Source organism: Micromesistius poutassou (assembly GCF_964030765.1).
Source record: "Micromesistius poutassou genome assembly, chromosome: 13".
NCBI classification, from domain to species: Eukaryota; Metazoa; Chordata; class Actinopteri; order Gadiformes; family Gadidae; genus Micromesistius; species Micromesistius poutassou.
In genome coordinates, this window is record NC_140283.1 from 3,241,061 (window position 1) to 3,308,560 (window position 67,500).

At 45.8% G+C, this 67,500-nt stretch overlaps 5 protein-coding genes, 1 long non-coding RNA gene and 11 other non-coding genes across 18 annotated transcripts; 15 read left to right on the forward strand and 2 right to left on the reverse strand.

The window, feature by feature from the left end:
- The first annotated feature begins 22,827 nt into the window (after positions 1–22,827).
- snapc5 (small nuclear RNA activating complex, polypeptide 5) lies at positions 22,828–24,444 on the forward strand. The gene is made up of 4 exons (XM_084477781.1): positions 22,828–22,941; positions 23,264–23,385; positions 23,506–23,586; positions 23,838–24,444. The coding sequence occupies exons 2-4, from the start codon at positions 23,296–23,298 to the stop codon at positions 24,018–24,020; spliced, it is 354 nt and encodes a 117-aa protein (XP_084333907.1). The 5' UTR covers positions 22,828–22,941; positions 23,264–23,295; the 3' UTR covers positions 24,021–24,444.
- Positions 24,445–26,081: 1,637 nt separating this feature from the next.
- lctlb (lactase-like b) lies at positions 26,082–30,698 on the forward strand (the record flags this gene model as incomplete). Its single annotated transcript, XM_084476724.1, has 14 exons — positions 26,082–26,211; positions 26,855–27,015; positions 27,133–27,220; positions 27,336–27,445; positions 27,568–27,696; positions 27,828–27,923; positions 28,052–28,106; positions 28,205–28,370; positions 28,484–28,757; positions 28,959–29,085; positions 29,199–29,398; positions 29,609–29,672; positions 30,378–30,422; positions 30,583–30,698. The coding sequence occupies 14 exons, from the start codon at positions 26,082–26,084 to the stop codon at positions 30,696–30,698; spliced, it is 1,761 nt and encodes a 586-aa protein (XP_084332850.1).
- A 933-nt stretch (positions 30,699–31,631) lies between these two features.
- On the forward strand, positions 31,632–35,975 carry LOC311357056. Of its 2 annotated transcripts, none has more exons than XR_014637760.1 (14): positions 31,632–31,691; positions 32,081–32,168; positions 32,416–32,486; positions 32,669–32,743; positions 33,062–33,132; positions 33,321–33,395; positions 33,723–33,792; positions 33,975–34,061; positions 34,384–34,453; positions 34,630–34,707; positions 35,023–35,092; positions 35,275–35,361; positions 35,546–35,602; positions 35,855–35,975. It is a non-coding gene; the product is annotated as an uncharacterized lncRNA (long non-coding RNA). The 2 variants fall into 2 exon arrangements; XR_014637761.1 differs by having other exon boundaries at positions 34,635–34,707.
- LOC311357937 (small nucleolar RNA SNORD18) lies at positions 32,223–32,292 on the forward strand. The gene has a single exon (XR_014637935.1). It is a non-coding gene; the product is annotated as a small nucleolar RNA SNORD18 (small nucleolar RNA).
- Positions 32,530–32,599, forward strand: LOC311357936 (small nucleolar RNA SNORD18). The gene has a single exon (XR_014637934.1). It is a non-coding gene; the product is annotated as a small nucleolar RNA SNORD18 (small nucleolar RNA).
- On the forward strand, positions 32,848–32,945 carry LOC311357940 (small nucleolar RNA SNORD16). Its single transcript, XR_014637938.1, has one exon. It is a non-coding gene; the product is annotated as a small nucleolar RNA SNORD16 (small nucleolar RNA).
- On the forward strand, positions 33,176–33,245 carry LOC311357933 (small nucleolar RNA SNORD18). The gene has a single exon (XR_014637931.1). It is a non-coding gene; the product is annotated as a small nucleolar RNA SNORD18 (small nucleolar RNA).
- On the forward strand, positions 33,512–33,609 carry LOC311357946 (small nucleolar RNA SNORD16). Its single transcript, XR_014637944.1, has one exon. It is a non-coding gene; the product is annotated as a small nucleolar RNA SNORD16 (small nucleolar RNA).
- Positions 33,836–33,905, forward strand: LOC311357938 (small nucleolar RNA SNORD18). Its single transcript, XR_014637936.1, has one exon. It is a non-coding gene; the product is annotated as a small nucleolar RNA SNORD18 (small nucleolar RNA).
- On the forward strand, positions 34,171–34,268 carry LOC311357941 (small nucleolar RNA SNORD16). Its single transcript, XR_014637939.1, has one exon. It is a non-coding gene; the product is annotated as a small nucleolar RNA SNORD16 (small nucleolar RNA).
- Positions 34,497–34,566, forward strand: LOC311357939 (small nucleolar RNA SNORD18). Its single transcript, XR_014637937.1, has one exon. It is a non-coding gene; the product is annotated as a small nucleolar RNA SNORD18 (small nucleolar RNA).
- LOC311357942 (small nucleolar RNA SNORD16) lies at positions 34,817–34,914 on the forward strand. The gene has a single exon (XR_014637940.1). It is a non-coding gene; the product is annotated as a small nucleolar RNA SNORD16 (small nucleolar RNA).
- LOC311357935 (small nucleolar RNA SNORD18) lies at positions 35,407–35,476 on the forward strand. Its single transcript, XR_014637933.1, has one exon. It is a non-coding gene; the product is annotated as a small nucleolar RNA SNORD18 (small nucleolar RNA).
- A 136-nt stretch (positions 35,976–36,111) lies between the features above and the next one.
- zwilch (zwilch kinetochore protein) lies at positions 36,112–43,066 on the reverse strand. Its single transcript, XM_084476929.1, has 18 exons — positions 42,931–43,066; positions 42,741–42,783; positions 42,557–42,649; positions 42,317–42,426; positions 42,027–42,211; positions 41,691–41,770; positions 41,443–41,607; positions 40,727–40,798; positions 40,458–40,551; positions 39,364–39,413; positions 39,163–39,274; positions 38,991–39,070; positions 38,531–38,687; positions 38,266–38,294; positions 38,039–38,175; positions 37,851–37,946; positions 37,182–37,297; positions 36,112–36,423 (listed from the first exon to the last, which is right to left on the reverse strand). The coding sequence occupies exons 1-18, from the start codon at positions 42,975–42,977 to the stop codon at positions 36,335–36,337; spliced, it is 1,755 nt and encodes a 584-aa protein (XP_084333055.1). The 5' UTR covers positions 42,978–43,066; the 3' UTR covers positions 36,112–36,334.
- Positions 43,067–43,525: 459 nt separating this feature from the next.
- Positions 43,526–46,418, forward strand: rpl4 (ribosomal protein L4). Its single transcript, XM_084477936.1, has 10 exons — positions 43,526–43,612; positions 44,212–44,383; positions 44,468–44,574; positions 44,800–44,938; positions 45,073–45,197; positions 45,304–45,433; positions 45,541–45,697; positions 45,880–45,963; positions 46,059–46,179; positions 46,261–46,418. Exons 1-10 carry the CDS (start codon positions 43,610–43,612, stop codon positions 46,351–46,353), a joined length of 1,131 nt encoding a protein of 376 aa, XP_084334062.1. The 5' UTR covers positions 43,526–43,609; the 3' UTR covers positions 46,354–46,418.
- LOC311357944 (small nucleolar RNA SNORD16) lies at positions 44,634–44,730 on the forward strand. The gene has a single exon (XR_014637942.1). It is a non-coding gene; the product is annotated as a small nucleolar RNA SNORD16 (small nucleolar RNA).
- Positions 46,419–46,745: 327 nt separating the features above from the next.
- On the reverse strand, positions 46,746–54,468 carry map2k1 (mitogen-activated protein kinase kinase 1; the record flags this gene model as incomplete). The annotated part of the gene is made up of 11 exons (XM_084477135.1): positions 46,746–46,859; positions 46,933–46,978; positions 47,190–47,248; positions 47,351–47,415; positions 47,627–47,834; positions 48,879–49,003; positions 49,171–49,222; positions 49,364–49,441; positions 49,611–49,757; positions 50,285–50,495; positions 54,386–54,468. The coding sequence occupies 11 exons, from the start codon at positions 54,466–54,468 to the stop codon at positions 46,746–46,748; spliced, it is 1,188 nt and encodes a 395-aa protein (XP_084333261.1).
- Between the last annotated feature and the right edge of the window lie 13,032 nt (positions 54,469–67,500).

Here is a 67,500-nt window from a genome sequence, read left to right on the forward strand (position 1 = left end):
CACACACACACAGATACACAATCACACACATACACACACATACACACACAAACACACACACACACACCCACACACACCCCTGCTCGTCCCCAAAGTGTTGCCTCATGTGTTGACTGTAACAAGCACAGCCGTGAACTTCACCTCCATAAGCTAATTATCCACGTCCAAATTGGGGAGAAATCATTTATTCCCAACAGCTCACGAGGAATCCTGGAAAACGTGAAGGAAACAAGAGGAGGTGTGTATTGGAAACAGATCCGGCCCAGCACCGCACATTTATCATTCACCCCCCCCCCCCCCCCCCCCCCCCAGCCCAGCTCCGAGGGCGGGCTGGGAAGGGTCCACGCCCGGGAAGGGTCCGCAGCCGGCTCCCGGCAAAGGGCCGCCACGCCAGACACTCGGGGGCCGCCGGGGCCCCCGCTGACTCGATCACGCTCCGCGCCGGCGCGTTTGATCTCCTCCTGAGACGGACGCTGAGAGGGAGGCTGACTCCTGCGGGCCGGCGGGCTCGGGCTGCGGCTAACCCAATCTGCAGCGCCCCGCGCGCCCTCTCTGTCTCCGGCCGCCGGCCCGCCGCCGTCTGCCCCCCCGCCCGGCCTTCTCAGGGTGCGTCCATTCTCTGGGATTTATTGGGAATTATAAATTTGACCCCCCGGGGCCCCACTCCGTGCTGTCTGCTGGGAGCCGTTTCCTCTCTCTCTCTCTCTCTCTCTCTCTGTCTCTCTCTCTCTCTCTCTGTCTCTCTCTCTCTCTCTCACTCAGATCCTCTGGGCCCAGGGGACCTCACCACGGTGACGGCTGACTAACAGTAATGATGTACGTGGTGCGTACCACCGTAGACCCAGGCCTCTCTGGTAGATGGCGAGCTTGCAGCTTACACAGTGTTTTGTTGTATTGATTATACCACAGCAACGCTCTGGTGTGGAGGGGCAAAGAGGGGGTGAGAACAATACGGGAAGGAACTCTCCCGTCCCGGGGGGTGTGGGGTGGTGGGGGGGGTTCCTGGGGGAGAAAAAGGGAGGCGATGCGGCGAGCATGCAGGCAGTGGCTGGTGATGGGTCTTGGCAGGCACGCATAGGGGCAAGCGTAGTCCCGGGCCCAGCCATCATCATCTGGCTCTGCATTCCTGCACTATCAGTGCAGTAAACTGGATCTCCTTCTGCCCCTTATCAGCTGTCAGGAATTCTCTATCTGGGGGCCCTGCGTCTTTTCTCCCTCTGTATATCTACCAGTGACTCATTTGTGTCTCCCTCATTCTCACTCCACCTCTCTCTCTCTCTCTCTCTCTCTCACGCTCTCTCTCTCTCTCACGCTCTCTCTCTCTCTCTCTCTCTCACTCTCTCTCTCTCTCTCCCTCTCTCTGTCTCTCTCTCTCTCCCTTCCTGTCTCTGGGGTGAGGAGGTCGGGGAGGTGACACAGAGCAGGGGCGGTTAACGGTCATTAAGATAAGGCAGCAGGGAGACGTCAGTGGGGCTCTGGGCCGGGCCAGAACCCAAACAGTCCCGGTGCCCGAGTGCGTCAGCGCGCCGGGGGGGAGACGCTCCGGGCTTCCCGTTGGGGGGCCCTAGGCAACCGCCGTGGGGGCCCTCACGCCAACGGGATCACAGCCACAAGAATACAACGTCACAGAGCTCTGAAGGGTGCCGACCTGCTGTCGGGTTGATGACCAAAGTGTTGACCCGTTTGAAAAGAAGTCAACAAACGTAACACACAATGGAAGAGGTGCAGCGGGTCTACTTGTAACAGGAAGGGCGATAGTTCGATACCCGGCTCATCCGAGCAGAGTGTCGAGGTGAGTCTTAGCGAGACACGTTCGCCTCGAAGGGTTGACCTCGGTGTGTGAACGTGTGTGAACCGTTGTGAGTCGCTGTGGGTAAAAGCGTCTGTTAAATGTAAATGATAATAATTTATTATGGTGCAAGCGTATGAACTCACTTTGAGTCCGACAGCAACTAATTAGGTTTAGCAACAGAGTCCACATTACGCCATCAGTGTGTTTTTTTTCCCTCAGTAGGGTAGTGTGTTGACCTGCTGATTCTGAAGATTTAGAAAAGGCAGTCAAACCAGATTAAATTGCGAAGTAAAATGCAAAGTACAAACGTGCAAGCAAATTATTTTTGTCCTCGCTCGGAGTCGTTTGACTGCGTACTCCAATAAACATGGAATTGGAACACTTTGTCCTAGGAGAACGCGAGCTTGGATCAGCACTGATCAGTACTGCCTTTTCGTTTGTTGTTGAGGAAAATCAAGAGCACATGGTCTGACTCTGAACCCTGGTAGTTATTTATTAGGAGACTGATATGTCACATTATGTAATTGGCTGAGTTGTTATGACACATTAGAAGCCGTAAAACCCCCACATATTAAACATTGATTTAGTCATTTCCTGCACTGCGAGACAAAGTCGAGGCCGGCGTTGTGTTATGCTTTGGTGTTCCAGACCTGAAATCCTGACTCTTAAATGGCCTGTTTAAAAAAAATACGTGATCTCATGAATACAAACACAGGCTCTCTCTGAAGCGCCAATAAAATGCCCATAAGCCGCACCTGTCACCGGTACTAAAAATACACGCGGCGCAGTTAGTTTGGGCGATCCTATACGTCGCGAGGCCGCGCAGAGGAGGGTCTCACCGCGGACTCGACCGCGAGTGTTGAAAAGTCAACCTTTTCAACGCTTTGGACGGCCGAATCAACTTTCAATTCTGCCATCCAAAAAAACGAGTCCCTGGAGCGGCTCCAAGCCTGATCATCCATCAATACTTTGAGGCTCATCTCGTTTTACAGCGGCTCAGACCGGACCGGCCGGGAGAGGCGGGGGGGGGGGGAGGGGGGGGCTGGGGGGGGGGGCCTCGTACGGCGCTGACGCCACGCCCCCCCGGGCGCCGAGTGCCAGAGAAACGTTGGGTCACTCCTGAGCCCTATCATCTTCTGCACAGCGTGTGTTTTCTTCAAAGCTCTGCTTTAACGCCCCGTGTTTCAAAAGACCATGAGAGATGTTCTTTTCCAGAGTCCGCCGGGGGAACAGCGCACGGGCGACTCCTGCAAGACTACAAGAGGTCTGGTTCCATTTTACCCTGAGGTAGCATGATTTAAGAGGAGGCCCGTAAAGCCAAGTGTCTATTCTGAAGAATCCTCGCCTCCAGACGTTTATAGCTGGACGTTTGCGAGGGCCTCCTCTGACGGGATGGAGCGTGCGATCGGAGAATGCTTTGTGTAACCCTCCACCACCCCTGTGTGTTCTGCACCTACCCCCTGGCCCCCATCTGGGAGCCACGCAGCGCCACCGGCGTGGGTCCGTGTCGGCCCGCTACGCTCGCCGTCCGGCCGCGTCACGGCACCAGCGGAGGGGACTCCGTTTTTCCCTTCTCCTCCTTCCCCCCCCCCCCCCCCTTACTCACCCCCTCCCTCCTCCCCCGCCTCCCCCTGCAGGCCCTATGTGATGACAGACGTCTGAGAAGAACCTTTTGTTGCTAATTGAGCCTACCTCATTTTCAAAATACCAGGAGCCCCAGTGGATAATAAAAATGTGTCCGTATTGGGGTGCACGTTTCTGACCGATGCCAAACAGCTCGCCGCAAAACAGACCAGGACTTGTTGGATTAGACCAACGCTACGAGGGAGCGGGGAGGGTGGGGGGGGGGGGGGAAATAAGAGACTTTTTCTCCTTCGCTCTTTGACTTGTCTTGGCTCTGTGGTTATTTTTCCCCCTGCAGCAATAAGGCGAGCGGGAGAGTGGCCCTGCATGGATTCTACATGGCTGGGCCCTTAGTAATATCCACCAGGGAGCCTCTAATTACTCAGACAGCAGGGCTGCCACCAGGGCCCCCCCCCACCCCCCCCCCGCCCCCCACCCTCGCTCGGCGGGCCTGTAAACGTGTCAGTGGCACAGCGACCAGTGAGCAGGCTCACGTTCACCCAGACACGCCAGTAGAGAGGAGTTTAACACGCAGGGGAAGGCGAAGCCAAGAGCCTCCTTGGTGGGGTAATGCACCATCTCTTTCCAGGGCGTGTCGTTTCAGCATCGCTCAGCCCCTCCGCTTCAACAAAAGGGTCCCGCGCATTGCAGATAAACGAGTAGACAATGTCCTTTCCCCCGATGCAACTGCGTGCACACTGAGTGCTTCTAATGGCCGGCACCACACACTCGTCCAGCCTTCCTTAAAGTCACCGCGGTTCAGCGTGAAGCGGTCCAGATAATGCTCCTCCTGTTACGCCAAGTGAAATAAAGCAGGAATGTTTAAGATGAACTTCAGATAACGGCGCCGTGTGTGTACAATAGCTTCCATACGATTGGTGGAGCAGGCAACACAGTCGCACGCAACCAGACACAGGCACACAGGAATGCTTTCTCCTCCTAACTCACGCAGGATCTCGCTAGAGCACGCCGGCTATCTTAGCATCGGTGTAGAGGCTGGCAAACATGACCCTTTGAAATGTGACCCGCGCCCCGGAGAAGGCCTGCCTCGCTCGCTCTAATTGGATGATTATATCCAGAACAACATTATTGTAACTAAGAGAGAGAGAGGGGGGAGAAACTCTGTTAAAACTCAGTCAATTCCTCTTGACTTGCTATTTGTACCCGTGGCAAGGAGTTGCCAACTTCAAGCTGTCAAATGAGTGCCAGATTGATTATTTTCACCAGTGACGGAGGTGTTAAGATTCTCCAGATCCACTTGGGTAGAGCTCCGTACGCAGCCAGCGCTGTGACGTCAGCGTCCACCAATCAAAACACTTTGGATCCACAAAACTTGATGAGAAAAATTGTTCCAATGTACTTTCCTCAAATGATTTTCCTCCACAAGTCAACATCCAGCCCACAGAGGAAGCACAATAACTACATTTTAATAGACACGAAAAAACATGTGTTGCATTTTGTAATTGACTTGTTGAAAATATAACAGCAGCTTTGGTGAATTGCTTTATGGTGTGATTTATAATCCAAGCATTTCTTCATGTGTAGAGACCATCTCAAACACTTTGATGCATGCTCCCTGCGTCTTTCACTGCAGATACCGGGCAGTTGGGCAAATATTGAAAGCGTTCACAAGTGAAATGTTTATGTGTGCTTGTGTGTGTTTGTGTGAGATGTTATTCCTGCAATAGCCTTCAAGACTTGCATGTTCACTCTGTGCCAAAGTGCATTCGGTCTCTCCTCAATGCAGAGGCTTGTTAGTGGTTGTGAGTTCTAGTCCCTTCGGCTGCCTGACTCACATTTGGCTGCTCGAGCAGCAGGACTTGGCCTGGCCCGTCCGAGCAACAGATATTTTTGTGGTCATCCATATATCAAAAGACATTCCTAAAAACAGACAAAGCTTCTAAAATATTTGCTTAAACTTTCTATGCCCCATAATCAGGCCGGTAATGATAGTGTGTTCGCTTTGTTAAAACAGTCGGAGGCTTGTCGTACACACAGACAGTAAGTCAGTCACACACACAATGATAGCTAACGACACACACGCACACACGCACGCACGCACGCACGCACGCACGCACGCACGCACGCACGCACGCACGCACGCACGCACGCACGCACACACACACACACACACACACACACGCACACGCAAGCACATGCAGGCACAGTAGCACAGACGCACACTTTTGTTGCCACACATCATTCCTGTGAGCATTACTATTTTATGCAAGGTCATTATGCCCTTTGTATTATTTACTGTGAAGCATTTTTGGCAACACAAAACAACCTGAGGGCGTACGAACCAAAGATGCACATCCTATTAGATTGTTCAGGGGGCAATCAAAGGTTAAACGTAAAAAAAATGATCTTCAAAGCTATTTCTGCTCTGGAGCGGAACATTTTAAAATTACCTACAATTTGCCAGGCGGTCAGCCAGTTCAAAAAAATGTCATGGAAAATATGCACATCCAGCATAGAGTCAGGGTAGAGTCACACAGTTACAGTCGGATCCAAGGGCCATGTCATCCGGTGATTGAAAAGTAATTATTCATTTACGACACCAACAAATTACATTCATGGTGCGCCTGTCATGACTGACGGCTTGTGTTTACCTGAGGATGTACGCACGCGCGCGTGTGTGTGTGCGTGTGCGTGTGCGTGTGTGTGTGCGTGTGCGTGTGCGTGTGCGTGTGCGTGTGCGCGTGCGTGCGTGCGTGCGTGCGTGCGTGCGTGCGTGCGTGTGTGTGTGCGTGTGTGCGTGTGTGTGATGCCTTTTTGTACATGCGTCCTCCACATTCTGCGTCAGAATGAATTAAAACAACAACAAAGCGAGCCCGCTCTGTCCAGCCCCCTGTGTGTGTGTGCCCCGTCCTCTCTGACCGCTCCGCACGCCAGCGACAGCGCCGCCGTCTCGACTGGCGTGCGCTGGCCTTTACCGTAAACGATGGTTTCCCCCCCCCCCCCCCCCGGCGCAGTGTTTACACCGGTCGCTAAACAGGAAGCATCCTGCCACTCAGCGTGTGGCGATGAGGAAACGGCAGAGCCCTGCAGAGGGAGGGAGCGTTCACAGCGTGGCTCAATTAGAGGCTGAAGAGACATGGAGGTGGGGGTGGGGGTGGGGGTGGTGGGGGGGGGGGGGCACTGACAGGCAGGTACTTTACAGGTGAACAAACACTTGTCCCGTCGTCTGACCCCATCTGCCGCAGCGGACGTGCTGAGGCTCTAATGGCCTTCAGCGGGTCAGCAGCAGAAGGGCTGTTCCTAAAAACAGACACTTTCTCTCTCCGCTGGGACGCCACCACCCTGAACTGAAGGGGTTTGTGTGTTTTATCTTTGAATGATTCATTACAGCCATTATTCATTAACCAGTGTAGTAATAGTATAAATGATTCATTAGAGCCATTATTCATTAACCACTGTAGTAATAGTATAAATGATTCATTAGAGCCATTATTCATTAACCAGTGTAGTAATAGTATGTTTAGGGACATACAGAGACACGTCTCGCTTGTTCTTTTCTGTTTCCATCAGAACAGATGTGGATGTATGAATGATATACATACATAAGACGCTAGACGCTACTAGACGCTACTAGACGCTACTAGACGCTACTAGACACTATTGGATGCTACTAGACGCTACTAGACACTACTAGACACTACTAGACACTACTAGACCCTACTAGCTGCTACTAGATTCTACTAGACCCTACTAAACGCTACTAGACCCTACTAGACGCTACTAGACACTACTAGACGCTACTAGATGCTATTGGATGCTACTAGACCCTACTAGACGCTACTAGATGTTATCGGACGCTACTAGACGCTACTAGATGCTGTAACATACGATCCGTGCTTCACATTAGAATACAGTACATTGCACACACATATATTACAACACATTAGAACTGGGAGTCACACTCCTGATTAGGTGTGCAGCATTACCATAACACAACCAAGCAAACACGCAATGTGGTCCCTCCAGGGATGAATGAGAAAACACAGTTTGCAGCCCCTCACTGAGACTGGCAATTCCCGCGAACAAAAGCCTGACAAGAGTGAGCCCAAGAAACACACGATGGGGAACAAATAATAAATCATGCGGGGGAGAGAGCGTGTACGCACCAAAACTGCCTGTCAACTAGGAAGGCCCTTGTTTGTTTTCCTCCTTGAACCCGGGCTGCCTGGATTCATTAGCACTCAGCCCTTGGCTGTTCTGCCTTGGCACGGCCGCGAGCTGGGAGAGGGCCGTGTTTCTCAATCCCTCGTACGCCAAAGGGCACCAGGACGCATCCTCCTCTCCCTATCAGGACGAGGAGCTCTGCCCACTAGGGCAAGAGGCCTGTCCTGCTCTGCCCTTAACCTGCACTCCAACGTACCGGCGGCTCCACAATGGCGCCGTGTGAGTGAATCCTTAATAACTCTTGACGCCTTGAGAATGCTTTGACAAAGGCAGCCAAACAGAGAGCCTGCTCCGGAGCCCGGAGCCAGCCAGAGTGTTTGATGCTGCTCGCATCAAACGCTGCTTCCTCCACATTCTTTTTTTTGTTAACTTTCTCACCCACAATGCAACTGGAGCAGGGCCAGGGCTGATGTTAATTTGGCCTCATTATTAAGTTAAATGCAACGGGGGCAGCAGGGCTGGAGCTAATGAGTAGTGCAGGGTTGGCTGTGCTTTTCCTAGACTCCTGTCCTAGCCATTAGAGAAATTAGAGAGTGGAAAATGAGTCAAGGGCTGCAGAGGCCTTAATTGAAGTATTGAATGAAGCTGTCTCTAATCTGAATGAAGCCCGTTTGGACCCGGGAGGACCCTTTGCCTCCTGAAACCAAAGCCATGTCAGAACCCTTGCAGTACACTGAATTAGTACACTTACACGCCCGTGTAAGTGTGGTGTAGGAAGGGGAACTTTATTGAGTCAGCCCCGAGGCGTTCACCTATCTATTCGCAGCCCCTGACGTAGGGGTTTTCAAACAACCAAACGCGTTTATTTGCGTGCATGTGTTTGTGCTACATGTGCTCAAATGATGTACTGGGCATGCATGTGGACCCGGGCCCCAGGAGATGTGCTCTTAATAGAACAGCCACGTGTTCCATGAGGCCGGCTCGCTGCAACAATGAGAATGTCAGAGGAGTACCATCGAAACGAACGCGCACGATTATATTCATCCCCAAAACTAGCACTAAAAGGCAAGATCTCACCACCACGTCTGCTGCTCTGAACTAAATGGACCCCTTTGCAGTCAACGCCGTGCTAAATATCAAGTACGTCCGGCAAGACCGTGAGACACAAGCAGCGGGTTTAGGAGTCCCTGTATTTAGGTGACTTGAAGGGTTTATTGGAATCAACATGGCTAAAGTTGTCCAAACATGACCGCAGCGGTGCTCATTTCTCCTCTGCACTTCACCCTGAAGGAGCTGATCCCGACCACACAGGGACAGGGCTCTCCACGGGAGAGACCAGGGCATACCAGGAGAGATACCAGGGGAGATACTAGGGAAATTCCACCGGAGATACCAGGAAAGATACCAGGGGAGATAGGCAGTTGGCCAGTCCAGCCAGTCATCAGCTTATGAGATCAGGACCAGACTGGAGTCCATATTAAAACAAACAAAGTTCTGGGCTGTGATCAGCTTTGCAGTATGTGAGTATGTGTATGTTTGTGTGTGTGTGTGTGTGTGTGTGTGTGCGTGCGTGCGTGTGTGTGTGTGTGTGCGTGCGTGTCTGGCCTACACTCCTTCACCCTGACAGTCACCCTGGTGCTTGGATTTGTCATCAGGGTCAGAGGTTGTGGTAATTGAGCCGTTTTTGAGTACCCCCTTATAGACCCCCCACCCCTAACCTACAGCCCCCCCCCCCCCCTATTCCCACACCCACGTCTTCCTCCCCCAGCGCGGCTCGGTGTGTGTGGCTGGGGACAGTGTGGAGCACCTTCCTGTCACTGTATTGTCCTCCAGTGTGACCCGCCACTGATGGAGAGCACTTAGCTCTGTTTATGGCCCGCAGAGGTTCAAAGAGGGGCCAGCAGCAGCACAATAGAGCGCCCGAGCAGGTCGCTGGGAACCAGTGGAAGGCAAAAACAAGACGCAAAAAACAAGAAGGGCCCACAGCAAGGAGGGCCGAAAAACAAGGGGGGGCCGAAAAAAACAAGGAGGGCCGAAAAAACAAGAAGGGCCGAAAAAACAAAATGTAACTATAAAGACTTTTACAGTAAGGCGCCTTGTGAGGAGAACAACAACGTTATGAATCGACAAAACATTTCCTCACATTTGGCAGAACAATATTTTTCATAACAGCGACGGCTGGGAGGCCTTCAGCAGAGAGAGTGTTTGGAGGGCCTTCAGTGGCTGGATCACCAGGTCAACAGACCACTAGACTGCAGCCGCTCAGTAGCGCGTCGCTGGCCGTAAACATCCCAGAATAGGTGAGTCCAAGCCGCTCTCTCTATCGCTCTGTGTCTCAGCAGGGCCCTCGTCTGGGGGCCCCGGTAGGGCCCCCGCACAGTGTTGTCATTGGGCATGACACCCCTGACCCCCCCGGGGCTGTAACACCTATTCTTGTACAGTCAGAAAAAAAGCCATTTTTAAACCTACTGGTTATGGAGGCGGGGCTGGGGACACAAACATAACTTCACGAGGTTTAGAAACTGAGTGGGGGGGGGGGGGTAGTGAATGTTAGTTTTACTCTATGACTATATATCACATGGTCCCTCCTTTCAGCGAATAAAGGGACTGGGGTTGAGATAGAAACACCGTGGCTCCTAGCACTAGTCTTTCTCGCCTCCACCGCGGTGACCTAAATCTCAGCCTCCTGTGCTTAAATGCAGCTAACCTTGTCTGGAGTGCGGGCCCCATTCAGAACAATCGGATGGCTCTGTGCTACGCCAGCGGCCCGCTATAAATAGCGGCTTCATTGAGAAGTGGCGCGCTGAATGGGGGGGGATTGTAAACAGCGGGCGGCCTTTGGCCTGACACAGAGCTAACCTGGGAGACTGATGGAAAGTGACACGCAGGGAGAGCCTGAGCCGGCCCGGGCAGCAGCAGCAGCAGCAGCAGCAGCACGGTGGCACGCCGCCCGTCTCCACGCCGCCTCTCTGGACGACGGTCAGGTGAGCACCTTGAACCCGTGATCAGAGGCCGGGCGTTGGAAACACGACAAGATTTGCAGCAGTTCTATTTTCAGATGATTGAATGATCGCCCAAAGCGGGAGCAATCGGGAGCTTTACTGGCGTATGAATGAAGATCAGAAACATAGAGTATAGAACGGTGTAAATCTTTAATAAACTCCCTACGTTTGAGGCGAGGCTGCAAACACGCTCTTCACGTCAATTGGCAAACGCGCGGCTGTCAGCAATGATGAGTCATTTTGATTTAGGATCATCCTCCTGCAGGGCAGCCCTCCTGTCACCAGACGCCACTTCAGCAGCGGGGACCCCTCGCCCTGAGAGTGTGGGACCCACAAGCTGGATCTACCAAAGCACTACTTGGGGACCTCCAGACGCTGGCCGGCGTCCTGTTCCTCGTCAGTATTTACAGCGTGCCTGCGTGTGATGGGTGGGTTGCAGTCGTTTTGTTTTTTCCCCACAGATGCGAGACAATCGAGGCGTAAACGGGACCACTGGGGATAACCTGTAGACCTACCCGTCTAGTCTGGTCCCACTGGAGGCCGGGGGGGGGGGGGGGGGGGGGGGGGGGGGAGGCGGGGCGGGGGGGGGCGGGGGGGAGTCTGGCCTGGGTCTCCGGTCCTGGAAGAGGAGCACAGTTCAGGTACATTGAGGAGACTCCTGTCCACTCCTGGCCCCTTCGTGTTCCCAGAGATGCTGACATATGGAAAGACATATAAGTACACACGCACAGATACACACACACGCACATACACACACACACGCACAGACACACACGCACGCACACGCACAGACACACACACAGACACACAGACACACACACACATACACACACACATACACACAGAAAGGGAGAGAGAGAGGCTGAGAGTGGGGGTTTGAGAGAGACACACAGAGAGTTAAGAGAAAGAGGTGGGGGGGAGAGAGAGAGAGAGAGAGAGAGAGAGAGAGAGAGAGAGAGAGAGGGAGAGAGAGAGAGAACTAAACAGCCACCCCATTTGTGTTTTTTTTTGACCCCCCATCTTGATTCCCGAACACAGATCCCTGCCAGGGGCAACAGGGTTTGATGAGGAGAGATCAGTGGAAGGGCTTAACTCCAAATGTCAACTACTTTACTTTGGCTTTATGGGTAGAGGCGCTTCCAGGACTCATGCTACTGGGACCCTCCCCTACCCCCCCCCCCTCCCCCCCTCCCACCCAACCCCCCCCCCCACCCACCCCCCCACCCCAAGCCTGAAAAAGCTGATGCAAAGCAACAGGTCGGACTCTACACCGATCTGTAGAACAACAAGCCGCTTCAATCCTGGTGGGCAGTGATGCCTGACCCTCCAGCCACGGCCGGCCCCAGCAGGGGGACAACGTCGTGTGCTTGTGCAGGGGAAGGTGCCGGGGTCTGTAGACCATGCCCTCACAGGCCCTCTGAAATTACATCCACAGGACTCCTGGTCCTTTTGGAGAGAGAGAGGGAGAGAGAGAGAGAGAGAGAGAGAGAGAGAGAGAGAGAGAGAGCGAGAGCGGGTGAGTGAGAGTAACGGAGACTGAGTTAGAGAGAGAGAGCGAGAGTTGGAGAGAGGGGGAGTTAGAGAGAGAGAGAGAGAGAGAGAGAGAGCGAGAGAGAGAGAGAGCGGCTTAAGAAAGAAAGAGTGAGACTTAGGGCCTTGGAGACCTGAAGAGGCATACTGAGGTAACCCTGTCAGTCCAGAGGCAGCATGAGAAACCCCAGGCTCTCCCTCTCTCTCTCTCTCTCTCTTTCCCTCCCCCACTTCTCGTGCGTAGAGAGAGAAAGAGAGCGAGAGAGAGAGCGGGGAAGAGTAGAGAGATAAAGAGCGATAAAGAGAGATAAAGAGAGAGAGAGAGAGAGAGGGAGAGGGAGAGAGCGGGGTAGAGTAGAGCTACAGCGGTGGCAGCCTGCTCCAAGCCTATGACCTAATGCATGTATAAAGTTGGTGAGGTTGGGAGCCACAGAGCGTCCCTCTCATGAGCCCTGCGCCCGCTTGGATATTTATTGAACCTCCTGCGCCGTAACCGCTGGCGAGGGGAGGGGAACATTGGGTGTTAGGCCACTCGCAATTTTCCGTGCGTGACAGGCAGTAAAAGCAGACCCCCCCCCCCCACCCCCACGCCACTCCAGCCAGCGGGATTCCAGCGCCGTTCCTCTGGAGGGACTTTAATGAAAGCTGCGACCGTAGGCCTGTACTCAATGATGTTGGAGACACATCATTTTAATTTGAGGGGGAAATTAAAGTCATCTAAACAGCAAACAGTCTATTTATGTTATAAATAGAGCTGCCCGGGGTCATACTGCACTCAATTCCATTCTCAATAATAATAATTAGGCTAAATGGTTCAGGCCAGATATGTAGGCTACGATGTGAAGGTAACTGCAAACACAAAGTCTGAAAGGTAAACCTTGGTTTGGGTGTATCGTACTATTTATAAACTGGTTGGTAAGCCTATGTTGTTAAACAAATGCAGAATTCAAAGAAGTCATTGAATATTCTTAGCAAACGGTAGCCAAATTATCATTTCATTCATTTCAAGTATGTTTTATATAGAGAGCACCTTAGAGATCTCTATGCAGTTGCAGTTGCTCCCAATAATAACACTACCTTTAGTTGTTCAGCAACCGTTTGGTAAGAAATGCCCTCTGCTGCTGAAGCACGGTACTGCCGTGGTAAATGAGTCCACTGGAAGTGACTTCAAATGTGTTCATAATATAAAAAAGAGGCATGTTTAGAAACCATATCTGTGCGTGCTGTTGTTTTTACAGTGATGACCATCAATTGTGAAAAGTTGTGTCCACTGTTGCCATTGATAGGAGATACAAACAGGTCATAGAGATCATATAGCCTGACTCAGCTTGATAGGCCTAACAGATACCACTGTAGGTAGCCTACGATATCTGGGGAAGGAACAACAGACCGAGCCAATGGAAAACTTTATGAGAAACTCAACCTCTCTCTTGACGGTTAGAGCTGACGGTAAACTGTATACAAAAACAGATGAAAAGGGAAAATAGACAATGGACAACCTCTCTCCGTTTACATTTTGTCGTTTTCACAAAGTTTTCACAAAGTTTTTTTGATTTCCGTGAACAAACAGAACTGCGGATGATTGCCCGGGCAGCGAGAGTGGCAGCGCTGTATCAAGAGTCAATCCTACGCTGGGGAATAAGATATTGCTTCCAACAATAACAGCTCCCCACTGAAAGGAAATTCCTCCACCTCTCCTCTGGGCTGGAGCACACAGCGCTCTTAATCCCGCACTCGTAATGAGGTCATTTCACAATGTCATTTGCTGTTCCCCCCCCCCCAACCCCTTCTTTCTTTCTTTTTTCATTTAACACATTGATTTATGCTGTTGCCCGGTTACAAAAACACACACACATACACACACACACACACACACACACACACACACACGGAAAACTTATTTTGACACAATCGTCATGAAAACAGCACACTGAACTGTTTGCTGGTGTGTTTTTTTCCCCCCTCTAAGCCCTCTGATGTGCGCTGGTCTTTCTTGCGCCGAGATCACAGCCCCTCAGCGGGGTGGGAGCGGATGCAGTGGAGGTGGTGAGCCAGCAGTGGAACAGACAGAGATATTGTTGAGGGCAGACTCCTGCCAAAACCAACTCCCATCACTGCTCCGAAAACATCTGATGGCCGGGAGGGAGCGTCCGCGACGCCGTAAGTGGAGGTGACAGTGTGTCCCGCGGACAGGGCTGCGAGGGCCCAGGAAATTGGAGATAAACTGATTAAAGGAATGCAATCTCTGCCGGCAGCAGCAGGGGGCCAGGGGGGCAGGAAATAAACCTGTGTTTAAGCTGGTTGCCCCAGGAGTCCCGGGACCCTTTCAGCAGCCCCGCACTGTCCGCTCGCCACTACCACCGCTGTTAATGAGAGATCTGCTAGGGGGAAGAAGGCAGCCTTGTCAGACCTGCGGGAGTGTTAGTGATGGCTGGCTGGAGGGGGACATGCGGGGCTCCTAATTGGGTCTGTATGCTGTATCGGTGGCTGGCCGGAGTGCCGGTGATGATTGCTGTGAGCAGGTGGCCGTGGTGGCAGTTCTATACAGGCCGTCCCGGGCCAGCCTGTCTGTTCTTGTCAGGACCCGGAACACTGAGCAGACAGCTCCCGAGCGCCGCGCTCATTACGCCCGGGTTGCCCTGCGGCGTTGCCTAGTGACGGCCCTCACAGCCCCTCCGCCGGCGCGTCCTAGACCTCGCCTGTTCCCACATTGTACCTTTCGCATGCAGGCAAAGTGTCCGTTTTCCTTGCATCCTTCCTTCCCAAGCACAGCATCGCGCTCGGCGCCAGGGACCATCCGTTGTCCATGTGCATCACAGTGTAGTACCACCCAGGGAAAGACACTGTACAGGCATAGCACTGAGTCATGGCTGTTCATACTGTCTAATTATCCGTCTTAAAATGACCCTGACGACTTTGAAGTGTTGGGGTATTCATCTCTCTCTCTCTCTCTCTTTCTCTCTCTCTCTCTCTTTCTCTCTCTCTCTCTCCTCTCTCCCTCCTCTCTGCTGTCAGATTGGTTTTCCTCAGCCCTTTCCTGGCTCAGTGTCAGACATGCCAAGACTAGAACGCTACATACATAACGGCAATCGAGATCTTGCTGAGGAACATGCAAACCTTGGGAAGGGAAATGGGACCCATACGCACGGTAATCTAGCCAGTACACTGAAAAAAGTAGTGTTAAGCACGTTCTTGTAAGCACTCATGTAAAAGTCTATTTCCCCTCCAGGGATCCCTGTTGGCACCCGGACTCGGTCAATGTGAGCGAGGAGATCTATAGGCCCGACCGCGAGAAAAACAAGCCTGCAACTGTCACGAGGACAGACGTATGGAAAGTCAATGGAACTTCATTTATTATTTAACTATTTGTATTTTCATTCAGAGCATGTCTCGTAAAGGGAGTTCCAACAGCACTGCAGATCTAATGATAGTGATACAACGATTAGGATGTTTAGCCCCTGGGTATAACACATCTTGGATGAGACATTGTTTTCATGTCAACATATCACATCACATGTCTTAATTAATTAAATCCTGTGCCCCGGCAGAGATCCCACCATTCCAACTGCTTCGGGCAGCAGTCCGCCCTGGAGTTTCACAATCCAATTGAAGTTAGAAAAATACTGGAAATGAAGTGTAAAAAGAATAAATCACGGCCTGGTGTGACAGGGCCGCTGGAACGGGGCGCGTGGAGCCGTGCCTGGGCTGGAAACAGGAAGGCAGAATGACATCAGTTATGGCACAGCGCGACGCCTGTTTAATGAACTGGAGGAATCAGCCGGCTTCCAGGACACCCTTTCAAACAGGCAGCACACCTTCAGAGAGTTCACTTGTGAATTAAAAAAGAAGGACATAAGCCTATTCTGTGTGACTCCAGGAGAAATGGGAGTAAAGCTGGACGGGACTCAAGGCCCACAGCGCCCGCTAATACTTAGTGACTAATCTGGCAGTAGTCAATGTTATTTTCTCTCTTTTTTCGCAGGGTTATGACTCGCAACTTGAACCGCACTAACTTTGTTTTGCACCCGGGCCTATAGGATCTGCTTCAGTCAGGCTGATTTCATCCACTCAATGGTCCACACCAGCCCCTCATCGGCTTGGCAGCGGCTTCGACTCAGGCAGTCCCAAGTTGAGGAAAGGTCAGTGTTAAATCACAGCCCCGCCCTGGAGGCCTTTACCAATGCAATAATCCACAACATCACCACCTCTCTCTCGTCTCTCCCTCTCTCTCTCTCTCTCTCGCTCTCTCTCAGGCTGAACCCATTAGAGAGGGGAAGACCCACAGCAAGCCAATGACACACAGAAAAACCTGGGGAATAAAGCCATCATCGTCCTCTCAGACGGTGGCGATGGACAATGGCACGGGCACAACAATCCCAAATGGTGGACCTGAAATGTCTCAGTCTTGTGCTCATGTTTCTCAAGCTCAGCGTGTCGTTGTGTGCCTGGCCCCGGTCAGCCCTGCATCACCAGACTCCCCCCCGGGGGGTCTCACTCGAGCAGCGGGTGTCAGAGCACACGGTGGAAGCGCCTGTAAATAGACGGTTTCGTCATGGTATTCACACCTTCATCCTCCCCGGCACGCGGGGCCCGGTTTGGCCCGGCTTGGCCCTTCAGCCTCTGTTTGAGTAGGATACCATCTTCTCCTCAGCCGACTCAAGTACACACAGTCTGGCATACACAGGCACACGCACACGCATTGCACGTGCACACACATGCACGCACACACACACACACACACACACACACACACACACACACATACACACTCTCTCTCTTTTCCACACCTTCTTCGTCCTACTTCATCAGTAAATGAAAATCGCCGGGAAGTTCCCTTTCCTACTTGCGGTGTCGGAGCGCAGTGTTCAGTGTCCAGAGATATCCAGATAGCTGCTGAGAGACACTGTCTGTCTGCTATACAATAGGTGTGCTTCCTGGAATGCGGAAATGGGATACGTGTTCGCACTGCTAGACTACACTGACACGGTGATCTTATCCCTCCCCCATCACCTCCGAGTGTTTCTTTAGGACTCACTCCTAATGCATCCCCAATGAGTTCAGCCAGCACTCACAACTGATTCGCTCACTGCTCTGTTGATATCAGCATGAGCCCAGACACATTTCTAGGTGTGAACAACCACTATTAGTCCCTAGATTATTATCCCCAAAGTCATGCCATGAAATACCATAGAACGATATAAAAACGTGACGATTTACGTCATCAGTTTATCCATTTCTTCATCCCAGCCAAACTGTGGGTCCTCTGTTTTTTCTTCCGTGGCTTGGTTTGAGCGCTCTGTGTTCAGCCTGGCAGGTCAAGTTCAACGTTCAAATGTATTAGATACTTTTTGTGTATTACTGTTTATGACAGGATGATCAGTCTCTAAGAAACATCTGGTTTACAATTTCATAAGAAATGGAAATATAGTGCAACTGGCATTGTTTTGCATATTTTGTCTCCTTAAAAGTTCAGTTCAAGTTCAAGTTTGTTCAAAATATCGTTATAGTGATGAATCATGAACCCTATTTCGGTCCTGTATCGAATGGTGAGTGAAGTGAATTGTCAAACCCCTGGAACGACATGGATTAAAGCATCCTCATAGGGTGTATAGTATATACTTGATATATATATATTGACTATGTCTTTTTGAATGACTTCCCTTTGAGTAAGGACAGATGAATATTCATTTAAACTTTAGCCTGAGCTGCATATATCAAACCGTTTTTTTGCACCTGTATATTTGCACACTTGCACGCTTTTTCATTATATTTCTTTAATTATCTATCATACTATGCACTGTCAGAGCTAGTGTGTTGTACTGTTATGAGTAACAGCTATGAGTATCTATGAGTAACAGCTACTTATGCACATGGACCATCCATACCACTTTTCTTTTCTTCTTTTCTATCCTGGCTATGTACTGTGGGCTCATGTTTTTATAGGTGGGATATGTATGTATATACGCGTTGTGTTGTGTGTACGTGTGCTGGCTGCTGAAACACCTAAATGTCCCTGCTGCGATGAATAAAGTATATCTTATCTTTATTTTATCTCATACCCAAGCCCAAGGCCTATGTGGGATGTGGTGAGGTGGGGGAAATGGTGGGTGAATGAGAGCAGGAGTAACATGAGGAAAATGTTGGAGCTAGATATCTGTCCTGAGGTCTTCCCATGAGGAATGTAAGGAATACCCAAACCTCCACTCAGTCAATATTTAAAGGTGCAGTTTGTAAGATTTAGTGGCATCTAGTGGCAAGGTTGCAGATTTCAACCAACTGATATCCCCTCTCCTCCCCTCACCCTCCCTATGTAGATATAAAGGGCTCATTCTAAGGTAACATAGTAACAAATCTGATTTCCATTGGGTTATACACTAATTAAAACATACTTGTGAATATTATATTACATTTTGGCCAAGTCCAACAAATGTCAGACTCAAGTATTCGCAACATGTCCTAAATTATAATGTAGTAAATCAATTATTAATTCATTTATTCATTATTGTTATTTTAAGTTAGTAACTGTGTGGGAAAATAAACTGTGAATGGACTCTTCATTTAAGAAAACTACTGTTCAAAAAGGTGAGGGAACGATGGTAGTAAATGAGACCATGTTGGCTTCCCTAGCTTGGCCTTATAAGGATGTTTAATGTGTGTGTGCGGGGATTTCAACTACAGACACCTACTACAAGTACTGCTGCTGGGGGTGGGGTGGGGGGGGGGGGCATAAAGGAAGTCATCAAGAAGGAAAGAATAATCCTACTACGGTAGTCAACAGTCTGCAGAGGTGGGCATGAGTACCAGAAGCGAGGCGAGCGGAGCAGGGAAGCAGGAATGCTGTTTGGGTGGTCAATTAGTTGACAGATTTCGACTGTGACAGAGACACTCTCCTTGGCTTTCCGACCGGCCCTCCCCGTCCCCATACCGCCCAACCACATCGTATCAAGGTCCAAACCGCATGCCATGATCTAAAGCATTCCTCCGGCTGGAACATAAAGAAGATCACTCCATTTAGCCCAAGCTAAATCAACAGGTTTTTTTGTGCTGTGGTTACATTAGACTGCCTCGCTTCCAGAATGTACCCGAGCCCTGTGCCCATTACAGGCTCCCATGCAGCCGCTGAACGCCGGCGCGCCAGACCTCCAACAATGTCCCACTTTACAGGACTGCTACCTCCCCAATCACAACCTCTACCCTTTAACCTAGCACACACACACAGCTTCACACACAGTGCAGGCTGACCTCGGGAGGGAAGTTGACGTTCATTTCACTCACAAGCGGGGATCAAATCAAGAGGAGGATCAGGAAAACATTCATTTCTGGTTTCCTTGTGGGTTCCTCTTGCTAATAAGGTGAAACAAAAACGACTTGTGTGTTAAGGTACTACACGGAACAAGCTAATACACCAATCAATACATGGCCTGTACGACAATTGTATTATATTTTCATCCACTGTTGTGTGTACAACACATTCAGTACCTGCCTCTTTCCCTCTCTTTGGTTACGAGGTACTGAGGCTCTATGGCTTTTAAAAACATCCATCCAACTATTCATGTCGAAAATATGTATGCACATAGCTTCCTGGCTCTGTTTGCGTGTGGATGGGAGATGGTACTGATTGCTATGAACACATTCCAATGCACTTTGCTCTCACTAATTGTGCGTGCCACTTCGCATGTACTGTATGCATACGGTACAGCGTGGGAGGTCGGGCAGGATATGTAAAGGTTGAGTTCGCTTCTTGGAAACAAAAGGCTCTGGCAATCTCCGCAGAGGTTTCTCTCTGCTGTGACTGTTCATGCTGACGGGCCCATATACCGACCCCTACCGAAGCCCCCGTCCGGCAGCACCTCCCCGTCCGCCCCTGCAGAATGTACACACGTACGCCCTGGAGGAAACCCACAAACCCCTTAACACACAACACGTGTGCATCAGGGTTCATGGTTTGGTTCTAAAACGGTTTACTTTCATTCATTTTCACAAAATGTTTTTCAATCGGCCTTCGTGTAAATCTCGACAAAAGAAGGAGTTATAGGTTTTTTTTGCTCCTAAAACAAAGGAATAAGCCGTTTGAGACGGCGGGGCGTATTGATAGAGACGTGGAGCTGGGGGTCTGCCTCTCCTCAACGGTTACTCCTGGAGGAGCCCTGACTCCTGGTGGCTCCTCCACCATCATTAACACCACTAACCCCCCCCCCCCCCTGTCCACACACAGTCTTATCTTAGTCTTAAGTCTTCCACATTTTACATAAATTCATCACCCACCACCCTCCACAGCCCGTCCCTACTCCGCCTCACCCCCCTTTCCCTCCCCTTTCCATTTGTCTTCCTTTGCTCTATGTCTCTCTTTCCCTGTTCTGCTTGAAAATTGAGTCATAACTTCCTGACGGCGCTATTCAAAGGTCAACCCCCCCCCTCCCTCCCTCCCCTCTCTCTCTCTCTCTCTCTCTCTCTCTCTCTCTCCCCCCCACCTTCCTTTTCCTACTCTCCCTTTTGCGAGGCCCCTCGTCCAACACGCCCAGCCCCTGCATTCCACAGACGGTGGGAGCCACTTTTCAAACGGCCGGCCCTAGCAGAGGAGCAGGCTCCTCGAACCCACACGGTTTGCAGTCGCCACACAACGCCCAGCTGCCTCCAGGCCTCAGTGGGGCTCCCCGGGCTCTGCTGAGGAGGGTTTCTTGGGACAGGGAGCGGGTGTACATGCCGTGTAGCAGCAGCAGCAGCAGCAGCAGTAGCAGCGGCAGCGGTAGCAGCGGTAGCAGCGGCAGCGGCAGCGGCGGCAACACTGTCTGTGTGTTGACAACGAGAGAGCAACTGCAGTGCTGTAGGGGGAGTGATATCTATGGCGCATTAGCTCTCTTTATGCTGCTGAAGCCAGCTCAATGTTAAGCCCCCCCTGCCACTATGAGGGGAGGGGGGGTCGGGGGGCTCCCTTGTCTGCGCGGGAGGCTGGCAGCTGTGTTACTGGTGCGCGGACCCCGTGGTACCTCACCCCCTGACCCCTAAAGCCCGGGGCGCTCCCATACGCTGACAGACAGCTCCAGTTTCAGCCTCCCTCTAACCTGGGATCAGCTCTCAAAACACTAAAACTCTTATGCAGGGTCACATACCGCAGGATGGCAAATGTGATGGCCTGTCTTGGCTGAGCCCCGTCTTAAGACTGGCGTTACCAGAGAGACAGAGATGTAGGAGGATACCAGACAGGTATCCAGGGATATAATGGAACTCAGTGTTGCTCATTATTACACGTGAACGTACGTACGTCAGTGGAACTAAGTGTATTTATATAGCACCTTTTCAAAGGAGGATTCATAGAGGGCTAAATTGACGGTAGTCAATATTGAAAGGAAGGAATTTCAAAGTCCAAGTACCACAGAGGCAAAGTCCCCAATCCCCCCATATCTTTAAATGTGACTGGGATCATCAGCAAACCCTGATTAAATACATGAACTCTAAAATCGGACATGTACACAATTCTTCCCCTCTGTAAATGACCATTTGAAACGAGCCCTCTGCCTCCCCTGTTCCTCTCTGATCGAACGGGAAGCAGCACCACTCGTCCCCCTTTAAAGCCCGCCACAGGCATGCGTAATGGGGTGTAACGAATCCTGTGTGCTGCTGCTGCTGCTGCTGCAGCTTCTATGAGAAAAAGTATGAGAATATTCCACCGGACAAAACGACCTCCGTAAACAAGCTGACCTCAAAAATAATATCTGTAAAAACGTCGTGAACGCCGGGTGACTTCGGCGTGCTCAGAGACAGGCACGTAGATCCACAGGCAGGAAGGCGATGAAATACCTCAAAGGGAGTGTCACAAGGTTAAGTAGACTGCATCCCATCCTGATTAAACAATGGGACTATGTGTGATTTAAGGGCTTACCTATAGTAAGTAATGCAGTTCACATTGTGGTTGCAGGATATTACTCGCTGTCTTTAGATAGGGGGGGGGGATATATAGAAGGCTTGCATCATCTGGTAAATATACTCGCTTTAGGCATTTCCGCTTTCCATTCTGGATTACTGAACTGAATAGTTTGTCCAATCAGGAAAGAGATGGTATCTAATGATACTTATTTTCCCCCATCTTGAGGGCAGCTCTTTTTATGTACGTGAAAGGAGACAGGTAGAGGTTAGAGCTGTCATCTTGGCCGGTCGCCATACTATTTCAAGTGCAGCCTACATGCTGTGATAATCTATGCACACATCTGGAGAGACTTAGCCAAGAAATCCTATAAAAAAAACCTAATGGGGTCCTCTTTACATTTCTGAAGACTGATTAAGAGCTGTTTTGGATCTGGTTCTCATCAAGGGGGTCCATCTGTGATTTCTTTTTCAGTTTCTACTGAATTTGTTGTCTTCTTAAATGGCTCCCTTTCAGTGTATGAGAGTGGGTGTTGGTTATGTTAGATTCCGTTGCTTCAGTGTTTATTTTGGCATGGTAGATAATTAGTTAGTTAGGTGTTGCGAAAGGCCTCATTTCTGAATAAGCGACATTTGTAACAAATGAGGCTTCCTACCATAAAGTTGACACCTGCCACGTCAGCCGTATAAAGGGATGGAAACAGCATTTAAACATTCACAGTTAACGTCATGTTAACGGTGTTATTTTTCTGGACTGTTTAACCCTTACCTGAAGGGCCTCATGTCTGTGTTTGATGTTCATATTCTTGCCACGCGGTGTCGCCATATCACCGTATTCCGAAAGATGGGCGTGGCCATCTTTGTCCGGATGTGACCTCAGAACCACGTGAATCAGGAAAAATTGCAGCAAAACATTAGTTGTCATTAGCAATTCAGCTAGAAACGATAATACGGGTTAAATTTAGTTTAGGGGGACATGGAGAAATAAGACAAAATATATAAACCAAGGTAACCCGTGTGCGATGGTTGCGTGTGAAAGGCTGAATGGTGTTGGTGTTACTCACGTCTCAACCTAGCAGTGAACCCCACCAGCTAGCTAGCAGCATCAATGTTTAAAGTATACAACCGTGATGCCTTCATAAACTGTCTGTGACGACCTCAGTGCTGCTGCAAAGCTGTGTTGCAGCTGCACTTCCTTGACCAGTGTGATGAAATAAACGCTAGACGACGACGTGTTGCATAGTGGTGTCTGACCCAGTCTGCTCAGTGGATGGGGTACTAGGATTGCATTGTTTTTCATGATACGAATCTCCGCTTTTTCCTCCTTCAGTGTCGAGTGATGTTCAGACTGCACCCCTAAACATGCACAGTCGTCTGCAGGAACTGAAGAAGGAAGAGGAGACTCTGCTCAAAATCAAAGTCATGTTGCAGGACCAGCTGAATCGGCTGAAGGTAAAAGGAATAGTCTAGGATTTGATTAATATGAATGATTTAGCAATACAATAATCTGTATGTATTGTTTATGTTTCTATTGTATCCCCACATACATAATCTGGTCTCCCTTTGTTTAAGTTTGAAGAAGGAGCCCTGAAATCAATCATCAACGGAAAGCTGGACGATGGAAGTGCATCCCCCATATCCCTGGAACCTGAGGTAAAGTGCTTCAAAGAGGAGAGCTTTAAAAATAATAGATTTAACATACATTCAGTTTCTGGATCAAACCCATGTTTTATACTATGCATAAATTGTTTATTGTTGTCTTTCTGTGACAGTGCAATATCATCTACAGTTCATCCATTCTAAAGCCATAGTTAAACTAGGGCATGTTTATGTAGGACATGTCCTCATCAGTTCCAGAAGGGCGATATTGGACTAATTTATTGTTTTTTCCCTTTAATATTTAGGCTCAGGTCAACCCTGATGATGCGAGCGAGATCAATCAAACCAAACTCCTGCTGAGTGCTCCTATGGATTACGATGCAGAGGAGGAGGATGAAGACGATGAGGACGACGACGAGGACGATGAAGAAGATGGTGATGAGGACAATGATCTAGAATTTGCGCCTGAGGAGGATTACGATGAATAGGAAGAAGATTCATAATATGCTAAACTGTCGGTCAGTATTCCAGTGGTGTTTATGCCACTGAAAAATGTAGGGCAAAGTTGTGGTCTGTTGACCTGTTTTGTATCTCACTTGAGTCATAATATTTATTTCAGTGGTAAGGATGAACATTTATTTACATTTTGGTATTGAGTGGAGTATGTAGATGATGCATTTGACCTTACTTTAACATGTGTTATGCTTTGGTAAATTGTCTCATTGTTGCAATATACTTTGTTAGTTTTCTGTTTCTGTTGTATATGTGTGAGCAGGGGGCACCAGTGAAAAGAACTGTGGATGTTGGTTACTTTGAGCATGAGAGCATATGGCTGGGCCATATAAGAATGCAGACAATCTGCGTTATGTAATTAGAGAAATAATAAGCACAAAATAAAATGTTTTGACTGAACTTCCAATTTGTACTCCTTAACCCATCAGCTCACATCTTAAGCTATAGATGGCTAGAAATAAATGTCTTTCCATGGGACCAAGACAATACAGTTGTTTCATTTGTGTCCTAACCTGACCTATGCATTTACTTTTACCAAATAGGTAATGCAGTGCAGACAGTTTCCATTCAGCATTTTCTAAACAGCTAAAACAATAGAGAGGGACACAATGGAACCTGCTTTCACACCAATGAGCAGCAGAACCGGAGGCAGGCTGCCACAGCAAACGCCATACAGCAGGGAAATTACAGATTCATATACCTTCTGCATGATCCACTACTGCTACAGTGGAGCTTGGCTTAGTCCAGGGACTTAGTGCATCCTCGGGTTCCTGAACACCTTTCTAAGGCACACAGGTAATTCAAAAAATACATTTTAATGTAATACTGCTGCAACATGTTTAATTAAGATTGATTTAATTGCTGCAAAATTTGGTATTGTTATTCAACTGGAATGGAGGCTGTTTGTAGGTTAACTGTAATTAATGTTTACATAATCTGGTTTACAAATATTTCATCTGCAACCTAACAAATAAAGGATGCTCTAGGTTATAGACGTGGGTTCACAAAGATAATTACCAGTCATACTACCCATCCATAGATAGTGCTAATGCAGATGATATGGTTATATACAATACATATGCAGGCTAACTGCTCAACTAAATGACCTATTTTACTGACAAAACAGATTTCCGTAATCAAAAATCTGATATGATCATCAGATAGAGGCTTTTCCATTTGAAATGTAACAAATAACAATCACCTTACTTTCCTTTGCAGTCCATGGCAATAGCTTTTCAATTGTTACATAACATCGAGTTACTCATGCTAATGCATTGTGTACTGAAAGCCAAATACCAAATGCAAACTGTCAGATAATAAACTAGAATAGGCCTTCATCATAATACAAATACTGTCACTGTTTATTTAAATACATTTTAATGAAGAAATAAGTCAAGACTAAACAAAATAGAAGCTAACTTTTCAGCTTGAGGACTTATGATTATTTGCTTGCATACCTGACTTAGATTACACAAATAGCCATCGAGCAATGGCTTTGTAATTTGTACCAAAGAAGATCACAGAGAGACTGCATGTGCTTGCAGCCAATGCAATTCACAAGTACTTAAAGGCATCCCAAATATAATTGTATTTGTGTACACCTATGTTTTGTCGTAGCTATCAACTCTTCGCACACTCACTTTGCTTACAAAGGTAAAGCTATGTTTTGTAAAGGACGTGTCCACCTCAGCAAAATGTGCTCACACTCGGTTGAGCCTGAATAGCGTTATTTGGCTCTGCACGAGGGACACGGGCTCCCCTTTGATCTGGCTCCCTTTCATCGCTCCTGGTGGCCTTTTCTGTATTGTAATTTACCATCGCAGTTCAAGGTTTATCTGTCCTACAACAATGCATCGCATACATTCACATATAGTGTAGATGTTTCAGTGGTACGGACGGGACAAGATCAACAAATTTGTTTTTTTATAAAATAATAACTGCTAATAATTCAGTGGTGATTTATTTCCCTGCTAAAGTCTGTGAGTGACTGTAGGTGATCGAGGGGGTAGTAGTAGTGCTGCCGGACCAGGGATACGATGCTGCCCCGCTGTGGAGCCCCGGTGTGCCATGTGCTTCTGTTGGTGCTGTGTTTGTCTGCGGCTGAGGACTTCGACTGGACAAAGAACGACCGAAGCAGCTCCTTCTATTACGGCACTTTTCCAACTGGTATAACTCCACTACAAATGCACTGTTTTTGTTGAATGCAAATTAATTTCCATCCCGGCCTTTAAAGACACCGTTTCACACCTTCTCACAGATTCCTGCAACTGCTTCCCCACCATCTAACCTTCCTCTCAGTCTCCTGTCTCATCTGTACCCACATACCCGCTGAAATTGGCTCAGGCCTATGCTTTCATGATATTGTAATCAATCCTTGTTATTAACCCTGTTTTTATGTTTTTATGTTTTCAAAATTGTTATTTTGCTATAAGTTTATTCTTGCTATTCTGCCTTGTTTATGTAATCCTGTTCTTCGCTCGTACTTTGTATGTCTGAGTAGCTGTATGTTAACCCTGCAGGTCCCTGTTGCTGCCTTGTTGTGTGTCTGTACAGCTGTGTTTGTGTGCTGTTGCCTCTCTAACCTGTCCTCTCTCACTTTCTCACTTCCCCTTTCCCTTCCCCCCCGAAGAAGCTTGTGGTTTTTGTCAGGCCCTCACTGTAAATAAGAACTTGTTCTTAATGATCTGCCTGGTTAAATAAAGGTTTAATAAACACCCATAACGTGAACAACAATAATGAGTTGTGGTGTTTGCATGTAAATGCATATTAGGTGGATTTGTTTGTGTTGGTAAAATGTTCAATTTTCAAGGATTTTCGTGGGGCGCCGGCAGTTCGGCCTATCAAACAGAAGGAGCCTGGGACAAAGATGGAAAAGGGCTGAGCATCTGGGACGTGTTTTCCCACAAGAAAGGGAGAGTACTGCGCAATGACACTGGAGACTCGTCTGCCGAAGGCTACTACAAAGTCAAGGTGTGGACAGGGCAAACACCACCTCTCGTTTGTATTGATCATGATGTGACTGATCTCTGTGGATGTACATGCGGTCATAACAAGTAGCAACTCTGTCATTGTGGTTTCCCTGTTAAGGATGACGTGTCCTTGATGAATGAGTTGAAACTGAACCACTATCGCTTTTCCATCTCCTGGCCAAGAATCATTCCCACTGGGATTAAATGTAAGTGCTTTTTTATTTTTTACCCAATTATTTTATTTTATTTTATACCTAATGGCCACTAAGCCATTAGGTATGCTTAAAAGGCAAGTACAAAGTGCTATAATATCTTTTGCAGCTGACCATATCAACGAAAAAGGAATACAATACTACAATGACCTAATTGACCATCTGTTGGAGAACAAGATCACTCCCATTGTCACTCTGTATCACTGGGACCTTCCACAGGTGTGTGTATAACCACCACCCCAAGCTAATCAAAATCCTATTTCTTATTAGGTCTAAATCTATAAATTAATTAATTGCGTGGTGCTCTTTTGCTGATTTCTTTACCGTTATCTTATGCCTAGGTCTTACAGGAAAAATATGGTGGATGGCAAAATGTTAGCATCGTCAATCATTTCAATGATTTTGCTAACCTGTGCTTTGAGAAGTTTGGCAACCGGGTGAAATACTGGATCACTTTCAACAACCCATGGGTAGGTTTCAAGTGACTTCTTCCACTCCCATGTTGTTACTTAATCGTCCACCAGTAATCCCAGTGAGTTTGACATGGTGCCCTCTGTCACTATTACATATTGTGATCCAAACTTTGTTTTACTAACTGTAGTCTATAGCTGTGGAGGGATATGAAACTGGTGAGCATGCACCTGGACTCAAGATGCGTGGGACCGGTGCATACCGGACTGCACACAACATTATCAAGGTGACCAGGAGCATAATATACATATAATACAGCAAATTAAATTGAAATCCTAAATCTCAGATCTCAAATCCTTCATTTCAGTTTGAATCGAATTTGTAAAGCTATTCTGTGTCCCCTCATTGCCCCAGGCCCATGCTAAGGTCTGGCACACATATGACACTCAATGGCGGGGGAGACAAAAGGGTGAGTAGGATCATGGATGTTTGGGTTAATAGATGGACTCCCTTATATATCATGTAGCCCATTTGTTTGATCACAGACTGACTTAAGAACATGTGCAGGTCTGGTGGGCATCTCTCTCTCTGGGGAATGGGGAGAGCCTGTGGACATCAACAACCAGAAAGACATCGAGGCCGCTGAGAGATACGTGCAGTTCTACCTGGGCTGGTTTGCCACCCCTATTTTCCACGGGGACTACCCCCAAGTGATGAAAGACTATATCGGCAAGTAAAAGTCTACTCGATTATACTCAGCCTTTGTCAACGTGAGGCCATGTTTGTAGTTCCTGGACCGTATCAGGTATTTAACCACGGCTGGACACATGTGGTGTACGCAGGAAGGAAGAGCACCCAGCAGGGCCTGGGATCGTCTCGTCTGCCGAGCTTCTCCTCCCAGGAGAAGAGCTACATTAAGGGTACTTGTGACTTCTTGGGCATCGGCCACTTCACCACCCGCTACATCACCCAGAAGAACTACCCAGCGAGCCGCGGCGGGGCCAGCTTCTTCACCGACCGGGACCTGGCTGAGCTGGTGGACCCCCGCTGGCCGGACCCCGGCTCCGAGTGGCTCTACTCCGTGCCCTGGGGGTTCAGGCGCCTGCTCAACTTCGTCAAGGTGACGATCTAACGTTACCTCAGACTCTTCTCTGTGTATTTGTCCACAACATTAGGGGCCCATTGAGAAAACACGATATCTAAATGCTGTCGTTTGCACGCAGATGTTGTGATACGCTTGTTTAGGATCCGTATGACAAAACAGTGTTGTTCATCCTTTAAGGACAGGTTTAGCAACCCCGTGTTGTTTGTTCTTGTTCAGGCCCAGTACGGAAACCCAATGCTCTACGTGACGGAGAATGGAGTCTCTGAGAAGATGACGTGCACAGAGCTCTGTGATGACTGGAGAATAAAATATTACAGAGACTATATCAATGAGATGCTCAAAGGTGCGCAAGTATTTAACTCTACTCAGTGAGAATCACCAAAATGAAGGGCCTCTGTAATTCAAGGGGCTGTCAAGTTTGTTTGCAATAAATTCATACTTCTTTGTGACTTATAGCCATTAAAGATGGAGTCAATGTGCGAGGCTACACCGCCTGGTCTCTGCTGGACAAGTTTGAGTGGGACGAGGGCTATTCCGAGAGGTTTGGCCTGTACTACGTGGACTTCAGGAGCAAGAACAAGCCCCGGTACCCCAAGGCTTCTGTTCAGTACTACAAGCGTATCATCAGTTCCAATGGCTTCCCCAATCAAAGAGAGGTAAGAGAAAGGCTGCATACCAATATATCTCCAAGCCCTTTCCTTCCTATTTTGTGCTTTAACACATCCACTTTTGTTTTCTAAGGATTACACTTCAACTTTCTCTTTCAAAAAGAAAACTTAGTTGCCAGTAACCAGTTCCAACCCACACCTCCTGTGATGATACTGAATGAATACGTGTTGAATGACTTCATTGAAACTTTATCCAAGGTGGAGAACTGGAAGCGGAGAGCCACTGAGACCTGTTCTTCTAGCAACCAGCTCCTAGCCGCAGGTAGGTTTACAACTAGTGATTATCCTACAGGTAGTAGTGGTGACAGGGAAACACAAACTAGCTGGGGTAAACAAATAAAGATTCTATCTTAAAATAATCCACAGTGATTTGATTGGAGTAGAAGCAATGAATCGATTTGACTCTGAATAGGAGATATTGTTCTTTATTTACTTCAAATAAAGACCCATACAGAGAAGTTGGTCAGATCAAATCAGCAAGTTCAATTTAATAAACGTAAAGACTAGCTACCAAAGTCTCTAACAGGGTTTTTCTTTGTTTGCCTCTCCAGCTAGAAGAAAGGCCAAGGAAAATGCAGAAATGCCAAAGGTTTGGCCAGTGCATGATGAAGTTTAGAGATTTAAGGGGTACATACCTATAACTCATTTATTACGGAATAAAACGTCTTCATTTTCTGCTGTGTGAGTGTGTGTCTTTGTGTCTGACTGCAAGAACGGCATTCGCCAAACTGGTTCAAACTAACAGTACAACAACTGCACCTGTGCGTCGTTTTCTTCTTCATTGCTTACAATCTCTTTTGTGATTCTAACCTGCAAAAACAGCTTTTGACTTAATCTGGCTGTACTTTTAACGCTTTTAACACCAAAGCTGCTGCAACATAAACCTGACACATGTGCAAAATGTGCATGCAGTTCTCAAAGGGTTAATGTGACTTGGTTCAATAAGTATTTTCTCTTTCTTTGTTAGAGGAACAGCGGAGCACTGCTGCCAATATTCTAAGACTTATCCATGGTAAGGATGCTTATTGTAAACAGTCCAGTACTGTAGGTGATAGAAAAGAGAAAATTAACCCTTTGAGGGCTGTGCTTGAGCATGGTCAATCTGTCTTTGTTTGCCCTGTACATTGTTCAGCTATTGGGTTGTTAAAGTTAGTGTCCGTGTATTCTTCCAGATCCCTTGACCAGCCACATGGAGATGGTAACGGAGATCGTTGTTCCGACCGTCTGCACTCTCTGCATCCTACTCAGCGCCGTCTTCCTGATGTTCTTGCTGCGGAGACGGAACTAGAGAACAGCTCTTAAAGCGTTCATTCTAGTGAGTGCCTGGTTGTTTAAACATGCAAATAGGCTAATGGCAAAATAACATAGGCCTATAAAGTCAGGCAATTTTCCTCGGTTGCGCTTTGCATTAATTTATTCTAAATTATTTGATTTGAATGATCCCAATAAAAAAGTGAAAACATTTGTACTGGTTTGTTTTGGTCGGTCATTTGGACCATTTTTTTTTCAAAGACATGATTCAAACCTCTAGGCGGCTAGACCTTCATGAGCCCAATAAAAACTATAATAGGCATAATTGTGTCGACGCCAATTGTGACAAGGGCAACACGGACCCTGGTCAGGGGAGCGCATCATTATTAATAACTAGAGATACAATAGGGGTTCACAGATTCTCCGTCAATACCTCAGAATTGTTATATTAAAATATATTTGATTACAAAACATATATAGGCTATTTGTGGATGAAAGACAAATTACAAACCACATTGTATATAACAATAACACAAAGAAACACAAACAAAATGCATTTCTTATTGGCACCTTTGCTTGCATGTAGTACTTATATTATGCAGGCAATACATGCAGACCACCAAACTATGCCATGATAACAAATAAAAAGCATTTAAAAAGAATTGTTTAAAATACCCACGAAAGTAGTTCGGTCAGTTCTAGGGCATATCCGCCAACTTTTTCTTATAAAAGTAGTTCCGGATATTATCTATTTAAAATTGAAATGCTTGTTTTGAATATTGGATGTTTGAGCTGGATGAAGATGCTTATAATATTTAAGTATTTATAATATTTTAAATCAATTGTAATGAACCTGCATTGAGTTAAATCCAATAAACTATTGAGGGGTGCCATACATGCCATACGTGTCCCTCCGCTGTTCAGAGAAGCTATTTATTCCATCACTTCCGATATTCACTTCCTCTTCGCTTCGACTGCTGCTGTACGAGCGTCCTGGTTAGCGAAGGAGCCGAATAAGTGATCATTTACGGTGAGAATAGTCTCATTTATGTATTAATTTGTGTCTAGTCAAACAATTAAACAGGTTATTATGACAGCTTTGCCCAGGAATATAAAAAATATCATACATGAAACGTTACTGATAGCAAAGTAGGTCCATGCTATGGCTACACGTGGTAAATGCTAGGGGACTTTAGGTACACGTTATATTAACCATCTGTTTGTACAAATGTACGAACGATGTATGCATCTAGATAACTATACTTCAAGGCGTGTTAGACGTTGGCAATCGTGTTACGTTGGACGTCGTTAGACGTTGGCAACCAGTTACGTACGTTATAGGTCAAACTTGTTTATTGTCTGTTTATGGAGTTGCATGATTTATCTCCGTCGTATACTCAATTTGTTAATTCATTTAAGGTATCAATGTTGGTGATCAGACATCTATCCCTGGTCCTTCTGGCTGCAGTAGGAGACTCGGCAACGTGTACAGAACATGGATCGTCGAGTAAGTATTGAAAAATATTTTGTTAACAATAATGTTTTAGAAAAGTTGTACCCATTGCAGTGATGAGCTTCTACTTCGGTCCGTGTTGTTGAGACTATGTGATAATAACAGAAGTTCTGAGCCTGAATGACTTGCCATGTATATTGTTGGAACATCTTGATTGAAAGTCCACTTTTTTCTAGGATTGCCAAGACTCATGACCTACATTCAGTGACCTGTATTTCATTGGTGTCCTCTTCTGCCTCAGGTGTCATGATGAACCATCTCTACCTGGACACCCAGATGGAGTCTGGCCTCCGCCCATAGGATCAATCTGAAGTAAGGAAGTCGTCTCTAATTTGACGTTATTCTACTTTAATGTTTACAGTGATGAGCTTTTACTTCGGTCCGTGTTGTTGAAACCTTGTGAGAATAACAGAAGTTCTGAGAACACTCTTTTAATGTACTTTGTTGGAACATGTGAGACCATTTTACTGACTTGGCTCATGTTTCTATCTTAGGACCTCAAAGATGCCTGGCCTCCTGCGGAGATGAGGCTTCTGAAGACAAAAGGATGGCAATTTCAGCGTGAAATGGTAATCTTTTGGGACGTAGTTCAAAATGGTGGATTGTATAGAATGAAAAAGCATTTGTTGGGCTGTAGGATATTGGGATGTAGCTGGTTTGGGTATCTTAAACTTGCTGTGATGGTGTAATTTGCGTCCTACTCTGTGACTGGTGACAGATGCCTACTGTCATATACTAGCACAGATGGATGACGAACCTTGATGCTGAGCAAGCTCTAACTAGTCTACTTAGTCAATGTGTATCGAGGGGTTTAACTAAATACAATATTAAAGTCTTGGACTTCAGTTCAGTGACCTGTGTTTCATTGCCTTACTCCTCTGCCTCAGGTGTCATGATGAACCATCTCTACCTGGACACCCAGATAGAGTCTGGCCTCCGCCCATAGGATCAATCTGAAGTAAGGAAGTCATCTCTACTTTGACGTTATTCTACTTTAATGTTTACAGTGATGAGCTTTTACTTCGGTCCGTGTTGTTGAAACCTTGTGAGAATAACAGAAGTTCTGAGAATGTACTTTTATGTACTTTGTTGAAACATGTGAGACCATTTTACTGACTTGGCCCATTTATTTATTTTTTACCTTAGGACCTCCAAGACACCTGAACTCCTGCAGAGAAGGGGATTCTGAAGAGAAAAGGATGGCGATTTCAGCTTGAAATGGTAATATTTTGGACTTAAACATAAATTGGTCTATTTTAAAAATGGCAGCTTGCAAAGCATTTTTTTAGCTGTAGAGATTTGGGAGATTAAGATGTAGTGTTTGGTTATCTTGAACTTGCTGTGATGGTGTAATTTGCGTCCTACTCTGTGACTGGTGACAGATGCCTACTGTCATATGCCGGCACAGATGGATGACGAACCTTGAAGCTGAGCAAGCTCTCATTAACGCTGTCATGGATTATTTTAGGTTAAGATTATTGAAATGGTTAGAAGTTGCTTGCACTTATTCAGTGACCTGTATTTCATTGCCTTACTCTTCTGCCTCAGGTGTCATGATGAACCATCTCTTCCTGGACACCCAGATGGAGTCTGGCCCCAGCCCATAGATCATTCTGAAGTAAGGAAGTGATCTTTACTTTGACGCAATTCTACTTTAATGTTTACAGTGATGAGCTTTTACTTCGGTCCGTGTTGTTGAAACTTTGTGAGAATAACAGAAGTTCTGAGAACACTCTTTTAATGTACTTTGTTGGAACATGTGAGACCATTTTACTGACTTGGCCCATGTCTTTACTTTAGGACTGCCTCCTGTGACCTGCTGCAGAGAAGGGATTCTGAAGAGATCGAGATGAGTGGGACGAAAATCTCAGCGCTTTGCTTGAAATGGTAACATTTTGGGACTCATTTCAAAATTGTGGATTGCATGGAATGAAAACATTTGTTTGGCTGTTGAGATTTGAGAGATTAATATGTAGTGTGCTGTTTATCTTAAACTTGCTGTGATGGTGTAATTTGCGTCCTACTCTGTGACTGGTGACAGATGCCTACTGTCATATGCCGGCACAGATGGATGACGAACCTTGATGCTGAGCAAGCTCTAACTAGTCAGTCAATGTGTGTCGAGGGGTTTAACTAAATACAATATTAAAGTCTCAATTGGACTTCAGTTCAGTGACCTGTATTTCATTGCCGTACTCTTCTGCCTCAGGTGTCATGATGAACCATCTCTACCTGGACACCCAGATGGAGTCTGGCCTCAGCCCATAGATCAATCTGAAGTAAGGAAGTCATCTCTACTTTGACGCAATTCTACTTTAATGTTTACAGTGATGAGCTTTTACTTCGGTCCGTGTTGTTGAAACTTTGTGAGAATAACAGAAGTTCTGAGAACGTTCTTATAATGTACTTTGTTGGACCATGAGGGACCTTTTACTGACTTGACCCATTTCTTTAGCTTAGGATTTCCAGGATGCCTGACCTCCTGCAGAGATGGGGATTCTGAAGAAAAAGATGACAACTTCAGCTTGAAATGGTAATATTTTGGGACTTAAACATAAATTTGTCTGATTTAAAAATGGAAGATTGCTAAATTTGTTTGGCTGTAGAGATTTGGGAGATTAAAATGTGTTTTATCTTAAACTTGCTGTGATGGTGTAATTTGCGTCCTACTCTGTGACTGGTGACAGATGCCTACTGTCATATGCCGGCACAGATGGATGACGAACCTTGATGCTGAGCAAGCTCTAACTAGTCTTAGTCAATGTGTATCAAGGGGCTTCAACTAAATGGAATATTAAAGTCTTCAGTTCAGTGACCTGTGTTTCATTGCCTTACTCTTCTGCCTCAGGTGTCATGATGAACCATCTCTACCTGGACACCCAGATGGAGCCTGGCCTCCACCCATAGATCAATCTGAAGTAAGGAAGTCATCTCTACTTTGACGTTATTCTACTTTAATGTTTACAGTGATGAGCTTTTACTTCGGTCCGTGTTGTTGATACTTTGTGAGAATAACAGAAGTTCTGAGAACACTCTTTTAATGTACTTTGTTGGAACATGTGAGACCATTTTACTGACTTGGCCCATGTCTTTACCTTAGGACCTCAAAGACACCCAATCTCCTGCACAGGAGATTCTGAAGAGCTCCAGACAAAGGGATGGCAATTTCAGCATTTTGCTTAAAAAGGTAATATTTTGCAACTAATTTGGGGTGCTATTGAACTTTGATCTTTAACAGTGATGAGCTTTTACTTCGGTCCGTGTTGTTGATACTTTGTGATAATAACAGAAGTTCTGAGTTTACGTACTCATTTTATCGTTTGTTTCAGTGCGTGGAAAATCTAACTTCAATTTTGTTTTTATCACACCAGTGATGAGATCAACAGATTCCAGCAGTGGGAATGAAGTCTCAGAAAGAATATAAAAATGTAAGCATTATTCAGATCCATCAAATGAAGACTCTTTGCCGTCTCATTTTCTCAAATTGGAAAATCTATTTTGACTTTGGATAATTATAATGCTGTACTCTGATCATTTACTTCAGTCTGTTGTTGAAACTCTCAGAAATCAGTACAGTTCTGAGTGTTTTGACTTCAGCCCTTAAAAAAATAAATAATAGTACTGCTGTATGTATAGTGTAGGAGGTTGCATGTTCTCATGGGACTTTATTTGTATTTCAGGAGAAAGCTGGTGTTGGTACAGAAGCCTGAATGCTAGATGAAAACCCTGGTCACCTGCTTATACAAAATGTTCTGCATAACTTTTTCCCTTCATTAAAGTACAAACGTTTTAAAGTGGCTCATGATGCACCTTGTCCTTTTAAATTTCTTTAATGGCATTTACAGAAATTTTCAAAATCATTGCGTACTTGCATATAGGGAATTATTTGTTTCTTGATGTTATGACAATTAGCCAATTCTAGTGATAGCCAATTCTAGTGATAACCGTACAAACTGTTATAGACTCCAGAAGCTTGATTAACATGAATAACTTTGCTCATAAAATTCCATTCCTTTGCACTAAAGATTTCATCCTCAACTTTGACTGAAACTGCATTAAAGGAGTCATTTGTATTTTATGGCTACATTTAAGGTCACTTCCACAATAAACATATCTACAAATGTCAGCTCCCAGAACCACGTTATCAGTGCTGGGTTTCCTCAGGCAAAGGTGACCAGGCTGCAGCAGACCACCGTGCTGAAGTAGGCTGGCTCCTCACTGTCTCCGTTCACCGTAGTGTTGGTGTAATCTGGAACAGGAAGACGAAGAGGTCGTAGAGCAAAATGCATAACATTACCTTGGGTAACACTAACTTACAAAGATTATCTCTGGTCAATTCATAATGACTCAAGTGAATCAAAGCCCTATGAGGTAGAGTGCATTTGTTTGTACATAAGGGTTTTCTCATGACATCGATGTTTTGGCTTGTAAGAGTTAAGAGTCTAGTGGCTACATGTGTCTGTCATGGAAATATTAATCATAACTTTAATACACAATTATAAACCTTACATTATTAACCTTGTTTATATAATTACTAGTTAATCTAAAAGTAACTTTACATTCTCCTTGGACCTTAAGATACCACCCTTCCTAACAGATTAACTGAGTCTGATACTGAGGCCAGGCCAATCTACTGACTTCTTTGTTGTCTAGATTTGTTTAACTGTATTGCAGCCCTGTCTTACAGACTTGCAGACATGTCCACTTTAGTAGTGGACATAGTGTGTTGCAAATTAACTTGGCCTCTCCCGCCAATCATAAATGTTCCAGAATGGTCACTCCCACTTACCTTTGTTAACTGTATATCCCCTACCCACAATGCAAACGTTTCCCTATAAGAATCTTGTTCACCCATCGTCTCACTGAATGTATCCTTGGTAACTGTGCTGCCTGTACTTTCCCATGATCATGCTCTAATATTAAATCAAATATTTCGCTGGCCGACGTGTCCTAAAAAGAAGTTTCTCTTCATCAGTGTCAAAGTGGTGGTCTGGAGTAACAGCTCACCTGTATCAAAGACAATGTGATCCACCAGTGGTTTCTCGCTGAGCTGCAAGGTGGTCTTGACCTCCCGGGGGCTGTGGCCACTGGACACCTCCGCACCCCACACCACTGGGTGTTCCCTGGGGAAGAGGACGGAGACGTTTGGGGGCTGAACGATTTGGGGAAATCATCGAATTGCGATTATTTCAACCAATATTGCGATTTAGTATGTGATCTATCATTATGTTCTGTATTATTCACTAGACAAGCAATAAATCATTCTATTGTATGACCAACACAACATTGGAAGCAGTCAACATAGATACTGCTCTCCTTTAGGCCAGGCCTATGTGTTGAGATGAATTGATATAACATCTTTATTTAAGTATTACTATAACTATAATAGAAATCTTACTGATCTCTGGGTCAGTTATAGTTACAAATTAGAAAAAATAAAAATAATCACCCCCAAAAAAAACATGGAACATGCCAATCTCGGTGGATAGTGAGATGAGGACATTTGGAACACGCCCATCTCAGTGGATGGTGAGATGAGGACGTTTGGAACACGCCCATCTCAGTGGCTGGTGAGATGAGGACGTTTGGAACACGCCCATCTCAGTGGCTGGTGAGATGAGGACGTTTGGAACACGCCCATCTCAGTGGATGGTGAGCAGAAAGTGAGATTCTTACTTCTGGTACAAGTGGCTGATCAGGGCAGGTGTGATGGGCAGCTGGAACTCATGGTCCTCATTATAAGGGGAGGTCCTGTAGTACTGCAAACATGACCTTTAAATAAATATGAGAAAATGTTTATATTAGGTAACGCATTCAACCAAGCCAAGGATGAGCTGAGATGTGTATCGTCGAGCTGCTCTTACTGAGTGAGGCGAAACAGGCGATCAAAGGGCAGACCCAGGAATGTACTGCAGGTCACCATAATCTCCAGCAGATGGTGTAGTTTCCTCAATCGTATGACTTGCTCCTGCAATTCCACCTCTATGCTGAGATAGTAACTCTGTAAATTAAAAAAAACAACATACTTTCAGGCAAGGTATCAATTTAACAGCCAATACAAACTGGTCTGCAGTACAAGCTTTAAACTAACCAGGTGGTTCAGGGTTGTAAGTTCATTTCCTAAAAGGATAAAATAAAGAAATGGTTATATTTGAGAACCGTTTTGCCTCCCGTCATTTTGTGAAGTTAAAGGGGACATATTATGCCACCAGGTGTGAGTGTGATTAGCCATTACAAGCCGTTTTGAAAATGTGTTCAAAAACGGCTTGTAGTGGCTAATTACACTCACACCTGGTGGTATAACATGTCCCCTTTAAATAAGATGGTTTGCTGAGCTCCAATGAGGTCTGAGGTACCAATGAGGTAGTTGATGTAGTCCTTCCTCATCTTGTCCAGGCCCACCTCCAGCAGCATGGTGATGGGCGTCAGGCCCGTCAGTGACACATGGTTCATCGGCTGGTGATAGGACTGCAGGAAAACCTTCCCGAGTGAACTGTTGCCGTCTCTGTGGATCTGAAAGGGGAGGGATGCAAAAACGAAATAAATATTCAGCGTTCACCTCCAACACAGCTGTAAAGATGTCAAGATCCCCTTATCATTTGTGTCTTGTGCCTTTCTTCTGTATTACCAGAAAACAGAAGCGGCAGTATCGTGTAGTGGCTGTGCTGTTTGGAGCCAGTCCCTCATGCCTGCAGCATACCTGTCGGCATCCTCTGGCAAGATAACCCTACCTGCTCCTTTATGAAATCTGAATTCACCCTTAGGCGCTTTGGTGTCCTGATAAATGATTAAATAGTAAAGTAGCATCCGACATACCCATGGTTTGAGGTCACCATAACTCAGGCTGTCCATGACCAATTTCAGACAGTCATGAACATCTTGATAGGAGGTTACACCTGTCATTGAAACACGCTTTTAAGAAAATGCTCCATTTCTCTGCATATTGATTAAATTATATATTTAAAGACAGAGAAAACATTGCACTCACTCTTCCTCATTCGCACCCATATCTGTTCCAGGAAGTCCAAATTGCCTCGTTCCATGAAAGCATCGAAGATGGACGCTCCCAACTCAGTCTTTTCAGCCTCAGTCTTCGCCGTCTGTATTGGAATGGAAGATAAGCAAGCCAAGTATTCAGTTAAAACCTACATTTGCATAAAAGGCCTTTACAGCGTGATCTCCAGCATACCTCTGACTTTGCCGTTTGATCCGGAAGAGTCTTTCCAGAATTTTCAAGTTCTTTGGAATGTAAAAGTAAAAACAACAATTTTAGTCTCCTTTAAAGGATTTGCCGGTTGGCTTAAACCCAAGGTGATTGTTGACATTGTATATATCCAGATGTAAATCAGCCATGTTTGGTTTTTCAACTCCGTTCATGGAGGTGTAGTGCGTTTGAAACTGGGCAGTTGGCGAGTCCTTTACATCCATTATATGGCAAAAGAGTGTCCAGCTAATTTGTTTAGTACAACACAAGTAAGTGCACATAAACGTCCCCTGCTCGTTTTCTCCAATAGTGCAAAGAAAGAAACAAATACACAAGTTTTGTTTCTATATTTCACACACCACTGTGGATGCTCACAGCATGAGCAAAGATGGTGGTTGCGTTATATGCAGTGTGATGATTCAGATTTCTGAGTGCAGAGCAACATTTCAATAAGTCGCACGGGTAAATTGTGTCGTCGTTTTTGAACTGATTGGAACGCAGCCTAAGCATTCTCTTCTGAATCAAGTTCTCAATGTTACCGGTTGTATGAATGTACTTGAATGTAATCATCTGAACATACCCCAATTTCCCTTTCTCCTCCTCTGACCCAGTAATACAAAAAACGAGTCTGATCATAAATGCACCACCATGCTCATAACCAGTATCTAAGTCCCTGAGCATGCATGCATAATGCTGTGTAAACACAGAATTGAAACATATTAATTTGTTGTTTGTGGACACTATTAGACAAAACTACCTAGCCACGGCCGTTCGTTTGCGATTACTTGTGTTGGACAAAATAATAATACAGCTGTGGAAGCTGCTAAACACACGTTTGGAAGAAAAATTAAATTGCTCACAAACCACCTAGTTTTGGGACACATACTCTGTGAGAGGGGGGTGAGTTGATCAACAATGAGAGGGGGGCGTGCTTACCAAAAATCATTGTGATTTACGTCTCAACATAGGCAAAGGCAACAATCAACCTTCTTTCTTAGCAAACCGGCCAAATCCTTAACTATACACGTATAAACACACAAATGATGATTGATAGAAAGCAGATATGTCAATAGCCATGCCTTCCAAGTAGGTCTTAATAAGTTCTACAGCTGATGTGGTCTCCAAGGGTTCCATCCACTCCGTTTCTCCAGTCCTTAAACCAGCTGCAAGAAGCTGCAACAGCAGGTTGAATCAGTAAGTACATCACGCACATTCCCTTCGTTAGTGCCATTCATTAGAGCGACACACACACACACACACACACACACACACACACACACACACACACACACACACACACACACACACACACACACACACACACACACACACACACACACACACACACCTGCAAGAACTCAAGCTCTCTGTACTTCTGAAACATCGGGCTCCTCATTTCACCAGAGGCAATCTTGATATTCTACATGAAAAGAAGAAATGAGAATCAATGTAACTGATTATAAATATAGTAGTATCATAGTCAAGTTTCTTGCAGTGTCATGCTCAGTGGCGTAAATATCGACGGTGCAACCGGTGCAGCTGTCCGGGGCCCAGACGCCGTCAGGGGCCCATGGAGGAAGAAAGGAGGGGCCCCCAAAATAGCGTCCTTATATTTCTTCCCCATATCTATATTGTTTTTATAAAAATCCGATCACAACTCCGCTATGGCATGCCGATCGCATTCCCCCCCCAACAATCTCGTCTTGCACCGGGGCCATCATCATGATGTTACGCCACTGGTCATGCTTTACACTGTAGTTGATTATAAATATAGTAGTATAGTCACGTTTCTTACAGTTTCATGCTTTCCACTGTAGTTGATTATTAATATAGTAGTATCATAGTCAAGTTTATTAGTTACCTGCTTTCCACTGTAGTTGTAGTTATGAATATAATAGTAAATATAGTATCATAGTCACGTTTCTTACGGTTTCATGCTTTCAAGCTTGGAAAACATAACTTGGGAGTGGCATCTAAATCTACACAGGAGTACACTTGTATGCTCCGGAGGTCCCATTGCTTATGAAATTACAAACAAGGCTGTGTGTTTTATTGGCTGCTCACCAAGGTGGCTTTAGAGGACAGGGGTGGCGTCTCCAGGATGCTTTCCACGTGGCTCCATTTGAAGTCCACCGTCACAGTGCTCTGGGAGTCGATGGTCGTGTTTTCAACCACAGTTGACCCAAATAAGTTGTACAAAGCGTTGCCCTTAATCGCCACCTGCAAACCCTAGAAGTTGAGATTCGCATTAAAGGAGATGTATATTTATTTTGATGATTCATAAGAACGAGGGAGAGAAGAAGGGGCCTCACTGTGAAGGGATGGTGGCGTTTCTTGTGCTCCTGCTTTAGATCATCCAAGGTAATGAATGACTTTCTCTCCACAGATGGCCCTGAAACAAGACAATACAAACACACAGGATGGTCTATTGGTTGCTACTCCCTAGCTGAATGGGTCTGGGTTTGAGCTATTTATGAAGATTAGGCACCCTTAGGTAACCCCATATCCGAATGATATGTATCTGATTTTATTAACATAAAACGCTCTGGTATATCACTAAAGGGTTAACAGAAACCCGACACATCAGCATTACAACAAAGCATTGATCCTCGATTGTAGAGAAAGTAGACTGAAACTTCCCAGCATACCTTTGCAGGTGACGGAGTACAGCTTGACACCAGTAACTTTATTGGCCAGGTGGACCGTCTCTGCTCCTAACCAGGATGTGCCAGCTGGGTCAGACATGTCACAACGCACCCAAAGAGGATCCAGGGGGACCTCGTCCTCTGACAACTTCTGGTTTTGTGACATTGTATACCAAGACAAAAGTTGTCTTTGAAATACGAGGGTGGGGATAGGAATTGTAGAATTTTAAATACTGACAATACTTGCTGCAAAGTTCACGCTGAAATGAAATATGAAAAGCTGGATGCGTCACCTTGCTTTCATGATGCTGACTGGTTGAGGCCCCAAGTTTCCAAGAGATACATTTGCCTCGTTTTCAGAACATGACGACTTGTCAGCTTCATCCTCATCAAGTTTAACAACCTTAAATACGGGAAAAATATATGTTAACAATATAATATTGGAGCCAGGGTGCCTTGTTTGAAACGGAACTCACTCTTGTCGTCTATTCATCCATTCGGGTCTAACGTTGAGTTATATTTAAAAGACTCACGGTTTTCTCGCAAATAAAGATAGTTCGGTGTCCAGGACACCAAGACGACAAACCGGAGTCTTCTCCACAGATCTTCACTATCTGTATTTCTTCCTACAAGTCAAAACATCAATGTCATGAATCAGTGTGAAGGGACAACATGGCACGAGAAAACCCTAATGTACGAATAAATGAGCTCCGCTACCTCATAGTGCTTTGGTTCAATGGGTGGGTCCTGTTGAAGTGACCTGAGAGAGGATGCGATAAAGAACATGCGTTATCTTTCAATTAACGATGCGCGTTAATGAGCGCTGCTGCAACCTGAAGTAGTCATAGCGTCCATATAGTATGTTGTTGTACGACCATGTCTTCTAAATTGGATCATGAATACTCACCGAAGAATAGAGGAAAACGTCCTGGCTTTGGTGATGACCGCGGACATTTCCAGAGAACAGTGACTGTCGTTCTAACAGAATGGATGTAACGCAATGACTTTAAATTTCGGGTTTGTAAGAAGAGGGTTTCCAAGAAGTTATGAATTTGACAGTCGCGCGCTAAAATCTACGCGACGTGATGAGGTCATCAGTCGTCACCGTACGTCACGTTATCGAAATAAACGTCTACATTTCACCCAATTTACAAATAAATGCCAGAATTAAATAATATCGATAGTAAATATCGATTAAGTTTGTAACCATCTGCATATTTTAAAACTACAATTATATAGATGTGTGTGTATAGTTATCTGGAAAGTAGTTCGGTCGGTTGTCATCTGCGCATCGCCAAAGGGAAAAAATAGTGCGAGTATAATAGTGTCATATTTCTTTGAAAGTTTGTTTTTCTCCAATATATATTTTATTTAGATATCCTCATAAACAATTATGATTTATACACGTTGAACTGTTTGTGTCAAATGTATGGGCATGTATTTTTGGTTCTTGTCGGAACTCGGAAGTGGTTACTTTTTCAGCGGAGGCATATATGGTGCGGGTTATTTTCCGGGCTTCCTTTTCACTGTGGCCGCCATAGCGTGTGGAACGTGTACTACCGGCGAGCCGAAAATATTAAAGAAATATGGTGAGAATATACACTGTTGTCGAATTCAAAGCGTATATTTAACGAGTCGTGTGTTTCTGTTCTTGGTCTTTACGGAAAAATGTGTCCCTTTCGCTCCGTAAGAGCTATGTTAGGATGGTTGAGCCTTGAGTAAGGCATGCTATCAGAGCTAGCACAGGAGGCCATTTTGGTTACACGTGTGGTGTGTTCTGTAATGTGAGGCCACCGAGAAGACTAGCCGTGAAGGTGCCTTTTTATTTGATATGCTTATCACGTACAAAACTAAGTTTTAAGTAGAAGTACGCCAGCAAGTTGTCAACCAGTAACCTTAATCGTGTACGCAACGTGGCTCGGTGCGTGTCATGTGTGCATGCTGTTGGGCAAGCAGAGCAGCGTTATAGGTGGCCATGGGGGCTTCTGGCCTATAATGTTAGGCAATCAGACATTTAAGATGAATTAATGTGCTACGATTTAGTCTGATGTAACGCTGGGCGTCTCCGCGATATATTGGCGAATGTCGTTCCAATCTGCGCAGTTCCCGTAAATCTTAAACTACGTGAGTCCTACTTATTACAATTGTGCAAAACTGTTAACAATATTCCAACTTTCTGACCTCCTAGGCTTGCACCCGTCCCTTGATCTCGGTTTACTCCGATAAAGGAGAGTCCTCGGGCAAGAATGTTGTCATGCCAGCCGTGTTCAAGGCTCCCATTAGGCCCGATATTGTTAACTTCGTGCATACCAATATGCGCAAGAACAACCGTCAGCCTTATGCAGTCAGCAAACTGGCCGGTAAGTGACGTTTTGAATTATTTTTGGAACAATATTTTACTTTAATTTTCGCCAGTTGAATGAGATTCCCCTTGTGTTATCCAGGACACCAGACGAGTGCCGAGTCCTGGGGAACAGGCAGAGCCGTGGCCCGTATCCCACGTGTGAGGGGAGGTGGAACGCACCGTTCCGGCCAGGGAGCCTTCGGAAACGTATCCTTTTCACCAGTTTTGTGGCTCATAAGTAACCATGCCACTCTTGGTGGCAAACTTGCGATGATGGTGTAATTTGCGTCCTACACTGTGCCAATGACGGTTGCCTACTGTCTAATATTGGCACAGAGGGCTGACGAAAAACGATTCTGAGCATGTTGGAACCATGTTTCTGCATTCCAGTGGGTATATTTCTGCCGTTGATAGCCTTGACTGCTTGTGTAGATGTGTCGTGGAGGTCGTATGTTTGCACCCACCAAGACTTGGCGCCGCTGGCACCGCAGGATCAACACCAACCAGAAGCGCTATGCCATCTGCTCGGCTCTGGCCGCATCTGCTCTGCCCGCCCTGGTCATGTCCAAAGGTGAGTCTTCTATGGTACTCAACACAGGCTTATTTATTCTTCTGTATAAGGTAATGCAAAGTACAAGCATTCAATTCTGACTTAATGTGAAAGCCCAGTGTTTGTGTCGAGAATTGACACTGTAATTCCTTCAGGGCACCGCATCGAGGAGATCCCCGAGGTCCCACTGGTGGTCGACGACAAAGTTGAGGGATACAAGAAGACAAAGGAGGCAGTGCTTCTGCTGAAGAAGCTGAAGGCCTGGAACGACATCAAGAAGGTAGGTCATAACACTTTTTAGGATGAATATTATGGTTGCTGGAGGGAAAGCTTGGACCAAGGCGTTTTATTCTGTTTGCTTAATATGGTTCCATCTTTTGCATTAGGTATACGCCTCCCAACGCATGCGTGCCGGTAAGGGTAAGATGAGGAATCGTAGACGTATCCAGCGCAAAGGACCATGCATCATCTACAACCAAGACGCCGGTGTCACCAAAGCCTTCAGAAATATCCCAGGTTAGGAAGTAGTGTGGTCGTTGATTTTGTTGTGGGGCTATTGGACCGTCGTTCCACTCTTGTCTTTTCTGCTCCAGTCTGTTTACAACGTGTGCGTTTTTCAACAGGCATCACACTGCAGAACGTTAACAAACTGAACCTCCTGAGGCTCGCCCCCGGTGGCCATGTCGGGCGCTTCTGCATCTGGACCGAGAGCGCGTTCCGTAAGCTGGACCAGCTGTATGGCACCGGGCGCAAGACCTCCACCATCAAGATCGACTACAAGTGCGTTGGAATCAGTTTGTCATTAACAGTTTCCCAGTGGTGTTGCAGTGATGATCTTTTACTTCGGTCCGTGTTGTTGAATCAAACTGAGAATAGCAGAAGTTCTGAGTCCCTCCCACATCTTTTCTGTGTATAAATACAAATATTGGATGCAATTGCTGAACTTGCTCTATTTGTGTTAGTCTCCCAGTGCACAAGATGACCAACTCAGATTTGAGCAGAATCCTGAAGAGTGAGGAGATCCAGAAGTCGCTGCGTGCACCAAAGTAAGCAATGGAAAAATCTCATGATCCATACTGCTACAGCCCTCTGCTATTGAACAAAACTGCTCACACACGGTGCTCCTCTTTTGTTAATGCAGCAAGAAGATCAACCGCAGAGTCCTGAAGAAGAATCCTCTGAAGAACCTGAAGATCATGATGAAGCTGAACCCCTACGCCAAGACGGCGAGACGCCGTGCCATCCTCCAGCACGACCCCACTGTAAGTAGCCCGCACCTGGCGCTAGCATGAAGACCAGGCTGGTGAGCGACTCTATTCTCACTGTTTTGCTCGTCTCCACAGATCAAGGCCAAGAATCTGAAGCCCAAGAAGAGGCCAGCAAAGAAGACCAAGAAGGTCGCTGCGGCCCCGGCCCCCGCCCCGGCAACAGCATAAGTCTAGGTTCATACAGGCTGTTGGGTGCACTTTGGGTTTCCAATAAAAAGGCTCTCGTAAATACATGGTCTGGTTCTCGTGTTTTTAATGACAAGATTTAGGCACAATTTCACAAAGTAATGAGTAGATGCCAACAGCACATAGAAAGCAAAAACAAAACCTAACTCTTAGAAAAAATGGCTTTTTAAACGGACTTGCAAATGCAGTCCAAGGAAATAAATACTTGATTCTTATTTGGCATTTAAATGTTAACCACAAATATATACTTTTTTAATTTAGCTTGTAAAAAATCGTATTGAAACGCCACCCATACGAATGTGCTTTGGGGTGTGGAATGCAGCAGCATGACTGGGGGTCCAGTTGAATGAAGTGTGCAGGGGGAGGTTGCCTGGTTACACCCCTGCACTGTGGGTGGGGGTCACAGGCTGATTCAAGCCAATGGTGTTGCACAACCATCCAGCAAAGTCAACCTCCTCTACTTCGGACTCCTTGATGAAAGGGTGAACCTGGAACGATATGAAGTCATGAGTTGCGATTGTGGCGGGTTCTCTAAATGTATGTTGCATGGAAAGCACTTGCCATCAATTGTTTCAGGTCTGCTCTTTCTGCTGGATTCTTGATCAGGCTGAAGAGAAAAAAACATGTATTAGACAAATGAGAAATGGGTCTTGTGTTTGGTACAATGGCCACTAGGTGGAAGGTTTTCTAGCAAATGGGCCTTACATTGATATATAATTTGCAAGTGACTTACTGTCAAGTATGTACATGGGCAACGGCACACAGCCAATTTAAACATTTACACTTGAAGGGTAAATCTTAAAAATGACAACGCATACCATTTATTTACAAAGTCCTGGAATTCAGGGCCGAATACCCCGGGCAGTTTAGGGGGAGGCTGTGAACAAGATGTTCCAATTATCAATGAACAAGAAAACACATGCAGGTAATATCCTACTTCCAACTGCAATATGTAACGTAACCAGGGCCTTCGACTCACCTCGTTAACTATGTAGTCGAGCAGCTCAAAAATAGCCATGGGAGGTCTGCTCTCTGGGCCATGTGCTTATGAACAAGAGGAAACACTTGATATTAAGGTGGTATTGGTGTAATACACAGGGATCATAAAGCTGTTATCTCTACATAACACAGCTCGGTATGAAAAATATTAAGAAAAATCGGAGTTCCTTTTAGACACAGTAGTCCATATTATAATTACCAAAGCCTACATAGCTCACTTGACAAGTGAGCTTAGTCACTATCCCATAATACTCACCGTTGCCTGAGCGTCCAGGAGGGCGGGGCCTGGCAGAGCACTCCCCGGTGGGGGCTTCACCCTCTGTTGGACAGCCAAAGATCTGCTCCAGCTCCCTGGAGTCAGGAGGTGGGATGGGGAAGCGGCCGATGGCCATCTCCACCAGGGACAGCCCCATGCTCCAGATGTCCGACTGGACAGAGTAGTGGGTGCCCTGCAGGCGCTCCGGCTGGGACACACAGTGCACTACATGGTTCATTACGGAGTTAATTGAGATTTGTTGCCATTGATGTTACTAACATAACCCACCGGCAGGTGTGTTACGTTAGGAAGGGAGACTCAAGGAAGGGAGACTCATGGTGCCTTCTATTTGTCTCGTAATCACGACTTGCAGCTCGGGTGTGACGTCACATCCGTCTCGTAAAACGAGTGACCCCAGGTTTTTCGTTCTATTTGGCACACAACAAGACGAGTCTGAGCTCTGCTTTCTGCTCAAGAATCGGCATTGTTGTCATAGCAACATGGAGCGTCTCTAGCCAATTTCAGCTGCACAAGCTACAAAATAGGCGGTATTTAACACATAATAAGACTGTAACGACATGCCTATAGGTAACAGTATACAGTGCTATGTGTACAACTTCTTCATTTGGTTACAACAAAAACACAAGTGCTTAAAATAGTAGAAAACCACAATGTTTTTACATGTGATGCTCGGAGTAGCCATCTTTGTTACTGAACTGTTAACTTTGTTACTGGGGTCCTCTGAGTTCAGACGAGTTGACGAGTCGTTTTTCCGACCTCGGGGGCGTGCTATTTGCAACGGTCCGGTTCGTAACTCGGAAATCCGACTCGCAGATCGAGTCGGGTGGACAAATAGAAGGCACCACTAAACCTGATTTATCAACTGATGTACTGATGAAATCACTTCAAAAATGGTGGGAACTACCAAACAAAAACTAAAAAGGACGTCATCGCAGCCCTGGTTCATGTGGCGATCTGTCAGGCTCCTCTGGATATGTTAAGCTCCCCGCCTCCACACCAACGTCAAGGAGCCTAAGGAGCAGGCCGTGTCAGGGCACTTCCTGGACGTCATGAGGCCCACTTTAGACCCTGGACGTAACGTTCTGCAATGTCTAATGAAAGTGGTCGATTGTATGATTATATGATTGTATGTCGAGGTGGTGTCAAGCTGCGGCTACGTCACACGTCGGCCGTGTGCTGAATGCATGAGTGCGCATGCAGCAGGGGGAGCCACAGCCGCGTGTCGACGCACCGACATGTAGGAGCGCGTGCCCACGAAGGAGTTGGCCATGGAGTCGATGAGCTGGCCGCTGACGCCAAAGTCACACAGCTTGATCTCCCCGCGGGAGTTCACCAGGATGTTGGAGGGCTTCACGTCTGAAGGAGGAAGAAGTGGGGAGAGTCTTCACCATGGAAACAAGCTTCTAGAAAGGAGGCCCGGGTGGGTGTGTTGAGTGTCAGTTGGCACATTTCGTCACGCTAAAACGCGTAACACACTTTATACGCACCCCACAGGAAAAACATTAGTGCTGGGTTTAGCTCACCTCTGTGCATAATCTTGTGTTTCTCCCGCAGATAGGATAAACCTTTAATAACCTGGGAAGATAAATATTACATATCAGCAAAAACACGCATAGGGGAGTGTATGATTAACCTGAAAATAAATATTGGTGTACTAGTACAGTACTACAGTACTAGTGCTGGGGTTGCTTTAGGGTGGGTGTGTAGGTTACTCACAGCAATGCTGACTTTGCCCAGAAACTGTTCTGGGATTTTGCCCGCTTTCTTCAATGACTGGTCCAGTGAGCCTCCATCCTAACAATCAGAGGAACTTCCATTTAACATTCATGTGTTAAAAACATTCAAAACACCTCTTACAATGTTTTAGTTTTCTCTATTCATTGAATGTAATCGTGGTCAAAAGAAATACATTCGCTCAAACAAAGGCATAGCCAGCCATATAACAGTTTCTTATGAGTCATACCATATTCTCCATACAGATACTGATTTCTCCATCACTGTAGAAGGCCCCGTAGAAGCCCACGATGTAGGGGGAGTTACACTCGTGCAGCACTTGCAGTTCTCGGATGATTTGGTTCCTGATGGCCGGTTTGATCTCGAGGTGAATCAGCTGGACGAAAAGAGGAACACACAAAGAGGAGGAAGGCAAATGGTTCCCAAATTAGATTTAGGTTAGCGCTATGATACAACAGTCAACAATGTAGTGAATGTAGCCAGCAATTCAGCCGACTGTCTTACAGAATACTTTCTCACGCGGCAGTCTTGTCCTCTTTTAAGTATGAATTCTTTAAGATTTTCCGACTCAATTCCCTCTTGTTTCGTCAATCCACTTCTTTTTATGTCATGCAACCAAAAGAAATGTAAGCTTACGCAATGAGGCAGTCAAACGGTGTGAGTACTGCCTGTATAAACAGAGACCCGACCCATTGCATACCTACCTATGATTTTATAGGGACGAACCCACTGCGGCATATTAACGTTATCCAGCCTGGCGGAAGGCACTGCAAAGCCAATACTTATGTAATATGCAAATTGTTGAGGCTTGGAGACAGAAGTGCAGACAATCAAAAGCGGGGGAAGGGACTACACTTAGGCATCGGTGTTGCCATAGCAACAACTCGCCGCGAGTATGGTCACCTTGCGAGCCATGATGAGTCCGGAGGGCCTGTGGGAGACCTTGAAGACCACCCCTCCGTTGCCGGCGCCCAGCTCACAGATCTTCTCAAAGTCATCGTCCTTCAGCTCCACCACCTTCTGCTTCTGCGTGAGGAAGGCCTCGAGGCGCTGACGCTGCTGCTCGTCCAACTCAAGCTCCTCCAACTTCTTCTGCAGCGACTCTAAGTTGGTTCTGAGAGAGAGAGAGAGAGAGAGAGAGAGAGAGAGAGAGAGAGAGAGAGAGAGAGATAGAGATAGACAGAGAGAGAGATAGAGAGACACACACGCAGAGAAAGAGAGAGACACACACACACACACACACACACACACACACACACACACACACAGAAAGAGAGAGACACACACACACACACACACACACACAGATGGATACAAGCCACACATGTGTTGACATGAAGATTAGATCTTTGTTCCATTGGACCTTTCTTGTGTTCAACAAAATAATCACACCACTGCTTGCTTACAATCAGCTCTATTTTGAGTGAGTCCGCCTCTATAATTGTAACATTAGTAATTCACTGCACACAATACACAACGTGATGTATGATAGCTACAATTATTTCTAATTCATCTTCCATACGCAGCAACTATTCCTAAAACCTCCCCTAAGCTGGCAGACAGACAATAAAGGCTGTGCTGGTTCAGTTGTGTGTGTGTGTTGCTGTGTATATGTGTGTGTCTGTGACTGGATGTGTGTGTGTGTGTGTGTGTGTGTGTGTGTGTGTGTGTGTTTTTCTGTGACTGTGTGTGTGTGTGTGTGTGTGTGTGTGTTTCTGTGACTGTGTATGTGTGTGTGTGTGTGTGTGTGTGTGTGTGTGTGTGTGTGCATGTGTGTGTAGCCAGTAGCCCTCTCCTCATCATCTATCATATCAACACAATCATGAGGTATTTCGTTGAGTAAACTCCTCAGAAAAGCTTCTCTATCCCATTTTTCATCTTTTTGCTTCTTCTTCATAAACGTCGTCCTCAACTCTCTGTAGTATATTTACAAACTACTAAAAACAGATGCAATAGGGCTTGTACATCAGAATGCATTATGGATTTTTTTGATGTCAATACTTCTACCATTTTGAGAGAACTCGAGAGAAAGTTGTACTAATCATAAAAAATAACAGAAATAAACTTAGGCCAATCAATAATTATATGGCTTTGTTTCACCACGTCCTGCATGAGAAATACTGGCAGTTTCAAACACATCAATGTCACCCAATGATGACTTATAAATTCACGATTAATTACTAAACAATGACAAAAATACCATGACTACCATTAGCATTGCAATATGCTTCTATACTTCCGAAATGGAGGGAGACACTGCGATCTGAATCTCGATGTACAACCCTATGGGCCTTTCTGTATTAGTAGTGGTGAACACAGAGTTGCTAAGTCTGGCGGGACACTCCAGTCCAATCGAACGCACGTACACTGGGCAATTTAAGACCTTCCATCTCAAACACTCACCACCACCCCCACCACCCCTCACCCCAACCTCCACCTGCTTGGTTCTGCCCGATATTGTATGTAGTGTAGTCTACACAACGGGGTGAGATATCTGAAGTACCCCAAGGGGGATTGTATAGTGCTTCCTCTTGTGATATGTTGGTATGCTGTTGGTATTCTGTATCTGACATCATGTGTCATGCTTTCAATACTACAACAGGGAGCACCAGAAAAGAGTGGAACCATAACGCCATACGTCAAACTAAATTTTATTATCATTTCATGCAATAAATGGTTTAATCTATGAGTGAACGATTCCTGACAGAACTTCCACTGGCGCCTACAGACCCTTTATTAACTGAATGAGCTACACCTGCCCTTGCCCCTACTGGTTACACCTCTGTAATAAAGGCCAATACTGTTGGACACAGGGTAGGAGAATACATTTTCGTTTTGTGAATACTTGAACCACTTCCGATTTTCGATTTAGTCCTCTTCGTACCTTGTTAAATTATGTGGATCTTCTTATATTGTGTAGAATAGCATTTTCAGATTACTATTATGTAAACTTGCTTATCCCCTGCATATTTTATCTTGTATTTTGTCTCTCCTTTTTGTGACTGAAAGACGTCCCTTTCCTTTGGGATGAATACAAATGTCTTTATCGATTCACTGCTAACCAGAGGCTCATTCAAATTAAGTGCTGCTTGTCATACAATTATTAGTAGTTCTGCACTCGATCAACAACGCAACGGGCCGAGAGCACCGCAGGTCTGTCCCTGGCTCCGCCACACACCACCGCACTCTGAGGGTTAAGGGCCTTTATGTCTGAAAGCAGACCGGCATCACCATGGATACGGGCTGCAGAGTCTGGCAGGGGGCCTGGGGGATGAGTAGTGTGAGTGAGTGTGTGTACGGAGGAGGTGTGTGTGTGTGGGTGTTTGTGGACTCGGGTGGTGGTGGTGGTGGTGGTGAGGAGCTGCTGTAGTAAACGCTCCACCCAGTGTGATGGAGGCCGATACAAAGCAGAGCCCACACACAGCACACACCTCCCTCTGTATCGCTGCCAAGTATAAGAGGACGGCTCGGCCATTAAGTGTCCTTAAGTGATTCAGCCCCCATCTGGGCTTTAAACACAGTTTTACAGTACCCGACCAGGGATATCTCGGCAATCCTATAACTTTGCTGGTCTGAGCCACACAAATCACAGATTTAACAGCTTGTCTGGCCTTTCACTGTAGATCACAGTTAGTTGTTAGCACTGACTGCTGCGGTGTCAAAGCAGTGATGGACATTTATTCCTTCATCATTCCGTCCAGCTGTCATTGCTGGGGTGGACGATTTTTCAACAGACATAGCTTTAGTTAAGAACAATAACGGTCTGCAACAGAAGACAGTGTGAGGCAGACATGGGTGGAATGTGGAGGTCAAAACTAATTAGATCCCTAATAGGTCAATGAGGTAACCTTGGTCAGGTAGCACTAATAACTATAGAGGATAACTATAGAGGATTTATCTGTGATTGGCCTTTGTGCAAAAATACTATACTAGTGATCACAGCCTGTGTTGCAAAACGTCAATATGAAAAAGGTATGTTCTTGAATAGAAAACAAGGCAAGGAAAATGCAAAGTACAATCCAGTACAAGTAACTTTGCATCACTGAGTTAGACAAAGTCTTTGCTTATAGGTGTTTCATGTTGTTAACTGTGTGTTATTTGTGTTGTGTTGTGTTGTGTTGTGTTGTGTTGTGTGTAACGTGCTGCTGTCTTGGCCCGGTCTCTCTTTTACAGAACAGATCATCTCAATGAGAGCCGGTGAAATAAAGGTAGAATCATAACAGGAAGGGGATTCCGAACAGCGCTCTCCACGAGAGAGAGACTCCCACAGCCCCGAATAATCTACTGTGTTCCCGAGCTGACAAGCCTCTGCTTGGTCTGCCGCAGCCTTGCTTAGCAACACATTAGGAATGCCACCTCCTCTCTAACCTTACATTAGGCACAGCTAAGTCCTGTGTGGAGTCGTTAGAATCAGGAGCCAGTGCACTGTGATACATGTATACTATTGAGTGAGCAAATCAGAGAGTAGTATAGGAATGTCCAATACAAGAAACATAGGTAGCATTGTGAACGTTATTAATGTATAAATGACATTGCAGTAACCCTTTTTTAGTCTAGGGGTGTTAAAGTATTGCAATGAAATGCCTAATAATCAATATGAATTTATAATTTAAAAAAAAAAAATTCAAACGTATGAAATGTTGAGTGGCTTTCTTGTACAGTACAGTCAGAACATGGGCCTTTAAGAAGACACATTTGTTGTAATGCAAATGATGCTGATGACCTGATGCTGTCTGTTAGGTCCATTCAAACCTCTGCAGCAGCAACTGAGCCATTGACCTCGCCCGTTGTTTCTATTGGAGGCTACTTTATTTACGCAGCAGGCTCACTTCCTTATAACAAGATGATAAAGTTATCCTTGTTCAAGATGTGCGGTCTGGAGCCACGGCGTACACCTTCAAACGCGTACACTGTGTGACAAACTGGCAAGAAGATGATCCGTAGGCCTACATTATATAATATGTCATGATTAAGAATTGGTCTAGATATAATATTTCCACTCACTCTGAAGCTCCGATGCCGTTAATGGTCTTCCCATCAGGAATCGGGTTAAGTTGGATCGGCTCAGGCTTCCTTCTTTTTTGCATCTCGAAGACAAATAGCCTATTAATCTAAGGAATAGATTCACAAGCGTGAGCAATCGCGATATGGGCCGGTGTCAAATAGGGATGATATCAATAAGAAAAGGCTAGATAACTAGAAAGGGATGAGATAGTATTGAAATGGTGTAATGTGTAAGCGTAATCTCACAGGTATTTCTGACTGCCTACATGATGGGTGGATGCGAACGATTTTCTGCGTGGTAGGACCTACGTCACCCGAATATTTACCTTCATCTTCCGGACAGCATGGTTTATGCTTGGGGAAGCGCTACCCCTACTGGTGACTGGAGGTATTATGCCTAGGGAAACGCGTCCCCTACTGGTGACTGGAGGTATCACCACCAATCCAAGAACATAGTAGAAAACCCCACCAAATATTCACATGGAAGGTCTAGCTCGTGCGTTAGTGCAATCCCCCCCAATATCTAGGTCGTTAGTTCGGTTCCCCGAGTCAGTGTAGTTTACAGTAACATCAGTTGTGTTTGTGGTCCATTGCAATGCAGAGCGAGATTGTGCGCTGCCTAACCAGTGTAACCACATAGAATCATCACGTGATTCTCACCGACAAGATGCAGTAAGTTATTCTGTTTCAGTGTGCGATAGAATCATACAATTTATGTCAGAATGTTTCCCTCTTAACATAGGCCTTGTACATAATTTTTTTTATTTTTTTCGCATTTCCATATCCTGCTAATTATTTAAAAATGTACAATTAATTCGGAAATATCACATCTGGAAGTAATGAAAATTTAATCGATTAGCAGAGGGACCCACTATTTATTTAATAACTATATTAAAATACAAAAATGTGAATTTCATCATTGAGGGATTACATTTACTGATTCAAGCTTGGCTCATACTGTCACTTGAGTAATCACAGTAGCTATTGCAATACAATTTTAATAGCCCAATAGCCTATATTTCTAGTTTAGGTTATCTTCATCGTTCCTCATTTCTCACTTGAATTAACTACAATTGTGTACTTTATGTTAAGGACTGTAATGTAATGTAGCCTATATCCCATCACAGAACTATCCAAGTGGTCACATTATCATCTATGTTAAATATCGGTCTCCAACACCTTACATACCTTAATATAATGCAAACCACAAATCACAGGACGCCATTAATTAACATGCAAGTGACTTTTTCACAGACTGGATGAAAGTATTGCCACAAACATATTTACAACAAAAAAATTTAAACTCCTAAAATATTTTCTGCATATTCTGTGCTTAAAAGACGAAGAGTTGTTGCATTGAAGCAAATCAACCTATTCTCTTTAATGGTTGTGTCTGCCTGCTCTGAGGCCATTCAGAGCACCCTTCACTTCACCATCTAGGGGAAACTGCAGCATTACTGTATAAAGTTACATAACTTTATACAGATTAACGCATAGCTCAAACACTGGCTCTAATGCCATAATACTATGACAATATATATAGCACCTTTAAACACAACGTCTACAAATGTCACAATAAAAGCTATCACAAATGTGTATGTATTGGTCTTTTCTCTTCATATAATGAAACATTTAGGGACAGAGTTGAACATATCTTCCAGGGAGGTGAGGTGACCAGGTCAAACTATACTTTAAAACAAGAACACAGAAGCCCTGACTGATAATGTCGCCTCTCCACTTTCAAAACATAACTGTAAAGTTCATCCTTGCAGAAATTAATCCATACACTGTAATTATAATAATTATTCTCTTATAGCAATTAACATAATTATCTTCCTATAGGTAATATAGAGTGTTACAGGAATAGCCTATAATGGCCTATAATGTTTCTGTTCTATTGAACTTTGTGTGTGTGTGTGTGTGTGTGTGTGTGTGTGTGTGTGTGTGTGTGTGTGTGTGCGTGTGTGTGTGTGTGTGTGTGTGTGTGTGTGTGTGTGTGTGTGCGTGTGTGTGTGTGTGTGTGTGTGTGTGTGTGTGTGTGTGTGTGTGTGCGCCTGCGTGAGTGCGCGTGCGACTGAGTGTGTGTGTGTTTGCTCGCCTGCGCATTTGCGTGTGTTTGCGTGTGTGTGTGTGTGTGTGTGTGTGTGTGTGTGTGTGTGTGTGTGTGTGTGTGTGTGTGTGTGTGTGCGCGCGCGGGTTGCTGGCGTACAACATCAGCACCGGTGTCCGTGACGTCACAGGAGTTTAAAGTGGGCCGCGTTCCGTCCAGCGTGAGGCAGACGGCAGGGAGCAGGCAGCAGGGAACCAGCCGGTGCGTTCCGGAACTCTTTTTCTCCTTTCACTTGCTTATTTCAATTCCATTTTTAACAAGATTGGTTGAAATCCAAATTGACTCCACTACCGAGGCTTTTTTTTTTAAACCACGCGATATATTTTTTCTAAACTTGCTATTAATATAAAGTCTCCAAAAGGTGAGTTGACATTTACTAAACAAAATTAAACTAAATAATTGTTGAGCTTTGTTGTGCTGGTGGCGTTGCTCTTCGGTCCCCACTCGGTTTTAAAGCTCCAAGGGATGTGCTTCATCGATGTGCGATTAATTTTCCCGTTCCAGTGGACCCCAGTAAGATCCGTGGCATGGGTCCAAGTATAAATGGTCGTCAATGCGTGGCTCTTTAATAGCCTGTATAAAAAAGTGTTCTTTCTGATGAATTGAGCCATTGTCATCTGTATTCAAGCTGATCTGTTAACGGGCTCTCCCAAAGCAAGAATTGCGCATTTTAAATAGTCCAGCAATGTTTACGTCTAACATTGATCGGTGTTTTCTTTACGCAGTAATACACCGCTTGGTGCTCAGGATAGAAGGATTGGGCGAATAATGTCATGAGACGCTGAGGAGCGTCTTAATTAGGACGCTAGTTTGGCTGCAAAGAGACCGCTTTAATGTGGCTACTGTTATATTATATTTTATTATTTTTGTGCAAGTTAGTGACACAATTGAACCATCACTTCTAACATCCGTGTTGGCCATTGCATCCTTCGTTGACGTGAAGTTGTGCGTGTTTATCAATGCGCAATACTATTGATCCAGTGATTGGGACATTGGGCGTCTTGTGTTCCAAGCAGAGGCATTCAAAGTCAGTGTTGCAGACGGTTGTCGACATCTGAGAGATAAATCTGAGGACGCAGATTACATGCAATTTGCTATGTTTATTTCGGACCACTAGGTGACAACAGAGTGCCAGGTTTTGACATGATCTCTGTATATTTTAAATTGTCGATGGGCAGGCAAACCTCGACTCACGTGGGGAAAAAAGGACATTCAGAATGTTGTGTTTGGGTTTCTTAATCAACATTTGTGCCCCAATCGCTCTTCATATTGGCCCTTACCCCTCACCCTCACACCTCACCCTCACACACAGGTGCCGTGGATCCTCAAAGCTACTGGGTAGTTTTGGGGAGAACATTACATGAGCGTCTCACATAAGAGGGATTTTTTATGAAGTAATTTATCATTACTGCAATTTGTCACACTAAATTAATGCTGATCCGAAGGCGAACCTCTTAGTATAATGAAACTCTTCGCTGTTTTCATATTAATAAAAGGAATATTGTAGGCCTTGTCCCACTAAGATCTGGATTCCTTACTTAATAGACACAACATTTATGTATATCTATATTTTGATGTACCAGACATGCTTTGTCTTTGTCCAATTCACACTACAAAATATTAATATGTTCTACATTTATAAAAATTTGATTTATAACATAGACTATATATTTACAGATTTACACCTTTCTCAATCTTACCAACACAGCCTACTGGTAAGGGCCCATTGTCACCAACATCCTCTTCAAAAATATTTCTCTATCCACTCAGATATGTGCAACTCTGTTGTTTTGTTCTAGCGACGACAAACGTTGTCATGCAGTGGTTATGATGTTTGCATTGTGAAATGTCTGAACTGAACAACGAGGAAGGTCTTTCTACTTTATCCATTTGAAGTCCCCCCCCCACATGTTTGGGGGTTTTGGCTGACTCTGATGTTATGGAGCTGCTAAAGCCAGCTTGAGCAGGCTCAGTCTTTACAGCAGAGCCAGCTGTGCGTACCTGTTCCCTGGGCGGTGCAACAGTGGCAGCATTTCCTTCACGGCAACTCTGACACAATTCACCTCACTGCATCTACATCTACCGTTTTGAATTGTCTCGGATAATGCATGTTTTGAAGTTATTTCTCAAGGGTGTACCTGTGCCTGTGTTGTGTCTGTTTGCTGGTGTTATATACACTTTCTGGTCTTGAGCACCCTTATGCCTCCAACTGCGGGTGCTGGCCTCAGTCAATATGTTTAATTAGTGCCGATAATGAAGAAGTGGCCCTGTGGAAAACTGACATTAGTTTCAATTTCGAAGGACTTGTATTGTTGAATTGGTAAACACAAAACAGGAGTTATTGCCTTCCATGATATGAATTCTACATTAGACTTTTGATTTTCTTTCATGTAATTGCATTTGTGTTCATAGTCTTGCCATAAATACGCAACAAAAATATAGGAATATAGTTAGAAAACACATTTTCATTTAGATATAAACACCATGAAATATGCTAGACAATTATAGGCTTGCAAATCGTTTTTATATTAACAGTGGGCAGCATGTTCTACCAAATATGACAACAATAGAAATCAATTAATGCTTATGTTAATTAATCGAATTGCTGTTATCATAACATTGAAATGATGGGCATAAGTTGTCCCAAATATAATTATAAACAATGGATTGGAAAAGCAAATCAGTGTCATGGCAGCAATGCAGCCTACAATTGTTTTGTTTTACTATTCAATGCATTGCATCAAATGTAATTTAAAAGTTAATTGTATTTTATATTCCAGACCAAACCTTAAATAAAGTTTCTGCTTTAGCACCCTTGGAAGTAATGGCTTTGATGACCTTTATTCTGCAAATGAATATGCTTTTGCTTGCAGTTGACTGATAGATGTTATTATTTCAGCAAAAGTACATTGAGCATTGACCACAAACCCTGGAGGCATCGCTACTGCATTAACAAAGTTAATGAAAAACGTCATGCCAGACTCTGAGCCATTTTATTTCTCTACTCTGACAAGTTTTGTTCCAGTTTTATTTACATTTCATTACAGAACAAAATCCTAAGATGTTTCTTATGCTTTATACTAAAACATTACAATAACACAAACATCTTACTCAGGGGGATTTACACAGAGATAATGTATGTATCATTTTATATCATTTTTGGTCCAAGAAGATCAAGGTGATCTCAAAAGTATATCTAACAATGTAGCCAACAATGATATTTATATTTAGGCTGCAGAACAGCACCAAAAAGAAAAAAAATCTGCAAGAAATCTGCAATTTAAATCTAATATCAATGCAGCTGTCCCAAAGGTCTGAACCATGTCTGTATCTTATTACACTACCGTGCATTCAATTAATAATTTGACAATGCACAGCACTGGTGCCGGTCAGCCAGCACCACTGCAGAGGAATAGATTGCCTAAGCCTGATGTCTTGCCACAGTCTTCTTCGCCAGGAGGAGAAGTGATGAGCTAAGGCAGAATTCAGATGGAGGAGCTCCAGAGTGGAGCGCTGTTAATCCCCTTCCTGCAGGTGGGCGATGGGCTGTGGACTCTCCTGAGGAGGGGAGACTGTACACAGCGCAGCTCGCCATGCAGCGCCATGGCTGGGCTGTCCTCTGATTAATGCACTCATCAGGTCTTTCTCGTGTGTTTTAATGACAAGCAATCTCCTCCTGGGAATCTGAGGCTTTTTGCAAATACTGCTGATGCATCTGCTTACATCTGCCACTTTTTTCCCTTCCTTCCTCTTCCTCCTCTTCTTCCTCCTCTTGGCGAAAGACTATTACCATAAAGCCCTCGTCCAGGCTCTCTGTTCTGAACGCACAGGGTAACCATGACACTGTTGTCCGCGATGAGATGCAAGATGAGATTTTAGGACCTTCTGCGGCTTGAGGAAATTAGCATTGATAAGGTGTCAATGGGACACGGCATCGTTTGGATTATTATTAGACTTTGTGTTTAAACGGCTAAACTAACAGTGCCTGTCAAGGATACGCCTTGGCACATTCACACATTTACTTTTATGGATTCAGTTGAGGAAAGTTTTAAATAACAACTTCATCAATTATCTGGATGGCAGAGAGCAAGCCCTAAATATTCTGCAATTGTCTTGTTTTGCGGGTAATCTGTTTCTTGGAAGTATGGATGTTTCCTGGGAGATGTACGCAGAGAGCATACAGATCTCTATTATCAAATATAAATTCAACAGCATGAAGATGTACGGAGCACAGAAAAATGGTCGGCCAATACATCTGCGGAATTAAAATTGTAATTGTACTCTTGCCTTCTTGTCCTTTGGAGAAAGATGAATTGCCCCCATTTAGTAATGCCATCCAGAGTTATTCGACAGACCTATCCCATAATTATTTGTGTGAACCTTGGTCGGGCCGGTGAATTTAAATTTGCTGGAACAGTTTCACTTTGAACCTTAAATAATTTACCTCACTCAGTCACGTCAGGCCAGCTCACGCCCCGACAAAAGTAAAACAAATTGAAGTTGTAAGTTTCAGAATAATCAACGGGGTATGGCAGTTAATAAAGTGAATTGCCATTGTTTAGGACGAAACGTTGTTCTTCTTAATGATTGATGATGGATGACTATCATTCAGACAAATGGGCCAAGGTACTCGAGTTGTACATGGCACATTTGCCGGCCTACGTGAAAGATTAATGATCAAAGTTGACGAATGTGCTCAGCTGGCCATTAGCAGCGTACTTCCCATTAGGTAGTAACGCCTTGCCTCTGGCTCATCCGCACTGGTGCAATTGTATGATGTTCCTCTGTGTGTATAATTGTTTGCATATGTGTGTGTGTGTGTGTGTGTATGTGTATGTGTTTGTGTGTCCAAACACAACAGTGCGTTTCCGTTTGCATATATTTACGCTTAAAGCCTGTGTGCATCATTATGACTCGTTGTTGTCTCTGTAACTGTACTCTTTTGTCGGGTTGTGTGTATTTTGATGACACACCAGGCTTCATTGACCGCAGTGTTTAACATGGATGCTGACACATTACTCCCTGTGCACTCGTGTCCTTCTCCGCTAAACCCTGTGTCTTCGCCCTGTCTTATGGGATGGGTCTCTTAGGCAGTTCCTGGGGCATTTGTCTAATGATGGATCTTTGGCTATAACCCGGGCCTATAAAGTCAAGCCCCCCTCCGCGCTTATTCAGCACCCGAGCATCCACCCTGTGATCACTGGCTGGCAGTCAGGACAGTGAATGGAGCACAGATTGAGGCACATCTGGGATTTAGATGGGAAATAACCGTCAACATAGATGGCCCATGAATAATATACCAGCCTACTGATGGTCCCAGCTCTGCCGCTCTACGTCTCCTGTCCAGATCTGTCCTGAAACAGACAGGCCATCGAGCGCAAAGGGAGGCGCCAACAGCACTCAGCGCTAGCAGTTAGCCTGAGAACGCTAACGACTAAATAGGCCTATAATGTTTTGGACAATTTTCTTTATTTTATGGGACATACATCTCATGTACAAATGACCTCATGTGTTGAACGGGGCTTCGGTAGCAATGGTTATGATTGGCTAATAAGTGATTCCGATCGGCGTGACGTAAAATGACACCGCTGTGTCGGTGCTGATCTGCTGTGGAAGAGAGGGCACGTGACCGTTCTCCCGGCAGACCCACTCATCCCCATATGCAGCTTCTTCGTGGCCTGGCCCTGTGGCTGAGCAAACGGCCCTGCAAACACAATCTAACCAACATGAATCGAGGCGTGGGGCTCCATGTTGCCCCTGTCCCCAGGAGAGCCATGACCGTCCTGTGGCAGCACTCCCATTGTGCTCAGGGTTAGGCTGAATAATTACTGCTTGAAAGAAGGACGGGCTCTGATCAAAAGCTCTTTTGTGTTTTTATTTGTGTTGTTGTTGTTGTTGTTGTTGCTGTATGTCGAGTGCCTGAGCCCGATGATCAGAGACTTTCCTGTGGGACACGGATCATTAATCTCAAGTAGAGTAGGAGGAGGGGGTCAGAGTGTGCACAGCTCAAACGTCTTCATTAGTCCGTAATGCAGGGCTGCCATTCAGGATTAATTGTCTGGCTCTGTGTGCACATTTGATGATCGGTTAGTTATGCATTGTGCGTTATAGATATTAAACATTACATACGTTACATTAGCTTTGCATGGAATGAATTAGGCTGAACATGGTAGTTTGTGGCGGTGTGGTGATTAACGTAGTTAACGTCGTAAAGCTTTACGGCGTTGCTCCCTTTTGTCGGCAGGTTAGCTGTTGTTTTTCTTTAGTTTATTGTATTACTATTTTGTTATTTAGAATCAGACACTTTATCCAAAGTGACTGACAGTGAATTAAGACACATGTCACACCCATGTGGGCTAGGAGGGGGACGGCAGCCACCACACTACTGTCCTGATTAATACCATCATACTGGAGATGGTGCCCGCCGTCCCCTGGACCACTTGGCCTTCAACAGGCCATGGTTTCAAACAGTGTTTCAATATTTTAGAAAAGGGTCAATGGGTCACTCATTCAACCACATTTAGCTGGTTCATTGCCAGCTAGGCTGAATATGGAATATAAAAGAACTGTCTAGTAGACGTAGATGAATATGAATAATAGAGAAGAGGGGTCAATATTATCGCGCTAATGCAACGTTCGTCAGAGCGTCTGAAGTCGTTGAGTAGAATATGAGGGCAAGTCTACAGCTCTAATTGGCCCTTTTCTCCAGGAAAAGTATGCTTGATTAAACTATCAGCGACTCCGTCTCAGTCGCATGCTGAACGTGTTATGACACAAGCTAAAGGAACATTTATGATGTTTCAAATCACAGCTTGACCTCGGTGACTACACCAGCACACTATCTCAACCCATCTCAGCACATTATTCAGTATAGAGGTGGAGGATGGATCCTCAGTGCAGCTGAGCTTCAACACCTCAGTGCCCCCGATCGCTTACCACTCCCCGGCGGGGGACCGGTTTAGCATGGCCAGAATGCTGAGGCTTTGAACGCAGCGTGACTCGGCCCGCTCTTCTCCGTTGGCCGTCTGTTGGCGTCACACGCCGCTTGGTCGCCCGTGGCATTTTCGGCGCGGCGCTCTGTACTGCATGGCTTCTCACATCTCCGGCAGGCTGACACAAAATAAATGGAGATACAAAGGCAGAGACACGCGGTTCAGAGTTGGGAGGGCGTTGGCTGAGGTGTGAAGCCAGCGGTGTGTAAAATTACCCTGGCAGACGCGCCTCACTCTCAGCATTTGGCGCTGAGCTCCTCCGCCTTCTTCCCGTTGTGCCTTTGCCATATCGTTTTTATACCCTCCATGAAACACCTGATGACTTTGGCGCAGCAATATGCACTAATTACAAAATAAATGGCAAATAGCCATGAATGCCACGGCTGCATTTAATGCACCAACGTGTCCACTGTGCTCCGAGCGTTACCTGCGCGTGGGAGGGAGAGAAGAGGCAAGCTCCGTCTGGCTCTCTGCTCGCGGAGCGCCCAGTGGGGTGGAGGGGACAGTTCAATAGGCTAATACGAACGCTGCACATCTATTCCAGCCACTTCCCGACCAGCACTCGTCGCTGGCAATCAGACCTAGGGTGGCTAATTGCGTACAGGGCGGAAGGACGGCGAGATGGAGTGTGGAGGCAGGAAGAGGGTTCCACGCCGGCCAGGATACTCGCAGAGAGACAGATGTAGCGCGGAAGGCAACACAACGAGCAGCAGTGTGGTTCGTGGGGTGGGCTATTAGAAGCCTGTGGTGAGACATTCAGACATTCACATAATTGCTTTGCCTGCTAATTAGTTGTATTTGGGAAGCCACAAAAATGATTCTAAGTCCAAGGCTGATAATTGCTGACATGTTCATGCCGTCATGTTTTATTTCATTTTTTTTTTTGTTGAGGCCATAGTTAATAACCATAGCTAGTAACCATAGCTAATAAAAAGTAACCATAGCTAATAAAAAATAGTACAAATGTACACATGCCAAGATAAATAAATGACTCTATTTGATGGTTGATATTATCTTTTCACATTTCACATGTTATTTTTTTTGCTTTTTGCCTGAATTGAATCAAAAAAAACAGCTTGACTCCAAATGGCCGGTGTTGATGTGAACAGACAGCCTCTGTAGATTGTGCTGGACGATGTTTTCTCGGGCCAGAAAAGGTATATTAAAAAGTATCTTTGATTGGCCAGAGCCTGGAAACAGAAACACGGGAGCCCTCCGATGGGCCGTGTGTCTGGTGCTGGCCTGCCCTGTGGTAAGGCAAGGTTATTCAGATGAAAGATTGTGTGGAGATTAGTGAGCCTTGCCCAGCAAGCTTGTGGACGTCCGGAATGCCGCACTGCGTGATTTATGAGAGTCGTGATATCACTGGTTGCTGCATGAATAAACCATGTGGCCAGAATTAAAGTCGGTTAAATGGCCCAAAACAATATCACATGTGCCCCCAACTTCCATTGGCTATTCCACAAGAATCAAACCACAGTTCCTGCCCTAATCTTTTCTCCGTCACAGGCCTTGAATTAGCAATTCCAAAACAGTGACAGTCATCGTCGTTATAGTGTGAAGAATTAAAGCATATACTGGCTGCACTATCATGTTGAAGTGATGCCGCAGAGACAATTAGTTTAAGTGGAGACACTAAATTACTACTGAATTTATTTTCGTGTCATTTTGTTCATAGCGTATATCGATCCCAACATACATAAGTACATCACTTTATGAACGGGTTTCCCTAAAGACGGATGGACACGGAGCCTGATGCACACACAGCAACCTCTAAGAATCAGCTAATCAGAGCAGAGCCGCTCTATAGTAAGTGATCTCAGAGCTGTTTTGACGACGCGCCACGCCATTGTCTCTCTAATGAATGCTGGATCTTAATGACCCGCTGCCGTCCAGAGCCGACGGGGACGGACAGCGGGCCCTTATCTCATTGTCAGTCTCCTGCACCATGGCAACACCGTCACCAGGTGATGGCCAGATAGGCTGCCTGCCTGCAAGCCTTTCACACCGCCCTCCAAAACGACGACATCCACGCCAACACAATCACACCAGGAACCTCACGCAGGAACCGCACAAAGCACAACGCGCCACCGCCACCCCGCCCACGTCAGATCTCAACCGCCTTCTTTGTTTTTCCTGTTCCAAACCAGGGCCGCCATCTCAAGCCCGGTTCTCCCTCAACCAGTTCCCATTATGTATAGTCAGACCAACACAGGCCGGGGGAGAGCCAGATTGTTGTGACACGCGCAGCCAGGGTGCGGGCGGCAGGGGACAGGCGGACCCGTCGAACCGGAAACCAGCCTCTGACTTTTGCCAAGCGTTCGCACCCCACGCTGAGCGTCATCCGTAGCCGCGGTGCAGATGCTCCTGACCCGCGGGACCAGGGGGGGTGATTGCGTGGCGCTTTAATAAGTCACACGCTGCCTTCGCGCCGTCACCGTGGCCTTAGTCATGCAGATGTCTCCAGCTGGAAGAGGTGTGGCCCTCCCTGGGGACAACACGGCCCAGCACACAGGTGTCTCGGGGCGGGGGGGGGGGCCCGCTTAAACCTCTGTACGCAAGCGTCTGCATTTTGTAAATCATCTGCGGTGACAGCCGAGGAGCCGGTGTTATTGCTGCTGTTGTGTCGGGGGTCTGTGGCATCTAATGTGACGTTGCAGCGAGGCCGCGAGAGTGGCGGGCTCGGGGAAGGCGGTAAACGGGAGCGTGAGTGTGTTTGGTGTGGAGTCACGTACCGGCCGTTTTGAAGTGATCAGAGCGAGCCCGTTTCTGGTGGGCTTCAAGAAGACACGGCTGCGGACCCCCCCCCGGGACACCTTTAAGTTCCGGGCCTTATCGAGCCGATCGAGTTGCAGCGTGTTGCTCCCCTGTTTACAAGGACTTTGTTTATCAGATCCTCTGATAAATGGTCGCTCGACACCTGAGGTTGTTCTGTCCGTCTGTCGGCCTCCGGGTCAGTGTGTCTGTCTGTCTGTCTGTCTCTTGGTCAGTCTGTCTGTCTGTCGGTCTCTTGGTCAGTGTGTCTGTCTGACAGTCTGTCTGACTGTCAGTACGTCTGTCTCTCTCTGGTTGGATTGTCTGTCTATCACTCCTCAACTGTTCCTGATGAAGATCGGGAAGTCGTACAACTAACCTAATAGATGTGAACATATCATTTGTACTACTAGAAGAACGCAAATATGTTTTTGTTCAACAGAATATAGCCTGGGAACCAGACGATGTGCAACCTCAGTTTTATTTGCTTTGGCAGCTGGTCTGGCCCCCTTCCCGTTCAGAAAGGCTTCCAGCCGACCTGGCCCGGCTTGGACCAATCACAGCCACTTATCTAATCTAGGCTAGGTTTGATACGATGACCGGACAGAGGTGTTTTGGTAAACAAAGATGACCTCCGCTGATGTTGAACACAATGAACACTCTATCGTAACAGTACTAAACAAACTGGAAGGTAAGTTATCTCTAAAAGAAGAACAAACAACTGCATTTATAGGTTTCGTTGATAAGAAAGATGCGTTTGCTGTACTTCCAACAGGATTTATCCCCTCTTTACGACACACGTTTCCTTGCACTGATTGGTTGTAGGTCCATCCAATTGGGTCCAGAGACATATTAGTTTGTGCCCGTTGATTATGTCCCTTGGACGTTTTATTCCCATATATTTCTTTCCGCTAATTGTAGAGATTGTACAAAGTGGAAAAAAGAACAATCGCTTCGAGTAGTAAATATAATAGAAATACGTTTGCTAGAAACAGTCAGCAGCACAGTAAATAACTACAGCACCCTGTCGGTATACATTGTCTGAATGGATATGCATACACAGTACTCTGTGACCGACTCAAGACAAACTGCAGACACGCCCCATGTCCACTGACCCGCCCTCCTTCACCCAGCTGAACCCAGACAACAGTTTTACATCTGAAGGAAGATACCATTCATTATTTATTTATTCAGGTGGAAAACAGCCATCCCTCCCCCCCTCCTCCCCCTCCTCCCCTCTTTGCTCACGTTGACGGTTT

Coding starts and splice junctions, on each gene's coding strand:
- snapc5 (XM_084477781.1), top strand. CDS start 23,296: ATGCACAGTCGTCTGCAGGAACTGAAGAAGGAAGAGGAGACTCTGCTC. Junction 23,386..23,505: donor ACCAGCTGAATCGGCTGAAG/GTAAAAGGAATA, acceptor CCTTTGTTTAAG/TTTGAAGAAGGAGCCCTGAA. Junction 23,587..23,837: donor CCATATCCCTGGAACCTGAG/GTAAAGTGCTTC, acceptor TTTAATATTTAG/GCTCAGGTCAACCCTGATGA.
- zwilch (XM_084476929.1), bottom strand. CDS start 42,977: ATGTCCGCGGTCATCACCAAAGCCAGGACGTTTTCCTCTATTCTTCG. Junction 40,552..40,726: donor GAGAGCTTGAGTTCTTGCAG/GTGTGTGTGTGT, acceptor CTGCTGTTGCAG/CTTCTTGCAGCTGGTTTAAG. Junction 37,298..37,850: donor ATCAGCCACTTGTACCAGAA/GTAAGAATCTCA, acceptor CCTCTTCCCCAG/GGAACACCCAGTGGTGTGGG.
- rpl4 (XM_084477936.1), top strand. Junction 45,698..45,879: donor ACCATCAAGATCGACTACAA/GTGCGTTGGAAT, acceptor TATTTGTGTTAG/TCTCCCAGTGCACAAGATGA. Junction 46,180..46,260: donor TCCTCCAGCACGACCCCACT/GTAAGTAGCCCG, acceptor TCGTCTCCACAG/ATCAAGGCCAAGAATCTGAA.